The sequence below is a fragment of the Salvia splendens genome, chromosome 7, assembly GCF_004379255.2.
Source record: "Salvia splendens isolate huo1 chromosome 7, SspV2, whole genome shotgun sequence".
In the NCBI taxonomy this organism is placed as follows: domain Eukaryota; kingdom Viridiplantae; phylum Streptophyta; class Magnoliopsida; order Lamiales; family Lamiaceae; genus Salvia; species Salvia splendens.
In genome coordinates, this window is record NC_056038.1 from 26,034,038 (window position 1) to 26,094,985 (window position 60,948).

The 60,948-nt window shown below is 37.2% G+C and overlaps 3 protein-coding genes across 7 annotated transcripts; 1 reads left to right on the forward strand and 2 right to left on the reverse strand.

Moving 5' to 3' along the window:
• Positions 1–3,677: 3,677 nt before the first annotated feature.
• On the reverse strand, positions 3,678–5,095 carry LOC121741404. The gene is made up of 3 exons (XM_042134138.1): positions 4,898–5,095; positions 4,757–4,808; positions 3,678–3,858 (listed from the first exon to the last, which is right to left on the reverse strand). Exons 1-3 carry the CDS (start codon positions 5,015–5,017, stop codon positions 3,689–3,691), a joined length of 342 nt encoding a protein of 113 aa, XP_041990072.1. The 5' UTR covers positions 5,018–5,095; the 3' UTR covers positions 3,678–3,688.
• Positions 5,096–45,461: 40,366 nt separating this feature from the next.
• Positions 45,462–48,214, forward strand: LOC121741007 (GDSL esterase/lipase At1g29670-like). Of its 2 annotated transcripts, XM_042133691.1 has the most exons (6): positions 45,462–45,664; positions 45,806–45,895; positions 45,985–46,112; positions 46,372–46,617; positions 47,544–47,787; positions 47,878–48,214. In XM_042133691.1, exons 1-6 carry the CDS (start codon positions 45,652–45,654, stop codon positions 48,060–48,062), a joined length of 906 nt encoding a protein of 301 aa, XP_041989625.1. In that variant the 5' UTR covers positions 45,462–45,651; the 3' UTR covers positions 48,063–48,214. The 2 variants fall into 2 exon arrangements, with proteins under 2 accessions (XP_041989625.1, XP_041989624.1); XM_042133690.1 differs by having other exon boundaries at positions 45,462–45,895.
• Positions 48,215–56,112: 7,898 nt separating this feature from the next.
• On the reverse strand, positions 56,113–60,586 carry LOC121742561 (vesicle-associated protein 1-1-like). 4 transcript variants are annotated; one of them, XM_042135732.1, is made up of 8 exons: positions 60,218–60,586; positions 60,036–60,115; positions 59,891–59,921; positions 58,253–58,365; positions 57,781–57,858; positions 57,428–57,508; positions 56,691–56,761; positions 56,113–56,540 (listed from the first exon to the last, which is right to left on the reverse strand). In XM_042135732.1, the coding sequence occupies exons 1-8, from the start codon at positions 60,261–60,263 to the stop codon at positions 56,270–56,272; spliced, it is 771 nt and encodes a 256-aa protein (XP_041991666.1). In that variant the 5' UTR covers positions 60,264–60,586; the 3' UTR covers positions 56,113–56,269. The 4 variants fall into 4 exon arrangements, with proteins under 4 accessions (XP_041991666.1, XP_041991665.1, XP_041991668.1 ...); XM_042135731.1 differs by having other exon boundaries at positions 59,840–59,921; XM_042135734.1 differs by lacking the exon at positions 57,781–57,858.
• Between the last annotated feature and the right edge of the window lie 362 nt (positions 60,587–60,948).

Sequence of the window (60,948 nt, forward strand, 5' to 3'; positions counted from 1 at the left end):
GCAATAGGAAATAACCAGTTGAGCCCCATTCTTTTCAAACCAGAAGAACCCGCCTCATTGTAAGGGCACCCCTTAGTTACCCAATTTGAGCATGCATTATGAATTCACCTTCTGTTGAAACCACGAGCCTCCATGCCATGTGAGTAAGTTGATAGAATGGAGCAGCTAACCAATTTGGGGTAGAAGGGACAGGAAAGAAAGAGTTATAGTCAAGATAGAAGGAAAGAAAAAGGGCAGGCACGTATATCCTGACCCAGAAAAAATAAAGAAACAGTCGAGTAAAGGGCAGGAGAAAATGTAACCTGGCCCTGAAAAAAAAAACACTTTAGTTTAGGCAGGGCGGGAAATGATGTAACCTGACCCTGCAGTAGAAAGAATAGAGGGATGTTGTGAAACATTGGGAAGTTTGAAGATGTAATAGGGAGGCTACTCCACTTTTATTCCTGAGCTCACATGTCCTTAATCACTTTTCAAGATTTTTATGAACTTAGGACCCATAGAACCCTACCTATCTACGTCATAACCCCTGGCCCCATTACAACCTTAATAAAAGACCTTAAGGAACTAGTTTGTGCCTAGGGAACTCAAGCATCAGTGATATGGCAAAATGAATGTGAGAGAATGGTCCTAACATCTCTGGTGAGAAATGAGTGACCGAGTGAATCCAACAGTTGGCTAGAGTATGGGCTATCTTGACAAACTGATAGGCTGGTCAGACTGAACAAAAGGGGAGGGAGGAATTTGAAACTGCAAAATATTTGGAATAACCTTAAGCTTGTGGGGAATATTGTCGGAAATGAGCCAATTTCAAACATGGAGAAGTAATTTTTGTTTTAAGTGTTGTTTTGAGTCAGTTATGTGAATGTCTGTGAGTCTGTTTTTTTTAGGAGTCGGTCAGGGTCCCATGCATGTAACTTGCCATTTTCTTGTTGTTCTTTCATACTTAAGGACAAGCATGGTTTAAGTATGAGCAGTTTGATAGGGCTCGTTACAAGCATGGTTTTATAGGGTTTGTTACACTAACATGGCTGATAATGTGCGAAAAGAATGGTGAAATTGAGTGTGCAGGGGCTATAAAGTGCAGAAGCGGCAAGTGCAGGATCAACTTGATCAACTCGGGAAAAGAGTGAAAATTTGACTAGAAATGAAGCTAAGTTGATCAGTTGCGAAGTCTGCCTAGCCGACAAGTTGATCAAGTGGAGTTCACCACAAGAAGTGATGAGTCAGAGGAGAGAGAAGCATGGAGTAGGAAGCTAGCAGCAGGGGTTACCGTTCTCGTCTCTGTTTTCATCTCTTCTTCCTCGTCAAGGAAGGAGGGACCTGGATTTGCTTAGAAGCCTTCGTAGTTAGAGTTTTTGTTGCACCCCGAGGGGTTAAAACAATTTTTATTCTGTTTTTAGTTCATCGCTTTCGTAGCTTAGTTGTTTTTAATGTTTTTCTTCCAGTTGATACTCTAGTTACCTTTCCGTTGTGAATCACTTTTTAAATCCTTGTCTGGAATTATGTTTCAGTTGCGTTTTTTCGAAGTTCGTTAATGAAATGGAGTTTCTAGTTCAAGTTGTGTTAGATCTGATATTTTCTGCTTTGATTGTTTTCGTTTGCTTTAGTTCCGCCTTGTTTATGCTTTCTCGTAGGTAGATTTATATTTTAGTTCGTCAACTTGCATGAGAATAGGTTAGGTATTTAGATCTACTTTTCTTTACGTTGACTTCATATGGATCTATGTTCGTTTTGTATGATTTCATGTTTATTGCTTATTGCTCTGTTTAGATCTGCTCTCATTGTTTTATTTAGTTGCATAGCGAAGAAGATGGTAGCAGTTAGTTAGGGTCGCAGTCTCTGTCGTCTTTTCGGCATTTATAGCTTTTTATTAGTGCGCTTATTTTGTGTCAGTGGTCCCGAGTTACTTTTTACCATTTCTGTTCTTAGCTTAGTTGATCAAGTTACTTTCCCCCAGTTATGATGTATTTAATCTAGCTTGATCAGTTTAGTTTAGTTAGTTGATCAGTTCCCACTTCATTAGTTTAAAACTTAACCCACTTAAAAGCGTGGCCGCAACCTAACCTCCCAAATGTCTCAATCCCAACTCCACCTGCATCCATCTCTGTGGGATTCGACCCTTACTTCCCTTTACTAGTTTAATAGTATTGTGGGTTAAGGTCTTGAAAGCCCTGAGTCTCTCCATTCACACACCCAGCGACCAGTAGTTGTCAGCCAGTTTGAATCGTTCGTTGTCTGACTTGATCAAGTTGTGCATGCTCTATATGTTTTAATTTGCATGTGAACCCTGAGCACTTCAGTTTAAAGAGAAGCTTTTCAAATGGACACAAGAATCGAACATTCAAGACAAAACTGACCCGGTCTACAGTAACCCGATGAACGCCGCTCTGAATTGAGTCGAATAGGAGAGATTCGACCGTTAATCGTCGAAGTAGCCTCGACCAAAATTGAGCCAGCTATGAGACGAAATATGCTTCGGTTGGAGAATTCGGAGGGCAAAATTGGACAGATACAACCTTTTCAGTCAAATCGTGAAAACCCCTTGCCTTATACCTGCTCAACACCGTGATTGTGTTGACAGGATATCGCCGATAATAGTAGGTGTAGTGTGGAAACCCGACGGAGGTTTAACGGGCCGCTGGAGACGTGCAGGGGCTACCAAACGGTGGAAAAGAGGGGTGCAGAGTGGTGTGTCCACACTATTAGGGGATACCAGACGCGCCCTAATATTGTTTAACTATCATTCTCTTCATTTATCTTACTTTACCAATTATGTATTAATTCACATGTCGTCTCAAATGTCCCTATTTTATGGGATGGAGGGAGTATCTCAATTTGTCATATGGACGTCCGTGATTTAAAATCTCATTATTTTTTTCATTTAGGTAGTGAATCTCATGCTCTACTAAATCATTACACTCGCATTCTATTAAAAAACTACTCCTGCTTCCCCTTTTTCTTTTTATTTGGTAAATTGTATCCGACACGGTTGACTTGAGTCTACGACGACGAGGGAGAATAAACTAAAACTTAATAACTGTGAAAACGTCGTCGTATTAACTAAAACTTCGTAACTGGGAAATGTCTTCCCATTGATGGAGCAACAAAAGCAACGTTTACTTATTAAATTAATTAATGTTGAAAAACAAAGAAAAAAACATTTATGCTAAAATCATTTTCAATGGTACTATAAAACTCAAATAGAGAAAGAGAACAACTTTAATTTACCTCAAAATCCACTTTATTTTGGATTTTTTTATAAATAAATACCTATTTTTAGGTTTATACTACTAACATAACTCCTGATGATTAGAAAATAAGCAAATAAAATATAAGTGCAACCCCTACTCCATAATGTGCAAATAAAATATGAAGTCTTTTGGGAATTGACCCAAAAACAAAACCCTGAGGGCTTATCCCAAAGCGGATAATATCATAATGTGGAGTTTCGGTATGCATCGACGAACCCGAACAATACCCAAATCACTTTTTTAGAGTTATGAGTATAAAAAGCGAGTAGATAGAGAATACTATCATTTAAGTTTCTGTTAATTTTAAATGACTCAAGTAAAATGACTATTTGATGTGATATTTACGTTAAAATGAGTTTGAATTTGGTATAAATCATTGAAAATATAGTACATACAACATGTAAATGAGCACCGTCATTCATAAATTCAACAACATATTAGGTGCCCTTGTTATGAATAGGTGGTTTGCGATGGGGTTGGGCATAATCCATTACTACGATGTCTTCCACACTGCCTTTATCCTTAGTGCTCACATTTTCCTCATAGTTGAACGCCGACGACTCTAGCATCGCTCTCTTCCATGACTCAGAACCTTTTGTATTTTTTCCTGCATCCATAATTATAGTATTAATAAATGGAAAATACTAAATTGAGAACATCTGATACAATAGTAACTTGATTTTAAAAGATGGTAGTAGTAATTATTTATTTATAGTTATTCCTCATCACCTCGTCCCCGCCCTTCAATCACTTGATAGTACTATGCAGTTGCAGTGACGACGCCGAAAATGTTAACGGTCGAAATGACTTGAAATTTGCATTCTACTTGCGTTTTATTTTAATTTCCTAGTTGGGGTTTTATTTTCTTTTACATTCCTATGGTTTCCTAACCACATATAAATAGTGAGTTTCATTGTTTTGAAGTCAAACTTTGATTATCATTACTCCATCTGTTCCATTAAATATGAAACATTTGGTTTTAGCTGTGGGATTTTATGCAATGTTATTTTGTGAGTTAATAAAGAGAGAATAAAGTAAGAGAGAAAAATGTAGAGATGATATTTTTTTCATTTTAGGCATTGTTTCATTTTTTATGGGACAACTTAAAGAGGAAAACGTTTCATTTGTAATAGGATAGAGGGAGTATTATTTTTGTAATAAAAAAACTACAATTCCTCTTACTATACCTTTCCAGTTCTGTCATTCTACACATGTTTTTGTATCATACTTGCTCTGTTAATGATACCATGTCTTGTGGCTTAACAAAGTATCTCACTTATATAATGGTGAGATCGGAGCTCAGTTCTATTCTATTTTCGCAAATCAAAGAAAATAACATTGGACATACAAACCTAAATATCATGAGTATAGATTTCCTACAGACTTCCACAAGACCATAACAATAATATGAAATCATGATGGAATAATAACAAAATTTTACTCTATATTATCTTGGAAATAGGGAAACTGGTTGACAAGAATTGAAACTTAAATCTCTTACAAACCTTTAGTGTCTTGATCATGTTGGTCCGACAAAAACTTTGACGTTTCTGCATCCTGCGCAATTTTTCCTTGTCAATCAAAAACTGATTTTTGCATTACTTAATCATCAAAGTAGAATTGAATATATGTAAAAGTAATTTGACCTTGCTCTGAAATGGAAGTTGGCTAGCAAAAGATTTTTTATCCGAAACCATATCAAGTTTAGCAGTGCATGCATGCAAATTAAGATAGAAAACAAGACAATAAGCTAGTAGTACAGCCATAATAGTAATACAATATATGTATAAGAATACAGATTATTTGAAAACTAGGGAGGCTAATGTTTAAGATCAAATTTTGGTGATGACATGGCAGAGAGGAATTGTTGATTTGGGTAAGTAAGATGGCAATGCATATAAATATTGGCAAAGGGAAAACGAAGCATTAAATGTATGAGATGGATTTTGGTTTGAAGAGAACATGATGTGCTCAACATTCAATACAAAATTGAAGATATCATGGGGCCCCACATGTCATCTCCTACAATTTCTTTTCAATCAAATCGATGTGGAATCAATATATATACTACTTCCGTCTTGTCCTTGAAAAGTATGAACTATTTCCTTTTTTTGTCCATCCTTAAAATATATGAACTTTCTAATTTTAAAAATTATTTTATATCTAATGAGGTAAGACTCATTCTCTACTAATAATACTTTTTAAAAATTCTTTCCATCTCTCTCTTTCTTTTTCAATTATGTAATAAAATCCGTACCGAACCAAATGTTCATACTATTTGGGGATGGAGGTAGTACGTATACATATGCTTTTTCCTATGTGAATAACGGAAAAAAATTATTTGTTGCACCATTGGTTTAGTCGGTAGTATGGGTGGGTTGTCTCGTGATCAAATTCAGTAACGGATATTAATAAAAAAATTCTTGACAATGTATAAAACTTGAAACCTTTTAGTAGTGGGTGCCATTTCAGATAGATCTGTGTACTTCGGAATTCAATCGATTGTTTTGCACATATTTTGGTATTTTTGTGTGGGCTTGATCAGCATCTCTGGTGACATGTGACATGTGTGATCTTGATCTTGTAATCTTAGTTCGGGAGGAGGTTTGTTGGAATACAAACCATAATCCAGATTGTGAATAAGTAAAGGTTGCCAGTAGTATATAAAAGCTACCCTAACTCTATTTTCATGAGGTGTTTTCAAGAGTAACTCAAAAACAAAATCATGAAAGTTTATTTAAAACCAGACAATATCATACTGATATAAATTCAAATATGCATTGTCGATCTAAAACTTAACTTTTTAATATGAGCTTGACTAGTGTGGTTCTAACTAGATTGCAAGATTCGTCCAGAATATACCAATACATATATAGCGGTTGATGTATGGAAGAAGTTAAATGAATTTGTTCCTCATTTAATAGAGAAACATAGCATGTTATCCCCTACTTACATATTTTATCACTACAAATGATATAGCTTCCTACTATATCCTTTTGTTGTACATATCTTCAACCCAACTTTGTAATACTATATTCATTTTATATATTATTACAAATTTACACTAATATTTATTTTTGAATACTAATAACACACTCTATTTGTCCATAAAAATAAATTATTTTTATCATTTTATCGTCTCAAAAGAATTGACACTTTCATTTTTTGTATAAATTAAAAATTTCTCATTATCCAATAATACTCAAATGATGTTTTCTTTCTATTTATCTCTTACGTTTCCGATAGTATACATTAAAACTTGTGCAATCCCAAAATCTATTATTTTATAGGATGGAGGAATAACTACCAGCGATCCAGATAGTAATTCGTAATTCTTAAATGTAAAAATTTTATTTGATCACCCTTCTTAAAGTCAATAAATCAGGAAAATGATCAATACAAAAATTCATTTTAATACAAAATTCAGACCAAAATCGAAGCATGAGATTTGTCAATCTAATAGTCAATAATGCACCAAAAACATGGAGGGTCATTATTAAGTTGTTTTATGTCATATTATAAAATTCGGATTTGAGGACATGTTAAGATCATTTTAGGTCATCTTTATTATAATAACTTTAAAATGACCTATGTATATTTGGTTCTACATTTTTGTATTAAATTGAGTTTTGCATAGAGCAAAACCCCAATAACTCATTTATAAAATTCCGGCAACCACGTATTCATCGACAGCTCTATTTCTAGTCAACCCAACAAAAATACATATGTCAATTTTATGCCTCCTGTTTCTGAAATGTATGAAGTTGTAGGGACTAAAATCATCATCCAATAAAATAACTTCCTGTAGTTCAATTTCCTTAACGCGTTAAACTACATGATTTCCTACACTTCTTTTACAACATGTAATATCATAATCATCTTATAATTCCATTATTGAGTATCACTCATATATATTCAGACCAGCCTTGTGACGTAGCACTAGATGAAAGAACATGCATCCACTAATTAGCTAAGCCTAAATTATTAAAAGACAATCTTTTTTCGTTCAACTAATATTTCATGCTGAGCGCTCGCCTTCCGAAAAGAACCAAAGCTTTTAAATGATTCATAATACAAATGCATAAAAGGCAAAGTCAAACACCAAAAAAATTTAATGTCATGTGGATGTTGCAATTAAAATAATGGTAGGGTACAAGGGACCCCAAAGAGATGGTTGAGCAGACAGCAACGCATGGCCAGACCGCCATTTGCACCACATTGGCGCGACACACGGCCCTATCGTCGGCCATGTTCGAACTCACATCTACCATTTCACATCCATTAGTAACCCGCGACCTTACATGTAGGCATGCACAAGGGTCATGAACCGCCGGTTCCGGTTCATGAACCGGCGGTTCAAGGTTCAAGAAATGCTTGAACCTGAACCGGCCCGCCTAGCTCCCGGCGGTTCCGGTTCAGGTTCAAAAAACCGCCGGTTCATGAGGCGGTTCAAAACCGCCGGTTTTTTGCCTGAACCGCCGGTTCCGGTTCATGAACCGGCGGTTCAACCGAAATTTTAAAAAAAAAAATTATTTATAAAAATTGATTTTTATATTTAAAAACAATTTTTACAAATAAATGAATACTAGAAATTCATAATTGCCCATATATTTTTGATGGGCTTACGAATTTATGAAACCATTCTTGGTTGTTTCTCTTTTATAGAGACATCCTAGAATGTTTTATGTTTCACTTTCGATGTGGGACAAAATCATTCTTGATTGTTTCTCTTTTATAGAGACATCCTTGAATGTTTTATGTTTCACTTTCGATGTGGGACAAAATCATTCTTGGTTGTTTCTCTTTTATAGAGACAACCTTGAATGTTTTATGTTTCACTTTCGATGTGGGACAAAATATGTTGAAGTATTTTCTTTTATAACTACATGTTTAGAGCATTCATTCATCTTTTTCCAATGTGGGATACACAACTTTCTTTTGTCTTCTACTTTCTTCATGTTTTGTGTGATGTATATAAACAAAATTATAATTCAAATATATTCTTGATTGATAAAAATAAAGAATTATTGAGAAATATGATTTGTACATAGAAAATATTTATTTGTATAATAATTATTGTTAGGTTTATACAATTTGTATAAGAATTATTCTTTCAATGTATAATATTATTTATTAGTTAACATATACATAAATTTATAAACATAAGCAAATCATTAATGATAAAGAACTAATGAATAATAGTTTATGAAATAATATTTGTTGTTAAGTTATAATAATAGAAGATAGAGTATTAATATAGACGAAAAATGATGGACGATCTATTATAAACTTACAAATAATGACTTTTATTCCACATTGAAAGAAAGAGTAACACATCCAAGAATGTGTAACTATAAAAGAGAATAATACAATATACTATCTTCCAAATTAAATCAAATCCAATATACTCTCATCCAAGTATTGACATTTAAAATCAAATCCAACTTTAAGTATGGAGTATTTTTTTTTGTCTTTTTAGTCTTTATTATGTATAAAATGTGCTTAAACAAATTTCAAACAATAAGGTGAAAAATTACAATTTTATTGATAATAAATTTGAATAAGACTAAAAATTACAACTTATAATGAATATATTTTATTTATAAAAATTAATACACACTACTTAAAGTTAAACCTTTTGATTTTTAAAATATCAATACTTAATATTGGACTTGAGCATTTAAATTGGAGGAGAGTGTATTGGATTATTCTTTTTTATAGTTACACATTCTTGGATGTGTTACTCTTTCTTTCAATGTGGAATAAAAGTCATTATTTATAAGTATATGATAGATCGTCCATCATTTTTCGTCTATATTAATACTCTATCATCTATTATTATAAATTAATAACAAATATTATTACATAAACTATTATTCATTAGTTATTTATCATTAATGATTTGCTTATGTTTATAAATTTATGTATATGTTAACTAATAAATAATATTATACACATTAAAAGAATAATTCTTATACAAATTGTATAAACCTAACAATAATTATTATACAAATAAATATTTTATATGTACAAATCATATTTCTCAATAATTCTTTATTTTTATCAATCAAGAATATATTTGAATTATAATTTTGTTTATATACATCACACAAAACATGAAGAAAGTAGAAGACAAAAGAAAGTTGTGTATCCCACATTGGAAAAAGATGAATGAATGCTCTAAACATGTAGTTATAAAAGAAAATACTTCAACATATTTTGTCCCATATTGAAAGTGAAACATAAAACATTCAAGGTTGTCTCTATAAAAGAGAAACAACCAAGAATGATTTTCTCCCACATCGAAAGTGAAACATAAAACATTCAAGGATGTCTCTATAAAAGAGAAACAACCAAGAATGATTTTGTCCCACATCGAAAGTGAAACATAAAATATTCTAGGATGTCTCTATAAAAGAGAAACAACCAAGAATGGTTTCATAAATTCGTAAGCCCATCAAATATATATGGGCAATTATGAATTTCTAGTATTCATTTATTTGTTAAAATTGTTTTTAAAATATAAAAACAATTTTTATAAATAATATTTTTTTTAAATTCGGTTGAACCGGCGGTTCAAACCGGCGAACCGCCGGTTCACGGTTCAAGAAGGCCCTGACCCTGAACCGGCCCGTTGGAACCGGCAACCCGCCGGACGGTTCAAACCGCCGGTTCCGGTTCCGGTTCCGGTTCATGAACCGGCGGGCCCGAACCGGCGGTTAACCGCCGGGCCGGTTCGGTTTGTGCACACCTACTTACATGTATCTCTCTTTATTATTATCAACATCGTTATTGTGTGTGTAATAATTTTTCGGGTTTGATTATTAGATGCGATTATATATGGACGTGAAATCAGGATAAATGGACCCAACTACAATATTTTACGTTAGAGAACAATGCTCAGATTAGTTGTAAGACGTTGTCTATCCAACCAATAGGTAGGTAGTTCGAGTTATCCGGTGAGTGTGAGCGAGGCCATTTGTGACGCAAGAAAAAAATAATTGTTGTGACTTGTATTCGTGTGTATCCGACGATAAGTCAGTTACATGCAATGTTTTAAAAACCGGACCGGCAAGCGAACCGGCGTCGTTACTGGTTCACTGGTTCAACCGGTTCACTGGTCGAACCATTGGTTGAACCGTAATACTGTTTATACATATATATTTATTTATTTAGTCATAAATAATAAAATTTAATTAAATGTTTTATCAATAAATATTATAGTATTATACATTTAATAGTATTATTATAGAAAACAAGTCTTATACTAGTATATTAGAATATTTAATGACGTTAAGTTTGAATACAATAATAAACTATAATACACAATATTAAAAACTAGTATTAAACTCTATGTATAATTATAAACTCCTATATTGTAAAATATTAGTGATTGTAAAAATATAATTAAAATATAAGAAATATATTATAATTAACAATTTCTTAAAAGAATATAAAATTAAAATGAATTATCTTAAAAGAATATAAAATTAAAATGAATTATCTTAAAAGAATACATAACTAATATGAATTATTAGTTCTGGTGGAAAAAGAATTTCAGTTTTAATGTATAAGGATAATTAATGTTCATAATATTTCAAAATAATCATGTGGTGGAGTGGTAAAGAAGTTGATATTTAGAGATGAGGTCATGTGTTCAAGTCCTAGCAACAACCGGCCGGTCCGGTCTGATTTTTAAAACATTGGTTATACACAAAAATATATAAATTGTGAATATATAAAAGTACTATACTCCCTCCGTCTTATAAAAATATATGCATATGAAATGACACGGAAATTAATGTACATATGGTAAAGTAATTAAGAGAGATGGAGATAATGGTAGTTAAAGGTAGTGTTAGTAGATAGTGAGACACATATTATCATTAGTATTTAATAAGTTGTAATGTTACCGATATATGACAAGAGTTAAATCAAATTATTAAAAACCATATATATGATAGCGATTAAAAGTATATTATACATGATTCATGTCAAAATAAACAAGATCTGTAAAAAAATCCTCCATCCACATTAGTCATCCAAATTTGCTATTTCATTCGTCCGTGAATGATTATTTGTTTTTACTACTTTACATAATAGATCTCACATTTAATAATTAATTTTATCATAGTCAATTTTTTTATAAAACTAAGGAATGGTAGTATATAGATAAAAACTTTTTCCGCTCGCTTTCCATTACAGTTTTTAAAACTCAAGCAGAATCAAACCGAGCCAATCAAATGCAGATGGAGAGAGTATAATTGTTTAATCTATACAAATTTTATACCATAATCATCACTTCCGTGAATCAGTAGCATGTTTTTTAGATAAAACCGGAAAAAATAACTATAGTGTGATCTAATCAGCGTTCACTGAAGTAATTTCTAGCCACATTTAATAGTATTGGTATGTGAAATTTCATAATGAATTGGATTTAAAATAATTGGCTAAATATAATTGATGTTGTTTATTAAAGCCTTTTTCGCGAAATTGGCGGATCGGCGCGGCCCACTGGACTTATATTGTTTATTAAATCCTTTTTTGCTAAATTAGCGGATCGGCGCGGCCCACTGGACTTTTGAGGTTGTAGAGATTTATTATTCATGGACCTACATTACATTTGTTGTTTGTGGTTGATTACTTCATGTATAGCAATCCCTATGGGATTTCAATGGTTTTTGAAAAGTATATTTGTCAAGTAGAACATGCCAGCCCACACCTATGAACATTCTTTTTAAAATATGGGTATAGCAAAGCCCAAAATAGTTTTATGCACTTTTTTAATTTATCATGTCTTAATGAATATCATAAATTAAAATTAGTGTAATTCATTTACTCACATTATAATAAAATTTCTACAACATAATACATAAAAAATAATTATTCTGAATATTTTTTAATTCTGTAAAAAATTTATCTCGAGTACATGAAGGGTAGTAATTCAAAGTTGAAAATTTTAATTTCTCAATATATGGCTCTAGATTTTTGAGTAGAAATTAAGTGACGTATTGTCATGTGGTGTATCTAATCATGCACAATTGCAGAAAGAGAGAGAGAGAGAGAAAAAAAAATAAAAAAAAGGAAGCGGTTTCTGCAATTATGATTGGTTGAACACCATATAAGAATATGTCTGAACCACAAATTGTTATTTCTATATCTTCTTGTACTAATGTACTTTCCTATCTCGAAGTAGATGAGACACTTAGGAATGACACATAAATTTATGATGAGACAATTGGGAATGACACATAAATTTATGAGATATTATTTGGTGTGTTAAGCAGATAGAGAAAATATTACTATCTCCGTCTTTGAAAATTAGCTAGAAACTTTTGGTTGGTCTCTTAAAATTAGCGCAATTGTTTCCTTTTTGGTTGGTCTCTTAAAATTAGCTAGCAACTTTTTATTTTAGGAATTGTTTTCTATAATAAGATGAAGTACATTCTCCATTAACAATACTTCAATTATTTATCTCTCGATCTCTCTTACTTTACCAATTATATAATAAAACATGTGTCCTTTCACATGTTTATATTTTTAAACAAAAGATAATTGGAGTAACAATGACATTGGCGGACACAAGAAGAATGGATAAGGGGCTTAAGCCCCTCTCAAAAGATATTTTTAATCATTTTTTCTACTATTGTTATTTCCAGATTGGTTGAAAATCATGTTTAGCCCTGCCAAAATGTGTCATTAAAGATTAAATTATTGAAAAGTGATTAGTTGGAAGGGACTGAAATTTGAAATTAGAGAACGAGAAAGTATCAACTCTCAACAATGGCTGCCAATCGATCCAAGCCTCCTAGCTCAATTGGTTGAGAAGGGAGGCAAGGATACCGCCCATCCAGGAGGTCATGAGTTCTAATCCTGGATGGTGCAACTTGAGATTAATTTCCCCTGTGGGCCTTTGGGCTTGGAAAGCTTGCAGACCCCGACCCGCTTGATGGCGAGAATTTACGGTCCCGAACCCGGCTGCCCCGGACCCGTCGAACGGGGGGCTAGAGAACGAGCCTGAGGAGGGGCTTGCTCACAGGCTGGTGCGCGACTGCGTGTGTCAGGGCTAGTCTTCGAGCCATGAGGGGCTGTGTGTTAGGGTTAGCTCGCTTGCCGAATGTATCACAAACTCCGATGTGTGTATGTGGGTGTGTGTGTGTGTGTGTAAAAAAAATGGCTGCCAATCGTTTGATGAAGAAGAAGCAAACCAAAGTTACTTAATTGGAGTATAAAATTATTATTTAAGTAAATTCTTAAGCCTTTATCACGCTATTTCCCTCGCGTGTTAGACACGTTTCATCTAGCATTCTAATTTCTTACACTAATAGTTTTATCAATTTAACTTGATGAAATATTTATTAAAAGATTTAAAATTTGTTTCCTCAATGGAGTGTATTTATATTTAAACGGCTTATTACTTATTAAATGTTTTAATCTCTTATGTAACAAGTTATTTATTTTTAATATTAATAAGAGTGTCATCCTCAATTTGTTTCGATTAGAAATTTAGGAAGTACTTTCACAAAAATGGTCAAAACTAAAAGATATTTCATTTTTCATTAGTCCATTGAATTATTGAATTTATATAAATTTTAATCTATTTGTTATATATTACTCCATATCTTTTAAACTAAAAGATTTTTCATTGCGTATATTTAATGAGTTTTTTCAATGATTCGTAACATACATATCTTGTAGCGTTTTTAATCAATGGAAAATGTAGTGTACAGCGCGGAACTGTCATTTTTAGATAACGTGGGAGTAATTTTTAGTTCGTTATAAGTTCATTTTCAAAAATTTGGATTTTAAGAACATAGAGATCATTTTTAGACCGTTTTAAGTCATCCTTACTAAAATAACTAAAAACTGAATAAAAATAACTTTCGCATTATCTAAAATTATTCAATCTAGCCCATGTCAATAAATTTTTCTGTGTCCGCCACTGAACAACGAGTAGAGAGAGCGCTTGGATGTATTAAAGCAGTTTTGGTTTATTGCGCTATGTTGCAAGGTTTAATACCCAAATGCAATGCATGTAATGCTCTAATTGCAGTGTTTCTAATGTCAATAAAATATGGATATTTTTAATTTGTAAGCAGTTTTGGTTTAACGAAGTACTACTACTTTGTCAATTTTTAAAACATTTTCATTTTTAGGTTATCCCATTAAAAATGAAACGTTTCCTAAAATGGAAATAATATTATCTCTACTTCTTCATCTTTCTTAGTTTAATTTTTTTTCATTAACTCATAAAACACCACTATATAAATCTCGTGCCAAAATAAAATGTTTCATATTTATTGAGACGAAGAGAGATGTTGCCGTAATGTAATGCATCAAGTGCAATGTATATAATACTCTGAGTGCAGTGTATATAAGAGTGTCCACATGGTGTTTCCGCGGCGGACCACTGCTGGAAATGGGGAGTCGCGGCGGAGAAGGTGGGCGGAGCCACAAACGCAGCGTGGAAGGGGCGGGGTGGCGGCGACCTGCAGACCGCTGGCCGCCACGACGAATCCGGCGTTGTAATTTTTTTACTTTTTTTATTTTTTCTGAATTTATTTCTATAAAATATCTATTCCCAATTCATTTTTTTCACTCCATTCCATTCTATTTAATTTTTTCCAATTAATTTTGTTCTAGTCCAATTAAATTATAGCAACAATTGATAAAATAATGTGATTTGTGGCAGTGGCGTGACTGTCTATTGGGCTGGACAAATTTTTGTGGCTGTGGCGTGGTTGTTCCGGGGCTGTTGTCCACTGTCAAAGTTTGTATACTAGAAATCACCTTTCGAGTGATTGAATCCTGTAAAAACTCTTATTTTATTTTCCAATGAATAAAACAGATTATTTTTTTCAAAATGTTGTTATGTTTTACATTTCATGGATGTTTATTGCATGTTTAAATGTATAAGTAACTTAACAAAGTCTACGTCTTTGTTAGAAGACCGGTTGTGGGCGTCGTCCACTTTAAGGTAACACGGTCAGTTCTGAACAAAGAAAAATAAGAATTTCACAACCCAGATAGGCCTAGACTACCTATCGTGAAAGGTTGCAATGTCAGTCCGCATATTTCTATGCCTTACTGAAATAAGATGGCATTTGTGTGGTAAAGCACTGAATTGGATCTAACAGCGAGACAAGTCTTTATGCTGTCTACTGAAAGACGATGTATTGATAATTATTTTTTCCTTAATCAATGTACGTTAGCATTGAGAATACAGTATTGATTATGCACTACTTTGACTTACCAAATGGTGCGGGTTTTTTGCAACCCAATATTCCTGGTATATTACGTAGTGGTGATTAATATCTAGCGGTGCTAGGATTGCTATTATGTTGAATCGTGTGCGAGGTGACTCTCGTTTGATAACGTCCTCAAGAGGAGCTCGAAATAAGGCTTTATTATTCGGAACCTAGCTAGTTGGAGTTTGATTACTCTATGAATAATAAATAAGCCTTTCTTGCTGAGTCCACTCTTGGAATTAATAAGATGTTAATTAATTAAGTCTATAGCAGACACTAATTAATTAATGGATGTTTCTATCTTAAGCGCGGGAAATAAATGACAAACAATGGAAACCCGAATTACTTATAATTTCGGATTTGGATGGGCAGTGTAATATTACTTCTGTAGTGGCTGCTCGTAATATTACAATATATGCTTATAGTATTAAATTGTGGGTTCAATTTAATCAGTAAAAAGCTAATAGGGGGAGGTCATATCCAAAACCTTCCATAGACACCTGTCTGGGCCCAATATATGAGTTAATATAAATAGGAGAATAAAGGAGACAGAAAACACAAAATTTTTCATTAAAAATTTCGTCCCCCTCTCATTCTCTGAACAGGAAGAAAATTCACTCCAGCTATCCTCCGTAAGATCAGTTTCTGTCTTCTTTATTTAAGTCCTAGTATTCTGGTGAGATCAGCCCACCCTGAGATCAGTATACAGTCCGGGAACCAGTGAAAAGATCTGTGGTTTAGTACTCAAGATGTTCATGTGGAGAAGGAGCTAGCAATCTTCGATTCTTTAGAGAATCCTCAAGGTAAAATGGTTAATCCGTAGAAAAGCATGTTTTAGGTTTCAATTATTCCTAAAGCATGATTTTATTTGAGTTATGAGCATGATACATGTGATAATTGCGCGAATAGAATTTGTCTAAATAATCTGCAAAATAGATCGCTTTCATTATCTGCTTTATTTGAAAGCACGTTTCCGCTGCCAACCCCTTTAATTGGTATCAGAGCTAGTCTTTCGCTCTAATTATTTGGATTTAAATTTCGCGAAATCCATGTATGCATGTGTTATTTGATTTCGAAGCATGTTCTTGTATTTAGTTGTTATTATTTTATGCATGATGAACTCAAGAACAAATGAATCAAAGAACTTGAATTATTCGAATATATATGACGTACGATCCGTCGGCGCTTGCGCCGAGACGGATCGCGCGACATATAATCGAAGTAGGGTTGTCAACGTAGTGGGAGCAAGTGAGAAGGTCACGCGGCGATGCGCGAATGAGCGAGTGCTCGTGCGTGCCGCCGGCGAGACCGCCGGTCTTGGAGTGCTCCAGAAACTGCAGCCGAACAGTGGGAGCACGCGGAGCGATCATACGGCGACGTGAATACGAGCAAGGGCTCGTCCACACAGCCGGGAAGACCGCGACGCCGATCACGCTCAGGCAAAGCGGCGGTCGACGGTGGTGGAAGACAGCAGAGCCCATCGCTCGTCCGAGAACAGCGGTAATTTTTCATCGCAAAAACCCTAACCCTAACGGAACCCTAACCATAGTCGAACTCCCGGGATGCGCGACGTTGAACCAAGAGCTGCGCCGCCGTGCGCGTTCACTGCTAGTTCTGGCGAGCTTGGTGATGGTGGAGTGAGGTCGCCCTAAGCAGCATAGCGGTGGCTGCGCTGCTGGGGACGGGGACTGAGGGAGAAAACATCGTTCAACGCCGGAGAGTGAGACGGAAGCAGCAGCGATTCTCGCTGACTGCCGGCGACAATTAGAGACGTTTTTGTCGTTCCGGCGAGCTGATCGACGGTGATGATCATCGTCGGCGATCGTGCGAACCTCGGTCGACGAGATAACGATGAAATATTGTTTTTATGATTATTTAATTCTGGAAATTAAAAGAAATCATTAAAATTTTATTATTTAATGGAAATAAAATATTTTGGGAAGATTTCCCTAGATTTTAGGAATATTTTGATTATTGACTATATCTATGGAAATAAATATATTTATTTTATTCCTATATGATATGGACAAGAATAATTTAATAGTTTTCTAATTATCATATATGACTAGAATCCTAATAATGATAGATATGTAGGAATACATTAAATAATAAGATTATTTTCTTCTTAATCTTGAATAGGGAATTAATTTAAGTTTAATGATTCATGTCAGTCCAAAATATAAATAATTTGATTTATTTTAGATACATCTTATAGAAGACATGAATATGGATTGAACTTTAGTAATTAATATATCTTCCTTAAATAAGACATTAAAAGATGATAAAAGTTTTAATTATCCAGTCAATTAAATGCCAACAAAATTTAATTAAGTCTTTTTTGCCTTAAGGCTAAGGATAATTAATGAAAAAATTATAACTAAAATATCTAAGCGGTAATTACGAACTATGTTTTATATATGGTCTCCATTGATTGTCCACAACTTATGAAGCCATTTTCTGAATATTATCGCCACCCATGTTGTGGATACAATAATCCTAAGAAATTGCAAGTTCGTATAGGTGGACTTCTCAAATGTGAATAGTATGGACTAGAAAGTAGTTTCCAATATTATCGTCACCCATGCTGTGGGGACAATATTCCTAAGAAATTACGAGTTTCAGAAGTCCAAACAGAATTTGCGAGATAGCTTGGTCTTGTTATCAACACATGAGCATTGTTATGGGAGTGTGTTGCAGAAACGAGATACTGTAATGCTAAATCTGATGGTCGTGCTTAGGCAACATTTGGCGGCCATGTCGTGCTGCGGTCACTGGACTATTCGTCGGTGTTGTGACCAGTAAAAATGTTATAATTTTAATGCGTATTGACCTTTGCTTGAGGATACAAAATTTTATTTTTACAGTTGTAAGATTTTGAAAAGTTCTATGGTTTATCTCTTCAATTTCATTACATAAGTTTATGACAAATAGTAAATCTTTTGTTTTGCAGTGCAACCTAAACCGTCACAATGTCACTCAATCCTCTATCTGCAATTCTTAAAGAAAACAAACTCGAGGGCCAAAATTACATAGAATGGAAACAAAATTTGGACATCGTTCTCACGGCTGATGAGTACAAGTTTGTGTTCACTACTCCACGGCCTCCAGTGCCGGCAGCTAATGCCGCGCAGGCAGTACGAGATAACCATAAACGGTGGCATAAGGCAAATGAGATGGCTAAGTGTTATATGTTGGCCTCCATGTCAACAGTGCTTAGACATCAGCATGCTGCCATGGCAACTGCCGCCGAGATTATGCAAAATATCACGAATCTTTTTGGTACTCAGAATCGAACGGCTAAGTCTCAAGCCTTTCGGAGTATCATGGACGAAGACTATGAAGAAAGGTTCTTATGTGCGGGACCACGTCCTCGAGATGATGAGCCACCTTAATCAAATTGAGGTTTTGGGAGGGACGATCGATCCCGAGTCCCAAGTGACTATCATCCTTCAAAGTCTACCCCCTAGCTTTCAATAGTTCTAGCTCAACTTTGAGATGAACAAAAGGAATTACACCTTGGCTGAATTGTTGACTGAGCTTCAGTCGGAGGAGGATCTCATGATCCAAGCTAAGGCAACGATGGTTAGTTCGACACATCGTTTCTCTGGCCCTAGGCCTGGCGCAGTAAGGAAGAAAGTGACGAACTAGGTCGCCGCTAAGGATGCTAAGGGAAAGAAGAAGAGGAAGCCAAACAAGAAGCAAACAGGAAAGTATTTCAAGTGTGGAGAGATGGGGCATTGGAAGCCAGACTGCCCTAAAAGGGCCAAGGTGACAGGTATGCACCAAGCTCTAGTTGGCGAGTCATGCTTGGCTTCGACATCATCTCATACTTGGGTTATTGACACAGGAGATATTGATCATATTTTTTTAACCTGATTTAATGCAGGATACAAGGCGGCTATATGATCGAGAGATCGAGGTCCAACTGGGCGATGCTACTAAAGTGGCGGCTGTTGCAGTGGGAGACGTTTATTTTCATTTTAGTAGTGATAGATTTTTTTATTTTGAAGAATGTTTTGTTGATACCTTCTTTTAGAAGAAATTTAATTTCATTTTCTAAATTATTTTTTGATGAATATTCGATTTCTTTTAATGACAATTGCATTATTAAGAAATATGGTTCTTATATCTGTCGTGGTATTATGGAAAACAATCTGTACACAATCATATCTACACAATTTAATGATCGCAAATCAGAACTCAATAATGCATCGAAAATTTCAAAGAAAAGGAAAAAACCTTCAAGTTCAATGAACGAAACGTACTTATGGCACCTTAGACTTGGTCATGCCAACCAAAGAAGGATTCAAACTCTCATGGACCAAGACCTTCTTAAAGGTCAAGATACTGAGTCGTTCTCCACGTGTGAATCGTGCATAGAAGGCAAGATGACTAAGAGACCTTTTAGGATGAAAGGTAATAGGGCCAAGTAAGTACTAGAGCTCGTTCATACTGATGTGTGTGGACCAATGTCAACCGAGGCAAGAGGTGGCTATCGTTATTTCATTACTTTTATTGATGATTACTCGAAAGTCGGATATGTTTATTTGATGCGTTTCAAGTCTGAATCATTTGACAAGTTCAAATAATTTAAGGCTTATGCGGAGACACATCATGGAAAACGTATCAAAAGCTTGCGATCTGATCGCGGAGGCGAGTACCTAAGTACCGAGTTTTTGGACTACTTATCGGTAGAGGGAATTGAATCTCAATTGACTGCGCCGGGCACACCCCAGCAGAATGGCGTGGCTGAAAGAAGGAATAAGACCTTGTTAAACATGGTCCGATCGATAATGAGTTATGCACAACTTCCTATTTCATTTTGGGGATATGCCTTGCTTTCTGCAAGCCATATTTTAGACAAATTACCATCAAAATATGTTCCTACCACTCCATATGAGTTGTGGAATTAGCGCAAGCCCAATATAGAACATCTCAACGTATGTGGGTGTCTGGCTCATGTATTGGAAAAGGATCCAACTAAGCTAGAATCAAGGACAGAGGTATGCTTGTTTATAGGTTACCCCAAAGGTTCGAAAGTGTAACGCCCGTACTTTTTAAGTACTAATTAAAAGATGTCGTGAAGTAATGACGTTGATGTTGCTATGCTTGGCATGATTGAATGAGACGGTGGAGATGAATTTTATGGTACTTGGAACAACACCAAGTTACTACGAGACAAATAATAATTTGTCTAAACGAAAGGAAACGAACAAAAATAAGAATTTGGGCCGATCCAAATAAAAATAAAGAAAGTCCAATGTTTTATTTTACATTTTGGCTTTGGGCTTGATTTATTTCCAACAAAATAAATCATTTTGGGCCTATAAATGTCAACAAATAAATAAAGTGTGGGAGTCCATTGTTTTCCAAAAAAAAGGGAACAAGCCCAAGAACCCTTCTCCTTCTTCTCCTCTTCATGATCGGCGGTTTCATTCAAGTGGAGACTTCCCAACTTCCAACTTCCCCACTCTCCATCTTCCACCATAAATCCTACAAATCAAAGATCACCCAAGTTTAAAAACATCAGTTTCTTCACTTCAATCTACACTTTCACAATTGCATTTCTTAGCAAAGTAAATTGAGAGAGAGAAGACAGAAAGGAGGAGTCATAGCTATTGCAATTCAAGTTCTTTTCCCAGCCATTGTTTCTTGGCAGATAACTCAATCAAGAATCAACAATCTCATCCTTTCTTGCCAACTCGTGCGGCAGAGGTATACTTTGATACTCCTCACTTCCATCCTTGTTTCACAAACATTCATATCATTTTTGTAGAATACACAATCTGCCAAACTCGACTCCCACATGAACAAATTCAACAATAAACATCAGTCGAATATTAAATCAACAACCAACTCAATGGAACACCACAATTAAACACATCCACCGCGAAATACGAAAGAACTTAGTAAATGAAACTTATCTTTCGGGGTTGTGCGGGGCTGTTCGAGTTGGTTTCGGGGAGTTGCGGGGTTGGATCGGTGATGAACGATGGCTACCGAACAGCAGCCATCGGGACGAACTGCTGCTGATCGCAGCGTTTGTACAGCGGCGATGTGTGACGGACGCTGCAGACAGCAGCGGCATTGCGTCTCCCGGCAACGACAGCCGCGGTTCTGTGCAGTGACAGCAGCGGCGCCTCCCGGATCAGCAGCTCTTCCTGCGGATTTACAGCGATGACAGCGACGGTGATGGCTGCTCGGTACAGCTGCTGCGTCGTGACAGAGGGCGGACAACCAGCGGCAAATCGAGGACGGAGCCGGCGTGAGAAGGAGTAGGCGATGGGTTAGGGATTTCTCCAAATTGGGGGATTTCTCTTTTGTGAAGAAATGAGATCTTGAGAAGAGAATTAGAGAGAGACGACGTGTAACATCCCAAACTTTTGTGACCCTTTTTATTATGTTTTTGGAATTTTGGAATTTTGAAACGTTTGATTTTATGTGATTAAGTGCTTTGCGTGAAATAAATTGTCGTGGTTAATGTGAATGATGAGCTTGAGACTTTATGTCATTCCAATATGGGGAAATAATTAATAGGATCATGCATTTATTCTTTCTCAAGTCAATTTATTGAAATATTCGGCCCTTCCTAATTATTGAGATAGTACTTCTTTTGTGGATTTAATTAAATTATTTTGGGACTTTAATCCAAATTAAATCCAAACCCATGGACCGTAAATTATACTACAAGAAATTCGAACTCCATTTTATTTTTCCTTGGGAGTTTTCGAAAATCTCCTATAGGAGAATGAATTAATCCCTTGATTAATTGGTGCTTTATTGACTCCCTTCCTTTGAATTTAATCCAATTAAATCATGTGATAATTTATTTCTTCACCCAAAATAAATAGAGAGTTGGGGTATTTTTTCCTTGGCTATTTAGCCTATCAATTTCGGCCCCCTCCAATAAAGTTGGAGAGTAATTTATTTGTTTCCTAATTTGTGGAATCCCTTTTTATTCAAATAAATTCCTATGCCTAATTAATTGAGGATGTGAATATTTTTCTTCTATTGTTCCTCCATATCACACGCCCCTAGGCATTTATTTTCCTTGTGGGAATTTAATTAATTATTGCCTTTTTATGGGAGCCTTTTTCCATAAAGGAATTACCAAATTTAAATCCTATTCTATTTAATTGGGGATTTAAATAATTTCCTTGTACAAATTTCCTCTTGAAATTCTCGGCCCCCACCACATTAATTCCTACTTGGAGATTTAATTTATTTTTGTTCCCTTGTTTATGGAATATTCACCTTTATTTCCTAATTTATGAATATTCTCTCCAAGTAAATATTGCTATATCTCATTGTTATTAAATAAGCAAATATTGAATTAAACCCCCCCTCATTATGCACGCCTACTTTGTGCTCTAATTGGGAGATTTTTATTTAATTTATTCCTCCCACAATTTAATTAATTCATTAGGTGTGGGATTTTAACCTAGACTATAAATATTAAAAGCCTTAACCCTAGCCACTATTTCTTTTTCACGCCACTCTCTCCTCACCCTCACTCCCACACGGTTTTGCCTTCTTCCCCACTCTCCCATCTCCAAAAACCTCCATTCAAGCTTATTCTTGCATCCATTGGAGTTTCCTTCAAAAATCTCCGACGAATCGCCTTGTTCTTCGCTTCTACCGATTGGTTTTTGTCAAAGGAAGGTATAATTGCTCACTTCTACTCCTCTTCCGTTTTTGAACCATGTTTTGAGTCCTACATGCATGTAGAGAGCGTAGGTTCGATAGATCGAAAGTTTTAACGGGAGGGAATTGTATGTTCGTATGAACTTGTTTGGTTTTGCGTTGTTGGTTGAATTCACATGTGATTGGATCGAAATAATTGTGAAAAATATGAGTTGGTATGCAAATATGTGTTTGAGGAATGTGTAAGCATGATGATGTGTTTTCGAGCATGAAGAATCGGTGTTTTCGTTGTGGAAATTTAAAAAAACCCTATTTTCGGATTTGAACCAGAATTCTGTGATGCTCGACCAGTGACTTATGATCTGTAGTCGACGCATCAAACGAACGAATTTTGCTACGAAATTTTTACTGAGTAAACTTCAAGATGTTTTCGGTGTCTCGTGTGAATTTCAGCCTGTTTTATCGAAAAATGAATTTTTAATAAATGTTTGAAGTCGACTGCGCAAATCTGCCAGAAACGCGAGTTCTCGTCATGAATGTTTCGTTTTCTGTTTGACTGACCAAATGAACTCCGATTGATGTGATTCTTGAACGATATGAATATTTGATGTGTCTTCTGTATTGTGTAAAATTTTCAGCCTTTTTGGGCATCGTATGAAATTATGGTGAATTTTTCAAATGAACTGCGCAATACTGTCGGAAATCGTATGTTCCGACCAGAGAGTTCAATATGTGATATGACTGACTAAATGACGTGATTTCGATATGAATATTTTCATGGATGAACTTGAATGTGTCCTCTGTATCTTGACCAAAAAATTAGCATGTTTTGAGGTCGGGTGAATTTAAAGTGATTTTTACAAAACGGTCGCGCAATTCTGCCAGTTTCTTGCCTTGATTAAATGACACTTAGTTTCAAGTTTAAAAGTGCTATATGATGCATGTATGTGCAAGGAACGTGTTTAAATGTTGAAATCACTTGCGATAAGTTGAAATGTGTTACGTGTGTTTTATACCCTTGTGATGTATGTTGGGCTTTGGGATTGATGAGAACAATGAGAGTGAAGCGATAGGACATGCATAGTAGTATGTTTTTGTGTGAGGCTGACTTGTGTTGTCGTTGACAAGGGTGTTGTGTTTTCGTGAACTCGAGGATCGAGAGTTGCTAAGTTGGGTTGTGATTTTGCTAAGAGAACGAGGTGGGCTTTCTTTTCAAACCTCTTTACTTTTCCGAAAAATATTATGTGGAGATACAAGGGTGGTTTAACTGTTATGTCATGCCATGAACTGCTTTGTTTTTGGGATTGTGTGCCTGATGCCTAGTTCGTATGAGTTTACTCCGTTATGCTATATGGCTGTATTGTGAAACGAATTCGGGTCCGAGTAGGGCTGTAGACCCTATCGGGCTGTGTACACTGGTGGGATCGTGAGCCGTCCTTGCAAGTCGGCCGGTCTCGTGGGCGAATAGTGTGGCCACACTTTCGTCGCACTGTGATTGTGATTGTTGGATTGATGTGAAAAGTGGGGAGATTATTTGACTGGCCAGTCTATGAAACATTTTTGTGTTCTCGTGATATTTTCTTTACTGCGTATAAAACTCGAGATCACTGGTATGGATGACATAACTTGATAAATGTTTTCGGCATGAGCCCATTGAGTACAACAAGTACTCAGCCCTGCAATTTCTTTTAAAAATTTTGCAGGTTGAGCGAGATGTTGCGGTGGATGTTGAGCTGGCTAAAGACCCTAGGATACGTTGTGTCGTCATACATAGGCGTGATCCTTGACTCTCTTTGAACCTTATTTATCCGCTGCTATGTTTTAAATTGTGTCTTAAGACCTTAATCTTTATGTTTTTGTGTCTGAACATGTATGGTGGTGATGAGTTTTAAACAAGTTTTACGTTGCATTTTAAAAATGGTATTCTTCGAGATTTAAGTTTAATGCTTGTTTTACTTAAATTTTTAATTGATGTATTTCTTAAGTCTAACTTTTCCGTTGTCTTTTTTTTTAAAGTATTCTTTTTATCTTATGTCCTTTCAAAAAAAAAAACCTTAAAATCTTTAAGTTAGGCCGTTTTCCTTTCTTTAATTCAATTAAGTTGTTCTTTTAAATTGTAATCCATGCATGTCGGTCACGATCGCCGCGTTTATGGTACCCCTTGTATGGGCGGTCGTGACAGAGTGGTATCAGAGCTTTGTTCTTTCGCTCTGGTCCGAGAGTCTTCTTTCACTTTAAGTCTAAGTTAGTGAACCCTCATTGACTAGAAGTGTCACGAAGGCTCAACATCCAAAGCATCACGCTCAACCAAGGAAAGTGAGGTATGTTTTAAGTTGTTGATGAAATGTGTGAACGATGTATAAAATCGACGATATGATGAGGATGTTTTGGGCAAAAGAATGCATGAGCATGTAATTACGTGATGATGTGAGGTTATTTTCATGTTGAAATTCGAGAATAAATGATATGATGACATACATATGTTGAATGTGAGCATGATGATTTAAACGCGTGTATTATGGGTGAAAACAATATGAGCATGAATTGAGAAGATGATTTAAGCACGTGTTGTATGTGCGAATATGATATTGGTATAGTATGATTATGTGGGACATGAGCAAGATTGGTATGATGACTTAAGTATGTGCTATGCGTGTGAAAGTGTTATGACGTAAGCATGTGATTATGGGAAGATGGCGTGTTTTACATGAAAGATGGAAATTAATGAGTTGTTTTGAGAATGTTGAAATTTTTTTTTTTGAGAAAAGATGAGTAATCTAAAAATGTTGTCTCAAACATATATGTGAAGTGCATGAGTGTTTTGGTTGGAATGCAAATGTGTTATGAGTTTGCAATATTAATGACTAGTTGTTCTAGTGGAGTATGATTGAGGAAAAATGTTTATGTTGTGGAAAGTTGTTAGAATTTTTTTAAATAAAAATATGTTTCTTTTGAGGAAATTAATTGATCAATGGAAATTGTGGTGTTTATGATTTATTAAAAAAAAAACGAGTTTCAACAAAAAAATTTACTTCGTTTGGAAAATTGAGCTGTGGAAGTGTGATGTTATGTATGTTATGAGGTGCGTGGTATGATGTGTTATTCTATGGAATGTTTTTACGAATGATGAAAGTCGATGCGAAACTACGATTTAGTTTGAGTCAACTTTTACTTTTAAAAGTGAGATGTAGAAAAAAAAAAAATTTTGAAAGTGTGAAAGTGTAAAGAAATTTTGTTTCAAAAGTTTTGAATATGATGTGAAGTTCGAAAGTGTTTTGCTATGGGATGTGAAAATGTGGTTTGTTTACCTTGAGGTGTGAATGACGTAAATTGAAGTAGACGATGATCTATGAGATGATGAATTGTGTTGTGAACTTAGGGTATCTAAAATAAAATGCCTAGTTGACCGCGCGAATCGTAGCTCAAAGTTGAAAACTTAACAACTGCTTTTCCGAGCAATGAAACGTACGAGAATATGAAAGTTTAGGCAAACGCTTAAGTCAAGGTGCAAGACAAGAAGAACCGATGCTAAGAGATATTTTCATGCAACGACGAGCGATCATACTCGCGATTTAAATTAGTATAGTTTAATCTTGCGTAAGTGGAAGCACGATGGAGATGATCTCCATACCCTGCTAAGGAGCACGAGGATGATAACCATGTCCTACGAGGATAGTCATTATGACAGGCAAAGAATTTTATGAAGATATGGATTCCAACTATCGTTATTAGCGGCAATGACACAAAGAATCTCAGCGTGGAATCCACAGTTCTTAGAGCGATGTTACCAGTTTCGGTTTGCGAAAGATGAACAAGGAGGTACGACTTTAATAGCTGGAACAAACTATTCTAATCAACAGTTCTTACTTGGATTATAAGAAGTTATCTTTCAGGACCTTTCAAATAGCCGTGAGCCATTGTCTATTTAACAGCTTGTTTCATTCACCCCTTGCAAGTGATGTATATTGTTTCTTTTCCTCCATTGAGTCATAACTCACTTTCAGTTCTTGGAAAGTGGTGTTGCCTTCATAACTTTGGACACTTGGATTGATTGTAGTCTTCTTTGACCTATTATTTATACGGATCATATTTTGACTTTGTGAGCCTTTGCTATTGACCTTCATTCCTAAGATTGCTTGCAGTTATGTCCTTCAATACGATCACGTTTCGTAGACATGTTTTTCTGTGGGATATTTCTCTTGGAACTTTTGTTCAACTTTTATTTTGTCACCATGTCTGTGTCAAGTTCTTTCTTACAGAGTGAAATTCTTTTTGGTTCAGTTCATGTATCCTTTCCGTAATAGAACCTTTCTTTCTACAAAATGAAGTTAAGGCCTACATTTTGTTCCTTGCCTTAACAAACTTAATCCACTTGATTTTTGTTTCCAATAGCCCATTTGACTTTGATTGCCTTTCACAAACTTATGAACCCATTGATGTTATTCTATCAATCCATATTATGATTTTCGTTGAACCATGATCAGTACCGCCTCGTGACATATGCCTACATTTCTAAATCCTCATGCAACTGATCATTTCTTTTCCCTCAACCCTTTAAGTCATTATCCATTGATGTGTGGACCTTTCAAATTTGGTCGAGCAACTGAATTGTCTTTTGGTAGCCTACTATGAGAGTTGACATTAATTTGATTTCATCCCATATTCATGACCTATCTTATGTTCTTTCAAGCTCCGAGGGGATGATCATAACCAATTGTTACAATTCAAAAATCGGTTCATATCCAAGTTAAGACTGTTTGACTAAAGTTTGTGTTAGGAGAGTTAGGAGTAGTAGCTCGACTTTTACACGTCATGCCTTTGGGGAATGTAGACATAATATTGGGAATGGATTGGCTTACCGAGAACCACGCAACTATTTACTGTAAAGAGAGACAAATTTCTTTTCAAGCCCCGGGCAAAAAGCCGACTATCTTGTATGGGATCTCCATGAACCGACGAACCTCCATAATCTCCGCATTGCAAGCAACTACGATGATAAGGAAAGGACGTCCGGCGTATCTGGTGTACTTGAATGGGGAGGAAAAGAAGGATTTGAAAGTGAAAGACGTGGTAGTAGTGCGAGATTTTCCCGAGGTGTTTCCAGAAGCTTTGCCAGGACCGCCACCCGACAGACAGGTGGAGTTTACCATTGATTTGGAACCAGGGTCGGCGCCAGTATCGAAAGCACCATACCGAATGGCCCCTAAGAAGTTGGCCGAGTTGAAGGTTCAGTTGCAGGAACTGTTAGACTTGGGTTTCATTCGACCCAGTGTGTCACCATGGGGAGCACCAGTTTTGTTCGTTAAGAAGAAGGATGGGACGATGAGGATGTGCATCGACTATCGTGAGCTTAACAAGATGACCTTGAAGAATAAGTACCCACTGCCAAGGTTGACGACTTGTCTGACCAACTTCGAGGAGCGGGCGTATTCTCGAAAATGGATTTGAGATCAGGGTATCATCAACTAAAGGTCCGGCGAGAGGATGTGCCTAAGACTGCTTTTCGCACTCGTTATGGCCATTAAGAATTCGTCGTGATGCCATTTGGGCTGACCAACGCCCCAGCCGTTTTCATGGACTTGATGAACCGAGTTTTCCACGAGTATCTTGACAAGTTTGTGTTAGTCTTCATCGACGACGTGTTGGTATACTCGAAGAACGAAGAGGAGCATGGACAACACCTGTTCGTGTTGGAAACGTTGCAAAGGGAGAAACTTTATGCCAAGTTTAGTAAGTGTGAGTTTTGGTTAACTCGAGTGAACTTCCTTGGTCATATTGTGACGGCAAACGGAATTCAAGTAGACCCAGCAAAGGTCGAGGCCGTACAGAATTGGAAATAGCCGAAAACGCCAAATGAAATCCGCAGTTTCTTGGGATTGGTGGGATATTATCGACGATTCATCGAGAGATTCTCTAAGATTGCGAGACCGATGACGCAACTACTAAAGAAAGGAACTAAGGTGGTTTGGACGCCAGAGTGCGAGGCGAGTTTCCAACTATTGAAGGAGAAATTGACTGCAGCACCAGTCCTAGCGGTACCAGAACCCGACAAGGACTTCGCCGTCTATACGGACGCATCGAAAGTAGGACTAGGATGTGTGTTAATGCTAGATGGGAAGGTGATAGCATATGCTTCCCGACAGCTGAGACCGAATGAGTTGAATTTTCCGACGCATGATTTGGAGTTAGCAGCAGTGGTGCATGCACTGAAAATTTGGAGACATCATCTCTATGGAGTGAGATGCGAAATCTACACCAATCACAAGAGTCTCAAGTACTTCTTCGAGCAGAAGGAGCTAAACATGCGACAACGACGTTGGTTAGAGGTCGTGAAAGACTATGACTGCGGTATTAATTACCATCCGGGCAAGGCGAACGTGGTCGCCGATGCCTTGAGTAGGAAGAACCAACCTCAACTGGCTTATTTCCTAACGCAAGAGGAAGCTTTGATTCACGAGTTTGACAAGATGAGTTTGGAAATAGTGAAAGCGCCCGAGACAATAGGTGCAAGAGTGGCGACACTAGTGATTGAGCCAGATTTGAGAACCAAACTCATAGAAGCCCAGCGACGTGATGGAAAGTTGGAGGAATTATGCGCGAAGGTGAGAGCCGAGAAGCTTGATCATTACCGTGAGGAGGCGGATAATGCTTTGACGTATGATGGACGATTGTGTGTGCCAAGCGATGAGGTGCTAAAAGAGGAGATTTTGAGTGAAGCGCACGACACGCCTTACACCGCACACCCCGGAAGCACGAAGATGTATCGGGATTTGAAGTAACGGTTTTGGTGGAATGGGATGAAAGGGGATGTAGCGTCATATGTGGAACGATGTCTAGCATGCCAACAAGTGAAGGCCCTACACCAACGGCCATATGAGAAGTTACAACCGCTCGAAATTCCTGAATGGAAGTGGGAACATCTAGCCATGGATTTCGTGACGGGTTTGCCAAAGTCACAGAAGGGCAACACTGCGTTTTGGGTGATCATTGATCGACTTACTAAGAGCGCACACTTCTTACCGATGAAAATTACTTATGGCGCGGACAAACTAGCAAAGCTCTACGTGAACGAGATTGTGCGATTGCATGGAGTGCCAAAGACCATTGTATCCGACCGCGATACGAAGTTCACATCAAAGTTTTGGATGAGTTTGCAACGCGAATTGGGCACACAGTTGAATTTTAGTACTGCTTATCACCCGCAATCGGACGGGCAATCAGAGAGGACGATTCAGACACTTGAAGATATGTTGCGAGCTGTCGTCTTAGATCGAGGGGAAAGTTGGGAAACGGTTCTACCTTTGGTTGAATTCGCCTACAACAATAGCTATCAAGCGACGATCGATATGGCCCCGTACGAAGCCTTGTATGGCAGGAAGTGTCAATCCCCACTTTACTGGGATGAAGTCGGCGAGAGAAAGATGTTAGGGCCCGATGCTATAAAGGAGATGACTGAAATTGTGCATCAAATCCGCGCAAGGATCAAGGAAGCTCAAGATAGACAGAAGTCGTATGCGGACGTACGTCGAACGGAAATCAAATTCGACGTTGGTGACAAAGTGTTCTTGAAAGTGTCCCCGACGAGAGGAGTTGCGAGATTTGAAGTGAAGGGCAAGCTGAAACCGCGTTTTGTGAGACCGTACGAGATCATCGATGAAGTAGGTCCTGTGGCATATCGTTTGGCGTTACCTCCCAGCTTTGGGAACGTGCACAACGTGTTCCACATGTCGCAGTTGCGCAAGTACGTGTTCGACCCCAAACATGTGATTCACCAAGAGGAAGTGATCCTAACCGCCGACATGAGCTACGAGGAAAGGCCCGAAGCAATCCTAGATCGGAAGGTACAAGAGCAACGAAACAAGACGATAGCGTCTGTGAAGGTGTTGTGGAAGCACCATGGTCCCGAGGAAGCTACGTGGGAGTTAGAAGATAAGATGAAAGGAAAGTTTCCCGAGCTGTTTGTGTGAGACGATTAAATTTCGGGACGAAATTTCTGTTTAGAGGGGAAGGATGTAACATCCCAAACTTTTGTGACCCTTTTTATTATGTTTTTGGAATTTTGGAATTTTGAAACGTTTGATTTTATGTGATTAAGTGCTTTGCGTGAAATAAATTGTCGTGGTTAATGTGAATGATGAGCTTGAGACTTTATGTCATTCCAATATGGGGAAATAATTAATAGGATCATGCATTTATTCTTTCTCAAGTCAATTTATTGAAATATTCGGCCCTTCCTAATTATTGAGATAGTACTTCTTTTGTGGATTTAATTAAATTATTTTGGGACTTTAATCCAAATTAAATCCAAACCCATGGACCGTAAATTATACTACAAGAAATTCGAACTCCATTTTATTTTTCCTTGGGAGTTTTCGAAAATCTCCTATAGGAGAATGAATTAATCCCTTGATTAATTGGTGCTTTATTGACTCCCTTCCTTTGAATTTAATCCAATTAAATCATGTGATAATTTATTTCTTCACCCAAAATAAATAGAGAGTTGGGGTATTTTTTCCTTGGCTATTTAGCCTATCAATTTCGGCCCCCTCCAATAAAGTTGGAGAGTAATTTATTTGTTTCCTAATTTGTGGAATCCCTTTTTATTCAAATAAATTCCTATGCCTAATTAATTGAGGATGTGAATATTTTTCTTCTATTGTTCCTCCATATCACACGCCCCTAGGCATTTATTTTCCTTGTGGGAATTTAATTAATTATTGCCTTTTTATGGGAGCCTTTTTCCATAAAGGAATTACCAAATTTAAATCCTATTCTATTTAATTGGGGATTTAAATAATTTCCTTGTACAAATTTCCTCTTGAAATTCTCGGCCCCCACCACATTAATTCCTACTTGGAGATTTAATTTATTTTTGTTCCCTTGTTTATGGAATATTCACCTTTATTTCCTAATTTATGAATATTCTCTCCAAGTAAATATTGCTATATCTCATTGTTATTAAATAAGCAAATATTGAATTAAACCCCCCCTCATTATGCACGCCTACTTTGTGCTCTAATTGGGAGATTTTTATTTAATTTATTCCTCCCACAATTTAATTAATTCATTAGGTGTGGGATTTTAACCTAGACTATAAATATTAAAAGCCTTAACCCTAGCCACTATTTCTTTTTCACGCCACTCTCTCCTCACCCTCACTCCCACACGGTTTTGCCTTCTTCCCCACTCTCCCATCTCCAAAAACCTCCATTCAAGCTTATTCTTGCATCCATTGGAGTTTCCTTCAAAAATCTCCGACGAATCGCCTTGTTCTTCGCTTCTACCGATTGGTTTTTGTCAAAGGAAGGTATAATTGCTCACTTCTACTCCTCTTCCGTTTTTGAACCATGTTTTGAGTCCTACATGCATGTAGAGAGCGTAGGTTCGATAGATCGAAAGTTTTAACGGGAGGGAATTGTATGTTCGTATGAACTTGTTTGGTTTTGCGTTGTTGGTTGAATTCACATGTGATTGGATCGAAATAATTGTGAAAAATATGAGTTGGTATGCAAATATGTGTTTGAGGAATGTGTAAGCATGATGATGTGTTTTCGAGCATGAAGAATCGGTGTTTTCGTTGTGGAAATTTAAAAAAACCCTATTTTCGGATTTGAACCAGAATTCTGTGATGCTCGACCAGTGACTTATGATCTGTAGTCGACGCATCAAACGAACGAATTTTGCTACGAAATTTTTACTGAGTAAACTTCAAGATGTTTTCGGTGTCTCGTGTGAATTTCAGCCTGTTTTATCGAAAAATGAATTTTTAATAAATGTTTGAAGTCGACTGCGCAAATCTGCCAGAAACGCGAGTTCTCGTCATGAATGTTTCGTTTTCTGTTTGACTGACCAAATGAACTCCGATTGATGTGATTCTTGAACGATATGAATATTTGATGTGTCTTCTGTATTGTGTAAAATTTTCAGCCTTTTTGGGCATCGTATGAAATTATGGTGAATTTTTCAAATGAACTGCGCAATACTGTCGGAAATCGTATGTTCCGACCAGAGAGTTCAATATGTGATATGACTGACTAAATGACGTGATTTCGATATGAATATTTTCATGGATGAACTTGAATGTGTCCTCTGTATCTTGACCAAAAAATTAGCATGTTTTGAGGTCGGGTGAATTTAAAGTGATTTTTACAAAACGGTCGCGCAATTCTGCCAGTTTCTTGCCTTGATTAAATGACACTTAGTTTCAAGTTTAAAAGTGCTATATGATGCATGTATGTGCAAGGAACGTGTTTAAATGTTGAAATCACTTGCGATAAGTTGAAATGTGTTACGTGTGTTTTATACCCTTGTGATGTATGTTGGGCTTTGGGATTGATGAGAACAATGAGAGTGAAGCGATAGGACATGCATAGTAGTATGTTTTTGTGTGAGGCTGACTTGTGTTGTCGTTGACAAGGGTGTTGTGTTTTCGTGAACTCGAGGATCGAGAGTTGCTAAGTTGGGTTGTGATTTTGCTAAGAGAACGAGGTGGGCTTTCTTTTCAAACCTCTTTACTTTTCCGAAAAATATTATGTGGAGATACAAGGGTGGTTTAACTGTTATGTCATGCCATGAACTGCTTTGTTTTTGGGATTGTGTGCCTGATGCCTAGTTCGTATGAGTTTACTCCGTTATGCTATATGGCTGTATTGTGAAACGAATTCGGGTCCGAGTAGGGCTGTAGACCCTATCGGGCTGTGTACACTGGTGGGATCGTGAGCCGTCCTTGCAAGTCGGCCGGTCTCGTGGGCGAATAGTGTGGCCACACTTTCGTCGCACTGTGATTGTGATTGTTGGATTGATGTGAAAAGTGGGGAGATTATTTGACTGGCCAGTCTATGAAACATTTTTGTGTTCTCGTGATATTTTCTTTACTGCGTATAAAACTCGAGATCACTGGTATGGATGACATAACTTGATAAATGTTTTCGGCATGAGCCCATTGAGTACAACAAGTACTCAGCCCTGCAATTTCTTTTAAAAATTTTGCAGGTTGAGCGAGATGTTGCGGTGGATGTTGAGCTGGCTAAAGACCCTAGGATACGTTGTGTCGTCATACATAGGCGTGATCCTTGACTCTCTTTGAACCTTATTTATCCGCTGCTATGTTTTAAATTGTGTCTTAAGACCTTAATCTTTATGTTTTTGTGTCTGAACATGTATGGTGGTGATGAGTTTTAAACAAGTTTTACGTTGCATTTTAAAAATGGTATTCTTCGAGATTTAAGTTTAATGCTTGTTTTACTTAAATTTTTAATTGATGTATTTCTTAAGTCTAACTTTTCCGTTGTCTTTTTTTTAAAGTATTCTTTTTATCTTATGTCCTTTCAAAAAAAAAAACCTTAAAATCTTTAAGTTAGGCCGTTTTCCTTTCTTTAATTCAATTAAGTTGTTCTTTTAAATTGTAATCCATGCATGTAGGTCACGATCGCCGCGTTTATGGTACCCCTTGTATGGGCGGTCGTGACACGACGGGTACGGTGAAATGAATTTGGGCCCTTTGGCCTTGTGTAAAAAATGATTTTGGGCCTCATTTTTTTTTTTTTTTTTTTTGCTGGATGGGTTCATTTCTTTTAATTGGAGATATAAGGTAAGGAATTGGGCCTTTTAATTAAATCTTTGGGCCAATAATTAATTGTGGGAAATTACTTAAGTAATTCTTGATTAATGTTAAGGATGAATAATCTCAAGTCCGAAATAATTAATTCGTAGGAAAATAATTGGTCAAAGTGAGTTAAGCGCTTAATCAAAATCTTGGGATTAAATCCTATACCATGGAGGAAAATATGAGGAGTCAACGAAGGAGTTATAAGCGTAAACGGCCGACCGGCGCCGCACGCGACGCCTTGGGCGACCGCCGAATAATCGAAAATGTACGAAAATCGAGAAAACGAGATAAAAGACTTTAATTAGAGTGCATGCATTCTAAACGTCTTTGTTATGGAGATTGATGTATACTTTATGTATTTACTGAAAAGGTGGTTCGCACGCACGCTAAAGTCGGAACGAGGAACTTTTTACGGAAATCCTAAGCTTTTGAGGTGGGCTTTATTACTTAAACTCTTTTATTTGAAATGATATGTTATGGTGAGATAAGGGCGGTTTAAAATAGTATGTCATGCTGTATTTTATGTTTTGAATTGCCTATCTGATTGTCTACTAGGATAATGTCCTACTAGACTTTGATGGTTAACGAATTCGGGTCTGACTAGGGAGTGAGTCCCTACTCGGACTAGTGCACTGATGGGGATCGTGAGCCGTCCTTTGTGGTCAGCCGGTCCAGTGATCGAGTTTGTGGCCACATTCTCGTTTCACATGATGGTTCAGATATGGTATATGATGGAGGATGATAATGATATGTGTCTGCAGACACCTTTTAAGGAATGATTTAGTGTTTCTCGGCCTTTTAAAGTAAAACCCGAGTTTCACTCAATGATGGCTTGACATATCTTAACGATGAATGTATTCCGGGCATGAGTTCACTGAGTGCATCAAGTACTCAGCCCCTGCATATGTTTTCCCTATGTGCAGGTTGAGTGTGGACGGAGGACGGAGGATGTTGAGCATTGGACAGAGACAGTATTCAATAAATGATCTGGTTGCTATTGTGTCTTCATACATAGTAGTAGCTAACTCTCAAATGCTTCCGCTACGTCAAGTTTTAAGAATTTCTTTTACTCCCGTTGAATTGTCAAACTATGTCATTCACGTTATGTACTTTCGGGATTGGAACCTTGGTGATAAATGAAATTTCGTATTTCGATCGATATGTCGTATCTCCTTTTGATTGTTTCCCCTTCTTCCCCGCTTCGTTTTTCCCCCACTAGTCACGATTCCCCGTGCTTCTTATCCTTAGGAAGTGCGGGCGTGACAGAGTGGTATCAGAGCAATTTTTCTTTCCGCTCTGGACCCGAGAGTCTTTTTCTGTCTTAGTCTAGACTTGTTTCGCTAGACTAAAATAAGGTTAAATTTGGAAGGCTCAACATCCCGCTTCGCCACGCTCAACCAAGAAAGAGGTAATATGTTTTTATGTAAAAATTTTTTATGAGAAAGTTTTGGAGAAAGAAAGACGAGAAAATTTTTGAGAAAGAAAAAGGAGAAAAGTTTTATAAGAAGGAAGAAGTAGAATCTTTCTGTGAGAGATTGATTTCGAGAAGAGTATTTGCTAATGTTTGAGAAAAGAACGAGTTTTGATGAGGGACGATGGATTGTTTGTTTTTACATGAAAGATGAAAGTTGATGTTCAAGTATATATTGAGTTTTGAATCAAAACTTGTACTTCAAAGTTGAAAGTGAGATGTTGAAATATTTGAGAAAAGTGTGAGTTTTGAAGAAAATGGTTGTTTTGAAAGTAGATGTGAAATGTGAAAGCACTGGGTTCTGGGAAGCGAAATGTTATGTATTATACTTGTTATTTGAGGTATGAATGACTTTAAATGTGATATTTGTTGATCTATGAGGTGGTGAAATGTGTTGTGAACTTAGAGTGCCTAAGACTAAGCTAGATGAAACGTGCGCGAACCATAGTTGTAAGTTGACAGTTTATCCATCGCTTTCCCGAGCGACGAAAACCAACGAGAATCTGAAAGTGTGGGGTGAATCCCTAATGTGTCAAGGCACGACGAGGCAAGGAGAGCGAGAATGCGAATGGAGGTCGGTGGACCAGTGAACTTTTGTTATTTCTTTGGAATGACGCGAAACGTTAGAGCAAGCTTAGTGTGTGAACCATTTTACTATTTTCTATCGTTTTTCGTGAACGATAAGGAAAAAAATGCGAGGAAGATTTCAAGAAGATGAGGATAGAGAAGATGAAATGAAGCTTCAAACACGAAAAAGGTGCGAGACAAGAAGAACTGATGCTAAGTGATGTAGCTATGCAACGACAAGAGATCATACTCGTGATGCAAATTAATATAACATTGTCTCGCATAATTTTGCTAAAAGTAGCAACACGATGGAGACGACCTTTATTGGAGGCAGAGAAGCACACGGATGATGAAAATGTTTTAAGAGAATGGCTGTTATAATATGCAAGAATATTAAGAAGATATGGCCTTTGATTGACTACAATCATTCGGTTGTAATGACGTGATGAATGTCAACTTGGAATCCACGGTTTCTTAAAACAATGTTACCATGTTCGGCCTCAGAAAGACGAGCGAGGGAGTGTGACTTTCGTAGCTAGAATGAATGATTTTAATCAACAGTACTTACTTGGATTCTAAGAAATATTTTTTTTGGAACCTTTCAATTAACGGTGAGCCCTCGTCTATTTAAGACCTTGTTCGACTCACAAATCGCAAGTAATGCCCATTATTTCTTTTCCTATATCGAGTCATGACTCACTTGCAGTTCTTAAAAATTGGTGCTGGCCTTTGTAACTTTGGACATCTTGATTAGTAGTCTTCTTTGATTCATCTTTCGTAAGGACAATATTTTGACCTTATGAGCTTTCGTTATTGAACTTCATTCCTAAAGTTGTTTGCAGTTATGACCTTCAGTATGATCACATCTCCATACATGTTTCTTCAAAGGATGGAATATTCTTCTTGGAACTTTTGTACACCTTTTTATTTCCTAACTATGAATGCGGCAAGCTCTTTCTTGCACAGGTGAAATTTTTTTTGCTCAGTTTCACTACATATATTGTCTCATGCTCAATGATTTTTCTTTCTGCAACACCAAGTGAAGGCTATCGTGTTCTCTTTTTCCTTAATATGTTTGATCTAGCCGTTTTTCCTAAAAAGTTCACTTCACGTCGGTTGCAAACCTGTGAATCCATTGATGTGATTTCATTATTCAATAGCATGATGTCGTCGAACCATGATCAGTGCTACTTCATGACATTTTTCTATGCTCCTAAATCCTCCCACGATTGATCATCTCATGTCATGACATGTTTGAACCGTCATTCATTGATGCCGGAATTTTGCTAATTTGATTGACAATTGAAATATCTTATTTGGCAGCCTACTATGGAATTTGAGACTTAATTCAGTTCATCCTGTTCTCAAGACCTATGTCATATTCTTTCGAGCTCTCATCAGAAGTAAAGTCTCAAGGTTTATGAGTTTACCTGAAACCTTAATTCTCATAATGAACACCAATTTTTGTAAATTGGTGATGAGATCTAAAAGAGTCGAGCTAGAAATGGTGTTCTTGTTTTCTTGATTAATTCTGCAGCCTTTCTGATTAAGACACTTTCAGCAGTGTTGTTACAATTTTTTGAAATCAGTTCGTATCCAAGTAAGACTGCTTGATCAATTTTCGAGTTCTTGATACTAGACTTGGAGGAAATGGTGAGGTTGAGCTTTTCGAATGCACACGGGAGAATAAGTTTCTATAATCAGACATGTGTAAAAGTGATACACCAACTAGAGGCATCGATATAACCACGAACACGAGGTGTTAAATTTTTTTTTTCAGCTTTTACATACCGCAAATAGCGAGTTGCTAAGGGATCGAACATTATGCTATACCTCTAGATATTGGATCTTGAGCAACAAAATGTGGTGAAAATGCGGGCGTGACGTCTCGCCGCGCTCAACAAGAGAGAAGGTAAAATGTTTTGAAAAGAGAAATGTTTATGCAATTGATGTTGGACGTGATAATGAATGAGTATGATTGATAATATTATGAGGATAAAAGGAAGGAGAAGTACCCGGATTTGTTCGTTTGAGATGAACAAATTTCGGGACGAAATTTCTGTTAAGGTGGATAGAATGTAACGCCCGTACTTTTTAAGTACTAATTAAAAGATGTCGTGAAGTAATGACGTTGATGTTGCTATGCTTGGCATGATTGAATGAGACGGTGGAGATGAATTTTATGGTACTTGGAACAACACCAAGTTACTACGAGACAAATAATAATTTGTCTAAACGAAAGGAAACGAACAAAAATAAGAATTTGGGCCGATCCAAATAAAAATAAAAAAAGTCCAATGTTTTATTTTACTTTTTGGCTTTGGGCTTGATTTATTTACAACAAAATAAATCATTTTGGGCCTATGAATGTCAACAAATAAATAAAGTGTGGGAGTCCATTGTTTTCCAAAAAAAAGGGAACAAGCCCAAGAACCCTTCTCCTTCTTCTCCTCTTCATGATCGGCGGTTTCATTCAAGTGGAGACTTCCCAACTTCCAACTTCCCCACTCTCCATCTTCCACCATAAATCCTACAAATCAAAGATCACCCAAGTTTAAAAACATCAGTTTCTTCACTTCAATCTACACTTTCACAATTGCATTTCTTAGCAAAGTAAATTGAGAGAGAGAAGACAGAAAGGAGGAGTCATAGCTATTGCAATTCAAGTTCTTTTCCCAGCCATTGTTTCTTGGCAGATAACTCAATCAAGAATCAACAATCTCATCCTTTCTTGCCAACTCGTGCGGCAGAGGTATACTTTGATACTCCTCACTTCCATCCTTGTTTCACAAACATTCATATCATTTTTGTAGAATACACAATCTACCAAACTCGACTCCCACATGAACAAATTCAACAATAAACACCAGTCGAATATTAAATCAACAACCAACTCAATGGAACACCACAATTAAACACATCCACCGCGAAATACGAAAGAACTTAGTAAATGAAACTTATCTTTCGGGGTTGTGCGGGGCTGTTCGAGTTGGTTTCGGGGAGTTGCGGGGTTGGATCGGTGATGAACGATGGCTGCCGAACAGCAGCCATCGGGACGAACTGCTGCTGATCGCAGCGTTTGTGCAGCGGCGATGTGTGACGGACGCTGCAGACAGCAGCGGCATTGCGTCTCCCGGCAACGACAGCCGCGGTTCTGTGCAGTGACAGCAGCGGCGCCTCCCGGATCAGCAGCTCTTCCTGCGGATTTACAGCGATGACAGCGACGGTGATGGCTGCTCGGTACAGCTGCTGCGTCGTGACAAAGGGCGGACAACCAGCGGCAAATCGAGGACGGAGCCGGCGTGAGAAGGAGTAGGCGATGGGTTAGGGATTTCTCCAAATTGGGGGATTTCTCTTTTGTGAAGAAATGAGATCTTGAGAAGAGAATTAGAGAGAGACGACGGGTACGGTGAAATGAATTTGGGCCCTTTGGCCTTGTGTAAAAAATGATTTTGGGCCTCATTTTTTTTTTTTTTTTTTGCTGGATGGGTTCATTTCTTTTAATTGGAGATATAAGGTAAGGAATTGGGCCTTTTAATTAAATCTTTGGGCCAATAATTAATTGTGGGAAATTACTTAAGTAATTCTTGATTAATGTTAAGGATGAATAATCTCAAGTCCGAAATAATTAATTCGTAGGAAAATAATTGGTCAAAGTGAGTTAAGCGCTTAATCAAAATCTTGGGATTAAATCCTATACCATGGAGGAAAATATGAGGAGTCAACGAAGGAGTTATAAGCGTAAACGGCCGACCGGCGCCGCACGCGACGCCTTGGGCGACCGCCGAATAATCGAAAATGTACGAAAACCGAGAAAACGAGATAAAAGACTTTAATTAGAGTGCATGCATTCTAAACGTCTTTGTTATGGAGATTGATGTATACTTTATGTATTTACTGAAAAGGTGGTTCGCACGCACGCTAAAGTCGGAACGAGGAACTTTTTACGGAAATCCTAAGCTTTTGAGGTGGGCTTTATTACTTAAACTCTTTTATTTGAAATGATATGTTATGGTGAGATAAGGGCGGTTTAAAATAGTATGTCATGCTGTATTTTATGTTTTGAATTGCCTATCTGATTGTCTACTAGGATAATGTCCTACTAGACTTTGATGGTTAACGAATTCGGGTCTGACTAGGGAGTGAGTCCCTACTCGGACTAGTGCACTGATGGGGATCGTGAGCCGTCCTTTGTGGTCGGCCGGTCCAGTGATCGAGTTTGTGGCCACATTCTCGTTTCACATGATGGTTCAGATATGGTATATGATGGAGGATGATAATGATATGTGTCTGCAGACACCTTTTAAGGAATGATTTAGTGTTTCTCGGCCTTTTAAAGTAAAACCCGAGTTTCACTCAATGATGGCTTGACATATCTTAACGATGAATGTATTCCGGGCATGAGTTCACTGAGTGCATCAAGTACTCAGCCCCTGCATATGTTTTCCCTATGTGCAGGTTGAGTGTGGACGGAGGACGGAGGATGTTGAGCATTGGACAGAGACAGTATTCAATAAATGATCTGGTTGCTATTGTGTCTTCATACATAGTAGTAGCTAACTCTCAAATGCTTCCGCTACGTCAAGTTTTAAGAATTTCTTTTACTCCCGTTGAATTGTCAAACTATGTCATTCACGTTATGTACTTTCGGGATTGGAACCTTGGTGATAAATGAAATTTCGTATTTCGATCGATATGTCGTATCTCCTTTTGATTGTTTCCCCTTCTTCCCCGCTTCGTTTTTCCCCCACTAGTCACGATTCCCCGTGCTTCCTATCCTTAGGAAGTGCTGGCGTGACAGAAAGCTTATGAATTCTATAGTCTCAGAGATAAGAAAGTTATCGTGAGTACTCACGCGACTTTCTTAGAGGAAGACTTTGTAATGAATCATAAACCCAGCAATGAAGTGGCTCTTGGCGAGCTAACTTCTGTCACTAGTTACATTAACCAAGAATAAGTACCTAGTGTACAAACAATTCCTGAAATTTCAACTTCTATTCCTAGTGTTGTAGTGCCGCATCACAGTGGGAGGGTCTCTCATGAACCCAATACATACATTGGTTTGGGAGAATCTATGGATCACTCTTTGGAAAACAATGTATTAGATCCCAGGAATTTTGCAGATGCGCAAGCGGATGTCAATCATTGCGAATGGGTAAAACCAATGGATTCGGAACTACAATCAATGATAGACAAAGACGTCTACGATTTGTCCGTCCTACCCGAAGGTTGTACTGCCATTGGGAGTAAGTGAATATACAAACGTAGACGTGGACCCGATGGACGAGTTAAAAGTCTTTAAGACAAGACTAGCGGCTAAGGGGTACACCCAAAAGGAAGGTGTCGATTACGACGAGACCTTCTCCTTGGTGGCCATGCTCAAATCGATCCGGATACTTCTATGTATAGCAGTTTACATGGATTGGGATGTATGGCAGATGGACGTTAAGACTGCGTTCTTGAACGGTAGTCTTGAGAAGACCATCTACATGGAATAACCCGAAGGATACGCCGTGAAGGGAAAGGAACATATGGTATGGAAGCTTAAGAAAGCCATTTATGGCCTCAAGCAAACATCTAGATCATGGAACCAATGTTTCGATCAAACTGTTCATAAGTTTGGATTCGAAAAGTGCCCAAATGAAAGCTGCGTGTACAAGAAGATTGAAAAGGGAAATGTTGTGTTCTTAGTTTTATATGTAGATGACATTCTTCTAATTGGAAACAATAAAAAGGTGTTGTCATCAGTATGAACGTGGTTCTCAAACCAGTTCGATATGAAAGATATGGGAGACGCGGGACACATTCTCGGCATAAAGGTTCTTCGGAATCGTGAGAAGAGAATGTTGTGCTTATCTCAAGAACCTTACATCGACACTGTACTTAGTCGCTTTAGCATGCAAGATGCCAACAAAGGTTTCCTACCTTTTAGACAATGCATCCATCTTTCTCAAGAGATGTGTCCTAAGACGTCGTCTGAGATAGAAGAGATGAGAAGAATACCATATGCTTCGGCAGTTGGTAGTCTCATGTATGCTATGTTTTGTACAAGACCTGATATTTGCTTTGCTGTTGGCATGGTGGCAAGATATCAGTCGAATCCGGGCCAAGGACATTGGACTGTCATGAAGAACATACTCAAGTACCTTAAACGGACTAAAGATTATGTTCTAGTTTACAATGCAGCCGAGCTCTGTCCTTTGGGATATACTGATTCAGATTTTCAAGCTAATCAGGACTCGAGAAAAACTACTTCTAGATATGTGTTTACCTTAGGAGGTGGTGCCGTAATTTGGAAGAGCGTAAAGCAGAAATGCATCGCGGACTCTACCATGGAAGCCGAATATGTGGCCACTTCGGAGGCTGCAAAGGAGGTTGTATGGCTTAAAAACTTCCTTTTGGACATAGGTGTGGTTACGAATCTGCCCAAGAGCATCATCATTTATTGTGACAATTCTGGTGCTGTGGCAAACTCGAAAGAACCACGAACTCACAAAGCGAGCAAACACATAGAGAGGAAGTATCATATCATTAGAGATATAGTGCAGAGAAGAGACATACAAGTGGTCAAGATTGCGTCAGAGAACAACCTGACAGATCTTTTTACAAAGGCATTGGCGGTGAAACCGTTCGAGCTCCATGTTGAAGGGATAGGAGTTCGACTCGCTCAAGACCTCAACTCGCTTTCAGTATAAGTGGGAGAATTAGACGTAGTGCACATTTTTTTGTATACTCGAAAGCTTTTTTGAGTATAACTGGGAGACTATTAGAGTTTGTATACTAGAAATCACCTTTCGAGTAATTGAATACTGTAAAAATTCTTATTTTATTTTCCAAGGAATAAAACAAATTATTTTTTTCATAATGTTGTTATGATTTACATTTAATGGATGTTTATTGTATGTTTAAATGTATAAGTAACTTAACAAAATCTAAGTTTTTGTTTTAGTAGACCGGTTGTGGGCGTCGTCCACTTTAAGGTAACACGGTCAGTTCTGAACAAAGAAAAATAAGAATTTCACAACCCAGATAAGCCTAGACTACCTATCGTGAAAGGTTGCAATGTCAGTCCGCATATTTCTAAGCCTTACTGAAATAAGATGACATTCGTGTGGTAGAGCACTGAATTGGATCTAACAGCGAGACAAGTCTTTATGCTGTCTACTGAAAGACGAGGTATTGATAATTATTTGTTCCTTAATCAATGTACGTTAGCATTGAGCATACGGTATTAATTATGCACTACTTTGACTTACCATATGGTGCGGGTTTCTCGCAACCCAATAATCCTGGTATATTGGGTAGTGGTGATTAATATATAGCGGTGCTAGGATTGCTATTATGTTGAATCGTGTGCGAGGTGAGTCTCGTTTGATAACGTCCTCAAGAGGAGCTCGAAATAAGGCTTTATTATTCGGAACCTAGCTAGTTGGAGTTTGATTACTCTATGAATAATAAATAAGCCCTTCTTGCTGAGTCCACTCTTGGAATTAATAAGATTTTAATTAATTAAGTCTAGCAGACACTAATTAATTAATGGATGTTGCGGGAAATAAATGACAAACAATGGAAACCCGAATTACTTATAATTTCGGATTTGGATGGGTAGTGCAATATTACTTCTGTAGTGACTGCTCGTAATATTCCAATATATGCTTGTAGTATTAAATTGTGGGTTCAATTTAATTAGTAAAAAGTTAACTGTGGGAGGCCATAACCAAAACCTTCTATAGATCCCTGTCTGACCCAATATGTGAGTTAATATAAATAGGAGAATAAAGGAGAGAGAAAACACACAATTTTTCATTAAAATTCCGTCCCCCTCTCCTTCTCCGAAGAGGACGAAAATTCTCTCCAGCTCTCCTCCGTGAGATCAGTTTTTGTCTTCTTTATTTAAGTCCTAGTATTCTGGTGAGATCAGCCCACCCAGATATCAGTATACAGTCCGGGAACCAGTCAGAAGATCCGTGGTTTAGTACTCAAGATCTTCACGTGGAGAAGGCGCTAGCTATCTTCGATTCTTTAGAGAATCCTCAAGGTAAAATGGTTAATCCGTAGAAAATCATGTTTTAGGTTTCAATTATTCTTAAAGCATGATTTTATTTGAGTTATGAGCATGATACATGTGATAATTGCGCGAATAGAATTTGTCTAAATAATCTGCTAAATAGATCGCTTTCATTATCTGGTTTATTTGAATGCACGCTTCCGCTGCCAACCCCTTCATTCACCACTGTGGACACTCTAATGTTAGTAATATATGTCTATTTTCAAATTATATGTAATACAATTATCAATCTGATCATTGTACGTCTTAATTTCATATTTACATGGTCGGGCGAAAATCTTGGATTTCCACCATCTATTTTTTATATAAGGGTTCATATTTAACCTTAGTTTTGACATAAAATCAGAATTATTTTTACCATACCATATAATACATACATAGTGCTTATATATTATGACAGTGATATATTCATTTTAACACAAATCTAGACCATGTATACTTAGTTAATATGAATGGAGCAGATTGCTTAGGTGATCCAAAGTTTCGACCCACAAAATCTGAATAAAATAAAAAATGAGCGGGTGATCTTGCTTCAGAAATTGGTTGCACAAAACTCGCTCCATGAGAATCATCCTTTTGCAATGATGCAATCTGTCTCACGTGATTGTTTTGATCTGTTAAAATCCTCAAATTGACTAACAAAATAAAAAAAAAATATGTATGCATTTTAATAATATGATTACACCAATCCCACCACAGTTCCAGCTGCAAAGAGTAATTTTATATTTTTTCAAAAGTCATGGTCCCTATTTCCAGAACTCTCTACTATAATCTCTAATGTGTCTTCCTCAAAAATGGCGTTTGCTGGTAATTACATATCAATATTTTGTCGTGTGTCATTTTTTCTCACAATACTGGTGGTAGTGAGTGCCCTACCATTTCCTTGCTTGTTCATTTTTGGTGATTCCTTAGTGGATAGTGGTAATAACAACAACCTAAATACATCAGCTAAGGTGGATTTCCCTCCTTATGGTGTTGATTTCCCTTATGGTGCTACTGGAAGATTCACCAATGGCCTCACTTCGGCCGATTTTCTCGGTGATGCCCTCTGCCCTTTGTTACTGTCGTTGTCGTTGTCGTTGTCGTTGTAGTCACTTATGATAGTTTACACCAAATTATTGCTGCAGCTAAAATGCTCGGTTTCAGCGATTTCATTCCACCTTTTGCCGAGGTGCAAGACACCGGTGACGTATCCAACGGTGTCAATTACGCCTCCGGATCAGCCGGAATTCGTAGCGACACCGGAAAGCATCTGGTACGAGATGTACTTTCCATTTTTCACATGTTACATAGACAAGATAATTTTTCTCGGAGCGCATCATGCTTTAATCTATTTTCACTCATATTTTATTATAAAATTCATATATAAAAGTAGGATCCACACTTCATGAACTTTTTCAATTCACTTTTCTTTTACATTTCTTAAAATCACTAGAAAGTGGGAGTACTTTTCGACATACTCATTTTTTCTATTTTTGAGAAGAGAAATCTCTACTTTGGTATGATTCATGTAGGGGTATAGGATCAGTTTGGATCAACAGTTGCGAAATCACGAGATCGCTTTGTCGCGATTTACGGCTTCGTACGGAAATGAGTCTTCAGCCAAACAGCGCCTCAACAAATGCTTGTATTATTTGGTAATTGGCAGCAACGATTACATCAACAATTACTATGAGCCTAAATACTATACCACCCAAAGATGGTATACACCACAGCAATATGCAACATTCTTAGCCAATAAATTCTCTCAGCAGCTTAAGGTAACATTTCAATTTCTCATCATCACCTAAATAAATACTTCCTTCAGTCTCATGCTACTCGCACTTTTATTTTAGATCATATATTTTGAATTAGATTTTTCAGTGTAATTAAATTATATTTTAAAGAGTTGTTCGGTTTAGAAGATTACATCTAGAGATTAAATATGTATTGTGTTTGGTTCATGAGATTAAATCTCACACCTTAATTGCATATGGATAATCATGTGATAATTACTCATAGTCAACCCTCCAATTAAAATAAACTCACAACTCAATATTAGATTATACTACCTCCGTCCCATAAAAATATGGATAATTAGGATGGTAGGGGAATTAATGCACAATTAGTAAAGTAAGAAAGAAATATAAAGAAAAAATAATTATAGTAGTGTTAGTAGATAATGGGCTCCACCTTATTAGAAAGAAAGAAGTTACCAAAAATAGAAAGAGATATTTTTATGGAACATCTTAAAATGTAAACATGTCCTTATTTTTATGATACAGAGGGAGTATCTTGAGAAATGAGATGGCACACTTGAGAAATGACACGAGATTTTAGGAGATGTTGTTTTGTGTGTTAGATGGAGAGAGAAAATAATGTATTTATATTAATGTGAGAGGGAGCTTTTTCTAAAAAAAGAAATGTGACATCTTTTGTGGGACAAACTAAAAAAAAGTGTGACATCTATTATGGGACGGATGAAGTACTATTTTATCTAGGAAACCGAACACCACCTAAGTGTAAAAATAGATCACTTAATAAGGAAAAACTTAATTAACTTTAATATATTGTATAAATTAAATATCTAATTCTTGCTTCAAAAGAAATAGTGCAAGTAGTTTGGGATGACCCAAAATAAAATAAAAAAAGTGCATGGGACAGAGGGAATCACTTGATCACTAACAGACATATATACATGTCACAGCAATTATACAATTTAGGGGCAAGAAAAATAGGTGTTGCCGGTCTTGGTCCATTAGGTTGCATCCCGGCGATGGTGACGAAAGGTACTCAGGGCTCCCTCTGCATCGACGCCATCAACGACGCAGTCAGATTGTTCAACACAGAGCTCAGAGTCCTTGTCGAACAACTCAGTCATGATCTCCCCGACTCTAATTTCATCTACATAGATGCCATGGATTTGAGGCCAACAGAGCTATTTGTTCCTGGTTTGTTTGTTTTGGGTTTAGGGTTTATGATTTTTATCGTGATGCCGAATCTATAAAGTAACTGCGTTAAACTTTATATTCGATGATCAGGCATGAGGGTTTTGATTGAGGCGTGCTGCAGGGTCGAGACAAGTACAGGGCTGTGCGTTCGAGGAGGAACACCGTGTGCTATTAGGGACATTCATTTCTTCTATGACCATTTCCATCCAACTGAGATTGTTAACAAGGTTGTTGCAACCGCTTCATACCTTGATATTCTCAAGTTGATGGCTTAGATCCCATAAATTCATTTGTTATGCTCAATTCTTGGAGTATATTATGTATTGATTGCTTGAGGATGAAGAAGTAACATTTTATCAGTTCAAGTCTTTAATTGTTTGATGGTGTGATGAAGTACAAGATAGATGACTAAGTCATGTGTTACATCTATGCCTTGTTTTGTCTTCTACACAATATTTACTATACTGAATTGTTTTTATTTTTTTTTTTACATTTCCTTTCAAATTGTTGTTGTTGTTTGTGTGTTGCATGTCATTACTAGTTGTTGTCCTTATAAATTGGATTGATCGATGGTGATATAATGTTATGATATATCATTTGGCTACCTAGCTAGTTAGAATGTTTTAAATCCACCCCAACACTCCACCACATTTACATGGAATTCACCTAGAAAAATCACAAAAAAAACACCTAGACTAGTTTATATTATAAAGCATGTTTTGTTGTATCCTTTTTAATTCACTACATTCGTCCCACAATAGAAGTCAACATTTGACTCGACACGAATTTTAAGAAATTAAAAGAATAGTTAGTTGAAAAAGTTAGTGGAATAAGGGTCCTACTTTTATTTACTAGTTTCACAATGAATGTGAGTGAAATGAGTTAGTGGAATGTAGAACCTACTTACCATTTATAGTAAAGGTAAAAGTGGACTCTTATCGTGGGAAAGACTAAAATGGCAAAAGTGAACTCTTATTGTGGGACAGAGGTAGTATTATTGAAAAGAATTTTTTTCATCATAAAATATGTTTTGTTTATTGATATACTTCATCTGTCTAATTAAAAATAAAACGTTTTCTTTTTGGGTTGTTCTATTAAAAATAAAACGTGTCCTAAAATTGAAACACTACCATCTCTACTTTTTCATCTCTCTTACTTTATAGTCTCTTCATTAACTCACAAAACAATACCACATAAAATCTCGTGCCGAAATCCAAATATTTCACATTTATTGGGACTGAGGGAGTATGTTATAAACGATAACGCACACTCTCTTTGTCCCATAAAAATAGAAACTTTTGAGACGGCATGAGTTTTAAAGCACAATTGATGATGCAAAAACGTATAGTGAATGACTGAACTGAGAGGAATGCAAAGAAACTCTAGTTTCTTGAAAACGTAAATAATATTATACTCCCTCCGTCCCATAAGAATATGCGCTTTTTCCTTTTTAGTCTGTCCCATAAGAATATGCACATTCTAATTTTGGAAAAAAAAATTCTCTAATGAGGTAGAACTCATTCTCCAATAACAATACTTTAATTACTTTTTCTCTCTACCTCTCTCTTACTTTACCAATTTTGCATTAAAACCCGTGTTGAATTCAAAATGCATATTCTTTTGCGACGGAGGGGGTAAATTATTAATCGTAGTCAAAACAATGAGACACACTATTTATAAGCACTTGGAAAACCCTAGGAAATTAAAAGGAAATAGAAAAAATATAGAAAATTAAAAGAAATCTAAAAAAATATCAAATTGTCTTTTTCGCCCCCTAACAATGTTAGAGGCCAAAATTCATCGTTCATCATTGCGACAAAGAAGGTAAGAAAAAATAGGTGAGCAATGAAGAAGCTACTACCAATCCGAAGAGAGCGAAACACAACTCCAATGGCCAATTCTTCGAGTGACCACACAGGTGGGAACGTCTATGTTGAGCCCGTTGGAGCTGTCCAACTCAGACAAAAGGCGCCTAAAGGCCCTATATGCAAGGTGAAGGGGAATTCAGCGGCCACAAGTTGAGATCTTTTAAAATACGACATCCAAATCCAGAGAGAGTGGTTGAGTGGCAGCCTTTGGGTATTGAACAATTTTAAACATTAAGTAAGTTGTCTTATCATTCGATGTGCCTAGCCTTACTCAAATGGTCACTGGATCGATCCTTGCCTTTGGGTATCGAGAAATTTTAAACCTTAAGTCAGTTGTCTTACCCTTCGATGTGCCTACAAATCAACACGAGGAATAGTCATTAATCTAATAACAAAAAACAAATATGAAGTTCAAATAAGATTATTTAATTTATTAAGGGATATTGGTCACTAAAACCGTATTTTGCCTAAAATTTGGTATTTCCCACTAACTTTAAAATTGGTCTATAACATCACAAACTTTGTACTTTGTTTGGTATTTTTCAAATTGATTCAAATAAGATATTTTCATCAAAATTTTATTACGTGGACAACCGTGATATGTTTTATAATATTTTAAACTATTTTTTAAGTTCATGAAATGGAAAGAAGTGACTAAAAACAGTTGTACGATTAATTTGGAATTAATTTGGAAGTTGAATAAGCTGAATAGTGATCTGATTCATTTAAATCTATTTTCTTTACCTAGTTGTGAGGAAACAAAATTAGATTTAATTTGTGATTCCGAGCCCGCGTTTCAATTACTGAATTATTTTTCCCAGCAAGAATTATTGACTGTAACCCTTTCTCGTCTCCACCTTCAGAAAATCTGTATCTGAGGAAAAAGGGAAGAGCCGAAGAAGAAATGGGCATCATAAAGAGCGGCTTCTCATTCATTGTTGGGACAGCATGCGGAGTTTACATAGCCCAGAATTACAACGTTCCTAATGTTCGTAAGCTTTTCAACACTGGCCTTGTGATCGCCAAGCACATCGAGGAGAATTACCGCAAGCCCAAGAAGCGCGACGATGATGAATAGAGTAAAGTTCGTATTTTCAATGTGAGGTTTTCGGATGCCCACTAACTGTTTGTAGTATTGCCCATTAGTTTTATACACACATTTTAGATATCCTTATGCAATTAAAGGGTTCATTTTGATCGTTTTTAGAATAAGGCTTGGAAATTTTTGCGGCTTTGAGATTATAAAGATTCTGGTGGTTACTGTTTTACATGTTCACTATTGAGGCTCAATCAATTCAATTGTGAAGGAAATTTCTGGTTGATTGCATCTTAAATGGTTGAATGAAAACTGGGATGCAATGCCTGCTGTTTCTCTTTGCTGTTTGGCGATCTAACATTTGTAATTTGGTGCTCTTTGACTGCAAACTGTTTAGTGGAGTTCCTTATGATTCAGAGTTATTTCTCTGATTTGTCATCCCTTTAACTGCTATCTGTTTGCTGGTGCTGCTTTTTAAGGCAAAGGGGGAAAATGTAAGGATTAAAAATCAAATAGCTTTCTATTTGAGTCGATGTTTGGCCTATTCTTTGGTATCTGTTGTTTGTCATCGTGTTTCTGGTGATTCATATCTAGATTACAAAGATACTTTAAGAAGGTAAAGATATTAATGCTTTCCACTGGCTATGTATAGTTTTAAGGAATGGGATTATTTTGGCTCGTATATCATCTATTTGAGATCTTGTCGAGCCCATGTTTTTGACTTGAATGTTTTTTTGGCTCTTTCAGGGAGATGTCATAATCTTATTAGCGAACACTAGGGTTATTGTCCTCGAAATTAGCCTGTCGTTGCTTCTAGTATTAAGAATCACCGAACTGAAAGCTTATGCTATATCTCTGTCACCTTGAATGTTATTGAGCTAAGTAAGCAATCAATCTAAAGTATCAGGGAATTCATCCTAAACTGATGCACATGCTCAGGGGACTGAAAAGATATACTCTTGAGTTGGATAAGCAAAGCATGACCACAAAAACATGCCCCCCCCCCCCTGTTTCTTATCTTATTTGTTGAGGTCTAGATGAGAAAATAGAATCTGATTACAGATGATAGCATGACATGGAAATGCATTAGCTAACGGCTCAAAGTCTCATTGTCTTATTATAAAATAATTTTCTAATATTGAGGGGAGTTGGACTTTAACAAAAAGAAGAAGGGTGTACCTTGAGGACATAGGTTAACTTGTGGAACCATCACCTTTAATTATTATTCCCTCCGTCCCAACTAAGTTGAGTCGTATTTCTTTTTGGGTGTCCAGTTGAGTCATTTCCTTTTTTGACAAAAAACAAAACATTCAATCACTATTACTTTATTCCATCACCTACTTTACTCTCTCTTTATCTTTCCTACTTTATTCCCCTCTCCTACTTTTCAACACAATTTCTTAATCTCTCTGCCCAAAAGTTTTGACTCAACTTAGTTGGGACGGTGGGAGTAGTATTTTTCTTTCATATCCTTATGGAAGTTAATTAGATACTAAAAAATAAGCAATTAACAGTTAGTCCATTGATCGACTGTTAGTTTGCCTCTGGTAGAAACACGATATAGCTTCATTCTTGGGCTAGAAACTTATCTATTGATAGTGTGGATATGGTTTCTTAGGCTTCAGTAAACTGTCTTCATAGTATATTTCCTTCCTTTTGCCACGTATCTGTGGATACATCTACTCTTTGGTTACCACTACTAGTAAATATGTTTCCAGAAGGATGTTTTTTTTAAAAGCTTTAGAACATTGCTGTCGAGTTTTGGTAGGAAATTATTAGTGTTTTAGATAAGAGAAAATTGAAAATGCTACTGAATTACTAGTCATATGATATGAGATTATACATTATCCTTGGATTCGGAATCTGAGAATGAAAATAGACATGTACTCCTTTAAATTCTTGTTGCATATATGTTTTACATGCTTTTTGCGTGTAGTTGAGTTAAAGCATGATTAGTGGAGTAATTGGTGCTTATAATTTATAGTATGACTTGGTTCATCCTCTTGAAATTTATTCACTGCTTTGGAATTTTACAATTTATTGCCTCATCTACTAATCGGCCTGCTGTGTTTATGAACTGAGACTCTTAATTCCTTTGAACTCTTTGTTTGTTCTTAATCAGTTTACACCTCTCTCAGTAATCTCCAGTTTCAGATTTAGTTGGCTTAGTCTTGACATATTTTCACCTGCATTTAGATCTCTGCTATTCATGGTGAACATGTGAAGAATTTGATTTTGCTGTTGTAATTTGGTGGTGTTCTTCATCATTTTAGGAAGAGATGGGAAGTTTCTATACTTCCAAGAAATGACGGAGATTTAATTTTCAGTTTTAGAACTCATCCTGGCATCCACAAAGCTATGCAGCATGTTATGTGTTATAGATATTGATCTTAATTCTGTTAAATTTTCAGTGAATGTTGAGACAAAAGTCCAGAGAAGAACTACTTGCAGTTCAAGACTCGGAACATAGCAGATCTTTCAGTTATTGATTAATCGATAATCGTATAATCAGAGCTCTATGGGCAGGGAATTTAGAATTGAAAATAGGGGGGGTTTTGCCTAGAATAGGATTTTGGTTTGATCTAGATATTTTTATATTTTCAAAATCTTTTAATTTTGATTTTACACTAACCCAATATTTATGCTATCTAATTTTCTTGATTTTCATATATACTACTCCCTCCGTCCACCATTAATCGTCCACTTTTGTCATTTTCGTCTATTCCCTATTAATTGTCCAGTTTTACTTTTTACCATAAATAATAAGTAGACCTCACATTCCACTAACTCATTTCACTCAAATTTTATTATAAAACCATTATATAAAGTGGGACCCATATGCCATAAACTTTTTCAACTTACTTTCCTTTATATTAATTAAAACCCGTGTTGGAATTAAAGTTAACAATTATTGGGAGACGGAGGGAGTATTACTTTTCAGTTCTTATCTTGATTGTCATATTAATTTTCAATTTTTTTCAAAAAAATTTATTTTTACTTAATGAAACACATTTAGATACAGTACAAATTTTGTCTCGCAATGATAGTGTCTGCAAACTAGTTTCTGATCAGATCTGCTGTCAGTCACATATGGTGCTTAGAGCATCCACAATTGTGCCTAGCGCACCGCCTAGCGCCGGATTGTGCCTAGCGCACCGCCTAGCCGAGCGCCGGCGCTAGGCGGTGCGCTAGGCGATCTATTGCAGCCGCCTAGCGGATTTCGCGAAAAAAAACCGCCTAGCGCTCGGCAGTTCTGCGGCGCTAGGCGGTGCGCTAGGCGATCCGCTAGGCGCTATTGCAGCGTCCGGATCGCCTAGCGCACCGCCTAGCGCGAATTTTTAATTTTTTTTTTCCGAAACACTATATATACGCTACTTGTCCGTCATTTTCATTCACACCACTTGTATTAACGAGTACTCTCTCTATCTAAATTTCTGTACAAGATCAATAACGGTAAATGGATCTCAACAACGAGCCTACTTCAGGGAGTTGCGGATCTCAAACTCCCCCGATCCCCGTGGGAGGTGGATGGAGTCAGATGCACCCGAGTCAGATGCACCCATACTACAACATGTACCCGTGGCAGCAGATGATGCCCGGGATACCAGCGGGGGGGAGTCCGCCGGGGGCGTTTCCGGCGATGTCGGGGTGGGCACCCAGTGTCCAGATGCCGGGGTGGGCACCCGGGATGCAGATGATGCCCGGGGGTACCGGAGACGCAGGGGATGCCCGCGACACAGGGGACGCCGGGGGACGTCTATAGCCCCAGTTTTGATTTTTCGACTGGTTCGTCGCACACATCGACGCCAACGGAGGCTGCGCCTCCGGCCCAGTTTGACACTTTCTCCTTCGATGACTTGGGGATAGATCTTTCCGGTGTTCCGGATGCTCCCGTTCAAACGGGGGGCGCAGGGCGGGGTCGGGGCGCCCCAAAGAAGAAAGGCAAGGGGAAAAGGGTCGGCGAGTCCTCGCAGCCGGGTGAGGACGACAACGCGGTACGGAGGAGGTGGACGGACGCGGAGAACGTCGCGCTGTCCAAGGCGTGGGTGAGTGTTTGCGACGATCCTCTCGTTTCGAACAACCAGAGGATCGTCAACTTGTGGGGCAAGATAGCAGCAGCCTACCAGAGGTTTTGCCCGGAGGGGAGGCCACGCAATGGGGAGGATTGCCGGAAGGGGTGAGACCGAATCAGGGGTGCGGTCTCCCGATTTTCGGGCTTGTACACCAACGCCCTCCGCATGATGAGCAGTGGCCAAATGGAGGACGACTGCAGGAGGATAGCGGAGAAAGCTTTCCCCCTGAAGGGGGTGTACAAGGAATTCACCTACTGGAACTGCTATCTTGTGCTGAACGACTCCGAGAAGTTCCGAGTAGGTGTCGACTCTGGCTGGCCGAAGAAGCAACGGTTGAACTATTCCGGTGATTTCAGCGGCAGTAGCGGTGGTTCCCACGACCTCCCAGAGACGGCCCAGGAGGTCCAGACCCCTCGTTCGTTTGCTCGCCGTACTCGCCCGGTTGGGCACAGGAGGGCTCAACGGGAGGCGATGGGGGTCGCCGGGGGGTTCACAGGAGGTCCAGTCGGCATCCCCCCTTGGCCAATCCACAGCGGATCTCAAATTCTTCGCGCGTCAACAAACGCGCTCTCAGATGGTCAAGACGATGGCCGAATGGCGGGCGGCGGTGGACCCTGTGGAGAAGAGTTTGCTTCAAACATTGCTCATGAGCATGCAGGAGGATTTGGAGGCGGCACGGAGGGAGACCGGCGGCGGCGGTGGTGGCGGCGATGGTGGCGACAGCGACGGAGACGGCGACGACGGAGACGAGGAGTGAATTGGCACTCCATTTTATTATTGTATTTTTTTTTAAAATTAATGTATTTTTTTAAAATATTGTACTTTTTAAAATTTTAATATTATTATTAAACTTTTCCCGTATATGTCTCATAAATTAAATTTCGTATATTGTGTGATTGTTAATTATTTCATTTCATTTTTTAAATTAATAGTGATGTGGATATTATGTGGCTAGACTATTGCTGGGCTATTTGCTTATTTTGATGATGTGGCAGGAGGATTTTTAGTGCTAATGATGTGGTAGTGGCTAGGCTATGGCCGAGCTATTGCTGGGCTATTTCTATTGTGGATGGCCTTAGCTAAGGAATGGTCATTCCATTTCATTCTTTTTTCTTCTGATTTTAGATTTTAACAAATTATTATATTATATTTAAATTCAATATCACTCAATTTTTATAATTATTAAATTTTATAATAAAGCTAAATTTTTATAATTATTATTAAATTCACACACATTAAATTTAATAATAAAGCTAAAATTTTACAATTATTATTAAATTTACCCACATTGCAGACACTACACACATTGCATACACACACTTCACATACTATATGCACACTTTACACATACTACACAATTCCATTCCATTTGTATTCCTTATATTCACCAAGCACATTCTCATTTCATTCTCATCTCCATTCCATTTCCTCTTTATTCCATTACATCATACCAAGAAGCCTCTTAGAGTTCCATGTCAACTCAACATGTAATTTCACAGTTGAAACTAATATCTGCGACGCGGACGCTGTCCTCTCACTTGAGGCCCGAAAACATACAAATACAGAGAATCACATAGGCCAGGGAAAGCCTTATAGATGACTTTAAGCCACCCCCAACACAGATCAAGAACATACTCCTTGATAGCAGCAAGAAAACAGAAGCTTAAGTAAAGAAGAGTACTCTTAATCCACTCTTCTGCAGCATCTAAAGCTTTACTCTTCATCATCCACAGACCCACCCTTACCACCAATATTGTGATCAAAGATATCAAAGCCCTGTTAGAGGAATTTTGTCAACATGCAATATCCAGATAATTGAATGTTAGTTTTCCAACAATGCATAATTTCCGATATCCAACCACTTTCATGAATAAGAGCAAGGATGCAACAATTGCAAATGCGTAATGTCAAGCAGTAGGTGAATACCTTATGTGTGATAGAATCAACGTCGCAAAGTACAAGAAGGCGAAGCATGTGAGTAGAACGACGATGCCAATCTTCAACAAATGCCATGAAATTGATTATATCAGATATGGATGATAATAATAATAATGCTTAGAATGGAGTTCACATTGCATTATTGCATGCTTATAAGTAACTCTCTTAAGGAATCAAGGTGGAAGTGAGATTCAATCTCCATATAGTGATTAGTTAAAACTGAACCTTCAAACTGCAATGCAAGGAGTTACTTGCTGGGCAGTTTCTTGATCATGGAGTGTTGGAGAATAAGTAAGGGAGGGAGAATGGTTTAGTAGTGGACATCAGTTACTACTTACTAGCTATTACATAGAAAGACAACAAATGCACCTTCTAATCATTCATTATATTCAATAAATTCATTATACATAATCCTTTAGGTTAGATGAGGGGATTATCATTGAAAAATACTGTGTATTAAACAGCAATTGTTGGCCGAAGCTTTCCTTATAGGAAAAAGAACTTTCCTTGAAAAAGGAAATAGTTATCTATTTATATTCTTATTTCCGGTTTCAAATCTATTCGGCATATTTACCATGGACAAGGTGCAATATATTTCTTTTGAATAAATCATATCTAGAGCACTTCTGTCACCCGCTTTCAACTCCTTATCAGCATTGTAAATGAAGATACAATCTGTAGAATAAACAAATCAATGAAGAAATTGTGATAGAAAAGTAAGCAACCTCAAAATTTGATGGTTTCTGATGCATTGCGTACGCCACTGATAATTTCTCATCTTCGACCATATCTTCTCGTTCTGTGAACTATACAACCCAAGAAAGATTTCAAATGATATATGGATTGTACAATCATCTAAAGAATGGGCATGTGATAATTCATCTCATTTTCTTTTGAAATAGCAAAACATCTACAACTCCAATTAGGATGCAAGAGATAAAGGGTATGCCCAGTTAATCATGGATAGATACAATGACTTATTTTTACAGAATTGCTTATTTTGTGAACATGTCAATTTACGGCATAAGTATACACAAATTTGGTGTGCATAAATAAGAACTAACAGATATAAGACAACCTCAAAGTTCGATGGTTTCTGATCCATCGTGTACGCCACTGATAGTTTATAATCTTCCATATCTTTTCGTTCTGTGAACTACAACCCAAGAAAGATTTCAAATTATATATAAATGTACAATCATCTAAAGAAGAGGCATGTGATAATCCACCTCATTTTCTTTTGAAATTGCAAAACATTTACAACTCCAATTAGGATGCAAGAGAATTTACTACATAAGATTGTTACAGAATTGCTTATTTTGTGAACACATCAACTTACTGCATAAGAAGTATACAGAAAATTTGGCATGCTGAAAAGAACTAGTAATAGATATATGACAACCGGAAAGTTAGCAGAAATTCATTGCATTAGCCTTGCTATAAGAGAACCTTGGCTGAAATATTCTCAGTGGGCGCTGGACATCTCAAAGAATCCAAAGTAAAACAGGAACGTTCTAGACACAGGTTAGTTTTTTCGATAATATGATTACCAGGCTTCGGATGCTTTCTACCGTGTCACTTTCACTTGCTCTCAGACTTTTTATAATAACATTATCCGCATGTTGTATCTTAAAGAGAGCCTCCACTTGACCGTGTACAGTTACTAGTGCAAAGAAAGAAGAAAAAAACAATCAGAAAGATCGAAGTATCAAGACATGACTTCATGAAAAAGATGTAATAATAAAACTAGAAATCATATAACAGTTGAATAAAATGTAAGCACAGATTTTTCTCATTTCTGTGTTCCCAAAACAACTTGATGCTAGTGATTCTCTTCCGCCAACACATCTTATCAACTAGCATATTTGCTTCAGACATGGTGAAACATCCTTACAGAACCCTAAGCCCATTAATATCCATACAAAAACTAGATAATGTTCACCTTAGCCACCAAAATAAACACTCCAGGTATTCTGCAAATCCGAATTCAACCTTTTCTCCTACAGCTCTCTTTTTTTTATGAATTGACTTAACAGCTTTATTAGTGCAACAAATTTTGCGGAGTCTTCTTTCCTCTGAAAAGAGTTAACACCTCCCAACTATTTAGTTTAATCTCCTTAATTCCTCAAGTACATAGCTCAGTCAAAGATGTTGTCTCAAAGCCTCAGGACTCTAAGTAACTTAAGTGGTAGATTCAAAGTGTAGGATTTTATACATGGAAAGACATCTTTGGTTAACCTAGCAAAGATAATGAAAGAGAGATACAAATTTATTAATATGGTATTGTAGAAACCAACACCCTTTCATGGGGGGTTGTCATTATTTCTACAGAGGGATTAGAAGAATTAGCTATGCCTACTAAGAGGATTGGTGACTTCTTTTGGTCATTGTGATTAAACCTTCAATTCCTATGGAGAATCATTTTGCCACCGAAGGTGATCTTGCTTGATCAACTATGCAGTAAGAAATAATAGTTATCAAAGTCAAGATACGAATGTAACTAGCCTGTATCTTAAACCTCTACCCTACAGCCACATGTTCTGCATTTTATTTCCCACTACGGAGGATTGTACATTTGTACATGAAAATAACATTTCCATTAAGTCAAATCCAAAAGCATCCTTGGGTTATATTAGCCTCCATTCTATATCATCTGCTTATAAATTGATTTAATAAGATTAAGTTGGACCCTTCTTTTCTTTCTTGAGACTCGGTATATTGTTAAGTCTAAGATAATGTTTAGATAAGGTATTGTTAACTTTTTGGCAAAACTAAGCTCATAAACAACTTAAAAGTTCCTCAAATTCAACTTATTTTTTTCATAATCTTACAAGCAAACAATCATTTTATGAACTACTTAATAAAAGTAACTTTACTATGGTTTGTCATTTACCAGCATATACCCTTCCAATTTCCTCTCTCTAACTATGATTTTTCTCACTCTAACCCACAATTCTCCCTCCCAAACACTTCAATAACATTAAGCTCTTCAAGCATTGTATAATATTTTGGAGCATAACGGCTACCTAAGATAAGCTTAGCCAAAAAAACTACCTGAGTAGGATCATAGAAATTTACAAAAATATTGATGAAGTATGGTTAGAATATTGATAGTAAAGAAATTTAGAGTTAAACACCATCTACATCACAATGCGATCTAGGCATCAGAATTCCATAAATAGGACTACCGCTGAACTTCAGGCGATCTGTGGTCTTAACCTGAAATCAATCACAGGAAATAAAATGAGTAATAAAAGCTGAAATGAATCATATAATCTGACTAAGATTGTGATACATGACCAGATCTCAACAATTCAGAGGAAAATGACTTACCTTAAAAGCAACAATCAATTCGGGGGAGTCATTCCATATTCGAAATGTAGAAGAAGCTCTGCGATCCCCCCTCCGCTCAACTAAGCAATTAAAATTACACAAATGAAAGACGGAGAAATCGGTTAATAGGTAGCTGAGGACTGAATTAGCAGAAAACAAAAGGCAAAGGAGGAAAAACTGACAGCAAAAAACGAGCATCTTGCGAGGTTGGACGCGGAGAAGCGGCATTTGGAGAAGTGATGGGCGTAAGGTTAAACACGTTTTCCGGTTTCAGAGGAGTTGAGATAGAAATTGGGGAAAATATCAAAGACATTGAAGAATATTGAGAGAAAAGGACCTAATAGTTTTTGTAATCGAAAAGTCAAAAGTTTTGAATTTTTCAGATACAGATACTCCCTCCCAGCAATAAAAACAGTAGCATAAGAAGAGATATCTACTGCTGAGTATTACTACGATCAATCATGGGTGTGGTGAAGTGTCAGAAAGCAAAACTTAGCATATAATAATATCGTTGTTGCAGGCGACAAAATCCAACTATATTTGACTTACCATCTGTTAGGCCATCCGCAATGGGCGGACGATGGCACGCCCGATGGCGCGCATCGTCCGCGCCATCGATCGTCCGCGCCCATTGCGGATACGGACGATAGGTCGCGGACGATCGTCGCGGCCGATACTAAGGGCGCGGAGGATGGCGCGCCCGATGCCTATCGTCCGCGCCATCGTCCGCCCCATTGTGGCGTACACGGACGATGGCTGCGGACGATAGGCATCGGGCGCGCCATCGTCCTCCCCATTGTGGCGTACACGGACGATAGGTCGCGGACGATGGCACGCGGTTTGGTTGTTTTATAAATAGAGTTCATTCGTTTTACATTTCATTTCACAATTTCACTTTCGAAACTTACATTTA

Bases quoted from the DNA above. Each gene is read 5' to 3' on its own strand.
- LOC121742561 (XM_042135731.1), bottom strand. From the start codon at position 60,263: ATGCCGCTTCTCCGCGTCCAACCTCGCAAGATGCTCGTTTTTTGCT. The intron at 57,509-57,780 runs GTTGTCTTATAT...TGGGTTGTATAG, and splicing joins AGAAACCATCGAACTTTGAG to TTCACAGAACGAGAAGATAT. The intron at 56,762-57,427 runs GTTGCTTACTTT...CATTTGTTGAAG, and splicing joins AGAAACCATCAAATTTTGAG to ATTGGCATCGTCGTTCTACT.
- LOC121741404 (XM_042134138.1), bottom strand. From the start codon at position 5,017: ATGGCTGTACTACTAGCTTATTGTCTTGTTTTCTATCTTAATTTGCAT. The intron at 4,809-4,897 runs GTCAAATTACTT...AAAATTGCGCAG, and splicing joins AACTTCCATTTCAGAGCAAG to GATGCAGAAACGTCAAAGTT. The intron at 3,859-4,756 runs GTTTGTAAGAGA...TTATGGATGCAG, and splicing joins ACATGATCAAGACACTAAAG to GAAAAAATACAAAAGGTTCT.
- LOC121741007 (XM_042133690.1), top strand. From the start codon at position 45,652: ATGGCGTTTGCTGGTAATTACATATCAATATTTTGTCGTGTGTCATTT. The intron at 45,896-45,984 runs GTGATGCCCTCT...TTATTGCTGCAG, and splicing joins CACTTCGGCCGATTTTCTCG to CTAAAATGCTCGGTTTCAGC. The intron at 46,618-47,543 runs GTAACATTTCAA...TACATGTCACAG, and splicing joins AATTCTCTCAGCAGCTTAAG to CAATTATACAATTTAGGGGC.